The 72,089-nt window shown below is 37.7% G+C and overlaps 4 protein-coding genes and 2 pseudogenes across 4 annotated transcripts; 4 read left to right on the top strand and 2 right to left on the bottom strand.

Moving 5' to 3' along the window:
• The first annotated feature begins 15,028 nt into the window (after positions 1-15,028).
• LOC113351095 (ABC transporter E family member 2-like) lies at positions 15,029-16,943 on the top strand. The gene is made up of 5 exons (XM_026595155.1): positions 15,029-15,091; positions 15,818-15,967; positions 16,063-16,152; positions 16,276-16,580; positions 16,664-16,943. The coding sequence occupies exons 1-5, from the start codon at positions 15,029-15,031 to the stop codon at positions 16,941-16,943; spliced, it is 888 nt and encodes a 295-aa protein (XP_026450940.1).
• Positions 16,944-16,971: 28 nt separating this feature from the next.
• On the top strand, positions 16,972-19,062 carry LOC113353329 (annotated as a pseudogene).
• A 1,378-nt stretch (positions 19,063-20,440) lies between these two features.
• LOC113351094 (GDSL esterase/lipase At4g16230-like) lies at positions 20,441-21,910 on the top strand. Its single transcript, XM_026595154.1, has 5 exons — positions 20,441-20,693; positions 20,782-20,912; positions 20,991-21,227; positions 21,317-21,572; positions 21,684-21,910. Exons 1-5 carry the CDS (start codon positions 20,441-20,443, stop codon positions 21,908-21,910), a joined length of 1,104 nt encoding a protein of 367 aa, XP_026450939.1.
• A 24,804-nt stretch (positions 21,911-46,714) lies between these two features.
• LOC113351093 (BAHD acyltransferase DCR-like) lies at positions 46,715-47,353 on the bottom strand. The gene has a single exon (XM_026595153.1). It carries the CDS (start codon positions 47,351-47,353, stop codon positions 46,715-46,717), a length of 639 nt encoding a protein of 212 aa, XP_026450938.1.
• A 135-nt stretch (positions 47,354-47,488) lies between these two features.
• On the bottom strand, positions 47,489-48,157 carry LOC113351092 (protein ENHANCED PSEUDOMONAS SUSCEPTIBILTY 1-like). Its single transcript, XM_026595152.1, has one exon. It carries the CDS (start codon positions 48,155-48,157, stop codon positions 47,489-47,491), a length of 669 nt encoding a protein of 222 aa, XP_026450937.1.
• Positions 48,158-50,466: 2,309 nt separating this feature from the next.
• LOC113351091 lies at positions 50,467-52,662 on the top strand (annotated as a pseudogene).
• The last annotated feature ends 19,427 nt before the right edge of the window (positions 52,663-72,089 follow it).

Genomic DNA, 72,089 nt, shown 5'->3' with positions numbered 1-72,089 from the left:
GCAAGCGTGGAATGCAGGACCCGTGGGAACTATCGTGTAATCTTCTGACAAGAAGCATGCGCTTGGATCAAAAAGATCTATTCATGCCGTTAAGTAAAAAAAAAATGGTTATTGTTCTGTGTAGTCAACTGCTGGTTCCCTTATATTTGCCAGTTTGTTGATCTAGATTTAAGTTATTGACCACTGGTTCCCTTGTATATGCCAGTTGTGTTGATATTAGTCAGACCGGTATCTCAGTCCATTAGGATAGGTTCATTCTGGCAGTGGCCTTCATACAGATATGTGAAACATCGATCGTTTGGTTAACATCAAAACCATCTACATTTTTCTATTTCCATCTCCTTTTTCTATCAGTTTGACTCCGAATATGATGTCCATAGTGCAACTATCTGAGCAGAGCTCTGTCACTTTATATGAATTTTAGTATGCTTGAGTGTAAGCTCGTGTACAACAATTGGAATTTCGCATCAGGGTACTTCCTCCTGTAGTCAGTGATTGTAAGCCAACCAAGGAGATTCTTTAGTGCCTTCCAAGGTTCGTTGTAGATAGCTAGGGTCTGGAGTAAAGGTTTTGTGGATACACCTCTGGTAAACCCTCCTGAGACAACACTCCGCCACTAGGGCCACCTAGTGGTTTAACGGCTTGCTGCACGTGCTAAGTGTAGTCATTTTACTTTCTAGATTAGATTTGCTCTAGGACTAGCAAATAATAAGTTTGGGGGTATTTGATAGACACATTTTTGTGTCTAATTTGTCCTCAATGTCCGTATTGTTTGAACTCTATTTTTGTACTAATATTGTGTTTTTATGTATTTTTAGGAAATAAACATTTTTGGAAAATTAGGCTCGAAAAGTTGATTTTGGCACCCCCAGAGGACATGTGTTATTCAGACTCTCGCTTTTGGATAAGGGGTAACCTAATTACTAAGGGGAACCCCCAGGTCACCCCCAAGGCAGCTACTATTCGCACCCCAGTTCTGGTTAGGGGGAGGATTCAAAAACCAAAAATTGGCGGGAAAAATTGTTCTTGAACTGTCGTGACTAGGGTTGAGGATTTGAAGGTGTTCCAGTAAGATTCAATGTCCCAAATTAAATGGGTTTGTTCCTAGGGCCTAGATAGAGCTGGTATGGGTGTTGGATTCGGTCAAAATTGGCTAGATAACCGGTGAGAATCAAATCAGGGAAGATATTCTGAAATAGGAAAAATATTCTATTCTTGGAATTCTTGGATGGAAGAGACGTGCATGGGTTGATGCTATTGGCTGGAAACAATCCCTACAGCTCAAGGATGACGCGTGAGAAGAGATAAAACAAGGAACAATCCGTAACAAATCATAGAATTAAAGAAAAAATATTTCGGAATATTTTCTTTAATGGCCGGATATTCTTGGAATTATTACGAGGATTTGAGTGACCTGTTGTGTATAAATAGGTCCCTAATGTCGAGAAGGAGGGGCTAGCAAGTTCAGAGAGAATTGGGAGAGGTTTAGAGCACTACAGAGCAAGAAAATTGAAGTTGCAGAGATTCTGGTTCTGCTGCTGATGCTGCTCGAGGAGGAAGAAGAAGAGGAAGAACAGACTACCGAAGGCAGTCGTTTACCAACAAAGACAACGACTGTCGTTCGTGGGTCATAGTTTTTCAACGACAACAACACTTTATCTCTATCGTTGATTCTGGACGCCTTCTGTGGGTCGCAAAATCCTGTTTTATATCATTTTCTTGTCTTTCTCTTCATTGTAAAACACTTTTGAGCATCAATGAAATATTTTGAGAGGTTTTCCAACATGATGAGCGGCTAAAATACCTGGTGACTGAGGCGATGGAGGAGCTATTTATTCATATTTGATTGGTAAATTCTTTCTATAATTTCTTAATTATTTATTTTATTTAATTCACTTGGATCAATAAAAAAAAGAGATAAAAATGGTTTTCCTAATTAGTTGTGAATCAGTTTGATCTTTTATGCTTAGAATTAATTCTTTGATAAATCATGCCTAAGGATTACAATTTAATATTTGGACACCTTTTAGATTAATAAGTGATTTAATGGAAAAAGAGCTAGATAATAATTATGAAATATTTTTGTAACCAATCAACTTGAAGTAATAGTGAATCCGGAGCCTTAGTCCATTTTAAAACTTGACATCACTCTTTGAAAAATTAATTTGCTTTTTTTTTATTAAATCTAAAAATTATTTCCTTCATAAATCTGAAACGAATCTTTTTACCACTATCACTACAACGAACATTTGAAAATACATCAAATTCCCTTTCGAAGGATTAGAAGTTGGTCTAGAAACAATCTAAGTGGATCCATCATGCTTTTTGTTTGCTAGAAATCTTTAGTTTTGCTTTGGTGGAGTCATCCTTGTTTGTGTTTGCATAGAACTTCCTTTCCTTTTAGGATTTCTTTCTTTTTCTTTTGTTTTTCTTGTGTAGGCCCAAGGTTATTAAAGAGCGGGCTTGGAAAAGAAACACTCTAGGTCGTTTGATTAGTGATAGACCTAGTAGTTCTTCTTGTGAAGGCGAGGAGCTCGAAGACTCTTCTTTTGAGAGCCCTGTTTTTGGAAACTTCAGTTTTGAGAATCTTTCTCTTAGTGAGGAAAATACCCATAGTACTTCAGCTGTACCAGCGATGGCAACTTTGAAAGATTACATGTTCCCAACTAGGTCCACCCGAGCTTCGTGCATTAAATTGCCAGCCACTACGGCTAATTTCGATATAAAACCTAGTATTCTTCAGATGATCCCTAAATTCTTAGGGAAAGATGATGAGAACCGTTATTTTCATAGTACTTTGAGGAAATTTGTGGGTCAACTAGAATAAAAGACCTTATTGATGAAGTCTTGAAACTTAAGATGTTTCCCTTTTCATTGAGAGATAAAGCCAAGACCTGGCTGAACAACCTACCATCTGAATCCATTGAAACATGGCAGGAACTTATTGCTGCTTTCTATATGAAATTCTACGCTAAGCATAAAACTGCGTCTGTTAGGCAGAAAATTAGTGTTAGTGTGCAACAAGAGGGAGAGTCTCTTTATAGGTTCTTAGAGAGATTCAATGATCTACTATCCCAATGTCCTCACCATGGATTTGATAAGATGAAACTCGTAGAGATTATTTATGATGGTTTAGACTATTCAACCAAAGCCATGGTTGAGTCTATGTGCGCTGGTGAGTTCACTAGTAAAAGTGCTGATGATGCTTTCACCTTCTTAGGAGTTGTCGCTGAAAAATTCCAACAGTGGGAGTCTTGTGTTGAACCCCCCAAAAGACTCTTGGTCAATAGAAGTAGCACCAATGTGGTAGATACAAGCTTCGGGTCAGATGCTAAGTTTGCTGCTTTGTCTAGAAGGTTAGAATCTTTGGAATTGAATCATCCTAAACATAGGCCTCTTGTTGAACCTGATGATAGTTTTAGAGCCTCTCAAGTGTCTAGTTGTGCTCGTTTTGGGAAAGTCAGGTTAGTGAAGAGCAAGCCCATGCTGTCTATAACAATCCTAGGTTTGAGAACCGACAAAATTTTGACCCATACTCAGAGACTTAAACCCTGGTTGGAGAAACCATCCTAATTTTTCTTGGTCTAAGGGTCAGAATCAAGGACAGTCTAGTAATTCTCAGCCTCCCCCAGGTTTTGGTTATGTTAAGAACTCTTCAGGTCAACCCCAGTTTCAGAATGAGAAAAATATCTCCACCTTAGAATAAACCCTTACTATGTTAGCAAAGAACCACGATATGTTATCAAATAACCACTGTGGTTTTCAAGAAGAAACCAGGCAGAATTTTAAGAATAATTCTCAGTCTCTTGCTAACTTAGAACTTCAAGTCGGCCAAATAGCTAAGTTTCTTAGTGAAAGAGAAGATGGAAGATTCCCTAGTCAAACTGATCCTAACCCTAAAGGAGAGAAATCGTACAATCATGTGAATTCTATAACAACCCTTAGGAGTGGAAAGAAAGTTGACAATAAGGTTGCCATGCCTGATAGTGAACATGCTGTAATTCACCCTTTTGAGACAGAAAATGAGGAGATGATAGAGTCTCCAAGGAGAACAATGAGGGTCATGCTGAGCCCGGCTTTGTTCCCAGATCCCCGTTCCCCCAGCTGCTAGTTCCAACTAAGAGGGAGTCCAACTTTAATGATACATTGGAGGTTTTTAAGCAGGTTAATATCAACCTCCCCTTGTTAGATGCGATTAAGCAGATTCCTTCTTATGCCAAGTTTCTTAAGGATATGTGTACGCGAAAGTGAAAACTTAGTGTCCAAAAGAAAACCTTCCTAGCTAGTCATGTGAGTTCTATTATTCAGAATACCACTACTCCTAAGTATAAAGACCCGGGGTCCCCTACTATTTCTTGCACAATAGGTAAATACCGTGTCGAGAAAGCTTTGCTTGACTTATGAGCCAGTGTGAACTTACTGCCATACCATGTGTACCTTAAGCTAGGACTTGGTGAGATGAAACCTACCCAGATGACACTTCAGTTAGCTGATAGGTCCGTTAAAATTCCTCGTGGTGTGATCGAGGACGTTCTTATTGAGGTCGACAAGTTTATTTATCCAGTGGATTTTGTTATCCTAGATACCCAACCTGTCCCTGAACTAGAGAACCAAATACCAATGATTTTAGGTTGCCCGTTTTTAGCTACATCCAATGCGATCATTAATTGTCGAAATGGTATTATGAATTTGTCTTTTGGTAATATGACTATTGAGCTGACCATTTTTAATATTAGTAAGCTACCCTCTGAACTAGATGATTCAAGCATAGAAGAGGTGAACATGATAGGAACATTAGTCGAGGAGTCATTACCAAACACTTTGTTAAAAGATCCATTAGAGAAATTCCTAGCCCACTTTGGGATTGATTTTGATGATGAAAATGTGATTAATGGGGTAAATGCTTTTTTAGATTCAACCTCTTTGATAGACACTAGTAATGGCTGGAAACCTAGGTTCGAACCTCTACCCGTTTCTAAGTCTACCCAAGTTCCTTAGAAAAGCCTCATAAGTTGGACCTTAAACCATTACCAGATTCCCTGAAGTATGTGTTTTTAGGCCCATATGAAACTTTACCTGTGATTATACCATCTGACTTGGATAGTGATCAGGAAAGTAGTCTAGTGACCGTCCTTCAAAATAACAAGGAAGCTTTAGGGTTGACCATAACAGACATTAAGGGTACCAGTCCTACTGATTGTATGCATCATATCTATTTAGTGAGTGACACCAAACCTTCTAGGGAGATGCAACGTCGACTGAACCCTAATATGAAAGAAGTAGTTCGAACCGAGGTTCTTAAGCTGTTAGATACAAGCATTATCTACCCCATTTCAGACAGTAAGTGGGTCAGCCCCGTTCAGGTTGTTCCCAAGAAGTCCGTTATTACTATAGTCCAGAATGATAACAATGAGTTAATCCCAACCCGGGTGACCACGGGTTGGCGTGTCTGAATTGACTATAGGAAATTGAACAAGGTCACTAGGAAGGACCACTTTCCCTTTCCCTTCATCGACCAAATCCTAGAGAGATTAGCTGGACGTAGCTATTATTGCTTTTTAGATGGATACTGCGGTTATAATCAGGTTGTTATTGCCCCAAAAGACCAAGAGAAAACCACTTTTACCTGTCCCTTTGGTACCTTTGCGTATAGACGCATGCCTTTCGGGCTATGTAATTCCCCTGCGAACTTTCAGCGTTGTATGTTGAGCATATTTTCTGACATGGTAGAACGGTTCTTAGAGGTCTTTATGGATGATTTTTCAGTGTTTGGTTCGTCTTTCGATGAGTGCTTGCATCATTTGTCATTAGTTTTGACTAGGTGTAAGGAAAACAATTTAGTGCTTAGTTGGGAGAAATGTCATTTCATGGTTCGTTCAGGAATTTTTCTAGGGCATATCGTATCTTCGAAGGGTATAGAGGTACATAGAGCCAAAGTTGACCTAATTAAAACTTTACAGGTCCAAAAAACCGTAAGATATATTAGGTCATTCTTAGGGCATGCAGGTTTTTATCGTCGATTCATTAAAGATTTTAGCTTGATTTCCAAACCTCTTTGAAATTTTCTTGCAAAAGACGTTAAGTTTGTCTTTGATGATGCTTGTTTAGAGGATTTTTAGAAGCTTAAGACTTTACTCGCTACCGCCCCCATAGTCCAGGCACCCAACTGGAACCTACCCTTTGAGATCATGTGTGATGCTTCAGATTATGCTATTGGTGTTGTGTTAGGTAAGCGAGAAAATAAGTTACTTCATGTGATTTACTATGCTAGCAAAAGTCTGAATGATGCCCAGTTGAATTATACCACTACGGAGAAGGAACTATTAGCTATTGTGTTTGCCTTAGACAAGTTTAGATCCTACCTCTTAGGTTCTAAGGTCATAATGTTCACTGATCATGCTGCTTTGAAGTATCTTCTTTCCAAGAAGGATACTAAACCTAGATTGATTAGATGGATCCTATTGTTGCAGGAATTTTCCTTAGACATTAGAGATAAAAAAAGGTGCAGAAAATGTAGTAGCAGACCACTTGTCTAGGCTTGTTGTGGATACCCTTAATGATTCTCCTCCTGTTAGGGATAGTTTTCCTGATGAACAACTGTTCTTTGTTACCCAAGCACCTTGGTATGCGAATATAGTGAATTATATTGTTACTGGTCGAATGCCCCAATATTGGGGTAAACAAGATCGTTCTAGGTTTTTAACCGAGGTGAAGCACTTCTTTTGAGATGATCCTTATTTGTTTAAGTATTGTCCAGACCAGATTATTAGGAGATGTATACCTGAGAGTGACCAGTCCAGTATTATTTTCTTTTGTCATGATCATGCTTGTGGGGGTCACTTTAGTGCTAAGAAGACTGCTATTAAGATATGGCAGTGTGGATTCTATTGGACTTCGTTGTTTAAAGACTCCCATAGTCATTGTGTTACTTGTGAGCGTTGCCAGAAATTAAGAAGCATTTACCGTAGGAACATGATGCCCTTGGACCCTATTTTAGTTGTTGAGGTCTTTGATGTGTGGGGTATTGACTTTATGGGTCCGTTTCCTAATTCTTTTGGTAACTTATACATCCTTGTCGCTCTAGACTATGTCTCTAACTGGATTGAGGCGATTGCGTGTAAGACTAATGACCATAGGGTTGTGATTGAGTTCTTGAAAAATAATATACTTACACGTTTTGGTACACGGCGAGCTATAATTAGTGATGGAGGGTCGCACTTTTGTAATGGACCTTTTAGGCTTTTGATGAAGAAATATGGTATTACACATAAGATATCTACCCCATATCATCCACAGAATAGTGGTCAGGTAGAGGTTTCCAATAGGGAGATAAAGCGTATATTAGAGAAAACAGTTAATCCTAATCGGAAAGACTGGTCGTCTAGGCTTACTGATGCCTTATGGGCTTACCGTACTGCGTTTAAGACCCCCATTGGAATGTCGCCTTATCGGCTTGTGTATGGAAAGGCATTTCATTTACCTGTTGAGTTAGAACATAGAGCTTATTGAGTTGTTAAGCAGCTAAATTTTTCACTTGACAAGGCAGGAGCCCATAGGAAACTCCAGCTCATTGAGTTGGAAGAGATTCGTATAGATGCTTACGATAGTGCGAAGGAGTATAAGAACAAAATGAAACTTGTGCATGATAAGAATATTTTAAGAAAGTCATTTTCTCCAGGTCAAAAAGTTCTTCTGTATGATACCCGCTTGCATCTTTTCCCTGGGAAGTTACGTTCTCGATGGACGGGTCCTTTTATTGTTCGCACTGTCTTTCCTCATAGAGCTGTTGAGATCGAGACACCAGATGGTAGTATTTCTTCGAAGGTTAACGGTCATAGATTGAAACCCTTTTTAGAGCCATTTCCTACAGGTGATGTTGAGGAGGTCCCTCTGGAGGACCCTGTTTACCCTTGATTGACCATCGAGGCGATTGTATGTTGTATATTAGTTTTTTATTTCTCTCTTCACCCAGGTACTATCTTTCCGACTTCTCTCTTTACCGATTCCTCATGTTACTTTGCCTTTTGGTATTGCTCTTTCATTAGAAACATTGAGGACAATGTTAGATTTAAGTTTGGGGGTGGGGAAGGAACTTTTTGTTAGCTTTTAGTTTCAATAAATAAACTCCAGAGCCTAGAAATTTATGCTTATTAAAGTTGGCACTAACCAATCTAAGTGGATGGGAACATCTTGGTTGTAGGAGTTGAGGAACCAATCTGATTAGATGGAAACATCTAAAGAGTCTATTCATAAAAGCACAGAGGTCAGGTGTTAGAATTAAATAAAAAAAAACATGGTAGTTTCGCCATAACTCGTTGAATCCTAATCCCTTCTGTTTTTATTTCTTAAGTGATTTGGTGGGTCACACGACTCAAGTTGTTACCATTGCTAGGTTAAATAGGGTGATTTTGAGATACCAAAAAAAAGAAGAAGTTTGAGACCAGACCATCCAAAATAAATTCAATAAAGTCGACCACTGGTGCCCTTGTATATGCCAGTTGTGTTGACCTAGAGTTAGGTTTATCGACCACTAGTCCCCTTGTATATGCCAGTTGTGTTGATATTAGTCAGACCGGTATCTCAGTCCATTAGGATAGGCTCATCTTGGCATAGGCCTTCAGACAGATATGTGAAACACCGTTCACTTTTACCATCTATTTTCTCTTTATCCATCTTCTTAATCTTTACATATGATTGGTTGACTCCGGTTATGATGTCTAGAAACTATCTGAGTAGAGCTTTTTCACTTATATATGAATTTTAGTATGCTGATTGCAAACTCGTGTACAAAAATTGGAATTTCGCATCAGGGTACTTCCTCCTATAGTCAATGATTGTATGCCAATCAAGGAGATTCTTTAGTGCCTTCCAAGGTTCAGCGTAGATAGATAGGGTCTGGAGTAAAGGTTTTGTGGGTACACCTCTGGTAAACCCTACGGAGACAACACTCCGCCGCTAGGGCCACCTAGCGGTTTAACGGCTTGCTGCACGTGCTAAGTGTAGACATTTTATATTAGATTTTCTCGAGGACTAGCAAATAATAAGTTTGGGGGTATTTGATAGACACATTTTGTTTCTGAATTGTCCTCCGTGTCTCTATTGCTAGTGCTTAATTTTGTACTTATTATGGTGTTTTTATGTTTGTGTAGGTGTTTTTGGAGAAATACACTTGTGTGGAAAAAGTTGCTCAAAAAGTGCTATTTGGACCCCCGGAGGACACATGTTATTCGGACTCTCAGTTTTGGACAAGGGGCACCTAACTGATAAGGGGAACCCCAGGGAACCAGATGCTAATCGCACCCCATTACTGGTTAAGGGGGCTCCATCTTTTTCCTTGATTTGAAAAGAAAAAATTTGCGGGAAATTTGGTTTCAACGGTAAAGGATTTATTATCTTTAAGATAAGAATATCTTCTTGCGTTACAAACATGAAGTTTTGAAGAAAAAGGAAGTTATCTTGTATTAAACAAGAAAGATATCCTTAGAAGATTTTATCTTGTATTTTATTCTGTGAATTAAAGAAGATATGGGTTTAGTAAAGAAATATATAGAATAAAGAGAAGGAAAAATTTTGAAGATATTTTTAATTAAAAAGAAGAAGATTTTGGAGTTATGGAAGAATATATTTGAGTGATGTGTATTTGTGTGTATAAATAGAGAGCACATTTGGGGAGAGATAAGAAAATCAGTGTTTTATCATTGTTTCTCTTATTTCATCTTTGTAAACACCCTTTGAGCAATAAAAATGAATCTTGAGCGTGTTTCCAAGATGACGAGCTAATTCTCGCGCAACCAAGACAATGGATGAAGCTATCTATGCACGAATGATTGGTAACAATTTTATTTTCTCTAATTTATAATAATTTATAATTCATTCATCACCGCTTTTGCGGAGTTCTAAATGTTCACATAATTTTCTTAATTACTTGTGATTCAATTTGATAGATTACACTTTGTTTAATTGATTGATAGTCTATTCTTAGGGAATACAATTAATATTTGGGAATATGTTTGATGTGTGAATTAAGAAATAAAGGACTTAAAAGATAGTTAGAGTTTTGAAACATATTTGGTATCGTTCATTCATGTGTAATAGTGGAATCTAGTGTCTTGGTTACTTTTAATATCTTGAAATCAATTTTGCAATAAGTTTTCTATTTTTAAGTTTTATAAGTCTAAAATCTTTTGCTTTCACAAGTCTCAACGAACTTATTACTACAACATCATTGAAAATATCATTAACCTCACATTAGGAGGCATAAGAATTCACGAAGTAAAAAAGTTTCAAAGAAAACTTAAAACCTTCGCCTAGGAAGGCTGGGAATCCACGACATGCACTCTAGTTCGCATGAAAGTGCAAGAGGCAAGTCCTAACGCATGTCGTGAACAACTCTTAGAAAACCGAGCTAGAGGCAATAATAAGACCTATCCGCTGACGGTCCCTATTATGATGTCCTTCGGTAAGGGGTGCATAAATATGACCGAGGCGCCGACGTATTCGGTTGAGATGCGGGTGCCCGGAACGTCTGGAGTGTTTCGGCCATGACTGTATGGCAAGTCTTGGCTACGATACACTCGATCCCAAAGAAACCCCACCTAGGGTGTGACTTCATAACCACAAGCCATATCAGCGAAGGGGATAAGAGGTCACGAAAACAACTGAATGTTGTAATAACCATATGGGAGGAGACCAACATGCATGTTAGGGTTAACCTCCTTGAAGAGGAAATCAGGGGGAACATAAAGGGATGACACCCTCCAGATTAGGGAGATGTGTGACCAATAAAGACGGAAATATCATTAGGCTTTTATTCATGGGAATAACTAGGCTCGTCATATTGTCGCGAATAATAACAAAAAATGTGATAATACAACGTTGTGGGGTTGTTACTCGCAAGAGTAATGAGTGTCTGAAACCTCGCCGAAATAAGACCCTTTATGACAGGGTGAGGTGCAATAAGACCTTAACTAGGAGGCGCAATAAGACCTCGTGATAATTAGAAATAAACCAAGACAGCAAAGCCAAGCGCAAATCGGGAAGAAAGATGATGAGTAATAAAGACAAAGCCATCGCAAAGCAAATATTGAATCTTTATGAAACAAGAGGCATGATCTACTATACCCGTTCTGATCGGCTAATCCTCAATAAGAAAAAGAGGAAAGTATATACTTTTATATTTGTGTTCTTATGAGAATTATCCTCGCAAAACTCGACGCTTCTCAAGTGTGAGGAAGGGTCGGAACTAACACCAGTACTAGTCCAAAGTAACGCAAAAGGAAAAGATGAATCGAACCTGGAAAAGGGATTTAACCGAAGCAACTCAAATCATGAACCGTACGAAAAGAACAAGCGACATTAGGGGATATTTCAAATCTCTGAGTAAGTTAATACCATTGCACCAATATGAGGTAGTACCATACATCGGAAACGCACAAAGAACAAGAGACAAGTATATACTTTAAATTCTGTTATTCTTTTGTACGCTCCTATGAAATGCAAGCATATACTAGGTGTAAACCATTAGGAGATATAATCGATGAAAGTGTGTTACACAAAAATAAAAATATTCTTCCCCCAAGCTTGGGAGCCCAGATAAGTAAGGATATGTCTAAAATATCAGTAGATAGAATTAAAACATTAAAAACGAAAGAAGAAGAAGGTTGCTATTGAAGAGGAAGGCCTTCAGTGACTATAATCTCTGGGATTTCACCGCCAGTCTCGCAGGTTCCAGCATTAACACCTGCGTGGGATCCCGAGGGCTGTTTGGAGGAATCTATAGAAGCGAAGGCATCCCTAGGCGCCTTTTTTTCAACCTTCTCGTCCTCTTACTTCTTCTCCTTATCTTCCTCGATGAACCTATCTTCGCCGCCGACATTATCTTTGTGAGGAACAGTTCCATTGCCGGGGTGCTGCTCATCATCGTAAAATACTTCGAGAGGAAAATCGGGACGAGGAATACCCTGCTCGTCGCAGTAATTGCTGAACAAAGAAACCAGATACCTCCGGGTATTCTTGTGAGACATCTTCGCCACCTTATCAGAATCCTCCATCATCACGTCGATATCCGCATTCAGATCTTGGACCTCAGTTTGGAGACGAGAAATCTCATTGCGATATTCTTCCTTTTCACGAGAAAGATGAAGGATTTGATTCTTGTGGCGTTCTTCAACCTCTGCAAAAATAAAATACGTATAAAAAACCTGAAAATTGATATGGCCAAAGTTACTTGCAGCACCTAAAACTACCTTCCGCCTGTGAAATAGTAGCGTTCAAAGTCTCTTGAACGTGAGTGTACAGATGATCTAATATGGAACTTCTAGATTAGATTCTTTGAGATGAACACACAACTCATGGTACATGTTATCCCATCCTTCTCCGTGACCAGATTCTGAAGTATCCTTGTTAGGCTGAATGACGAGGGTAGCTTTGTTCTTGCAAAGAGAAGTGGATTTGACTTGAGGAGAAGACTTGGTGGATTCAGGGCAAGAGGGACCCTCCAGTTGAGCATGAAGAAACTCCATCTTTTCTTCAGATAATCCACCTTTTCATTCGAACATAAGACCTCACTGCGGGACTTGCGAAGATCCGCGATGGCTTGGTTCTTCGTTTTGACTACACGATCCTTATCCTCCCCTAGCTTCTAAATGGTGGATATTGATGAAGAATGAAGATTCGTCGAAGTGGTGAGGGAGTTGTTGAGCTTCTGAAATTCTGACCTGAAGCGCTCGTTCTCGTCATGAAGATGCTGATTCAGTTCCTCGTTGCGAGAGCAATCAGCGGATAAACGATCCAGTTGCGAAAACAAGGTCCCAAATTTCTCATTTAAGACCTCGTTCTCGGTCATGTAGCAATCGTTTTGGGAAGAGAGGTTCAAGTTCTCAGCATGAGTATCTTCAAGCAAGGCAGACACTTCGGAGGCATCCATTTGGTATCTCATGCTCCGAGCTTGACGAAATATGAAACAAGAAAATAACGGATGCAAAGGCAAACTAAAAGACAAGTTTACAAGGGGAAGAGGTCACTTTGGTACTTCTCTACTTTCTTCTCTTGCTTGGCTGAATACTGCTTTACTTCGTTGAGTTCCTTCATCAAGGCTTCAATCCGAGTGTTGTCCTTCTTCATCTTCTCGCTAATAAGACGAGTCTCAATTATGCTGGGAAGAAGTATAGAAAATCGCCTGTTTCATTAAGGCCGAGTGTTGTTGGAGAGTCAAGTCCATAGAAGCCTTCAACAACACATACGAATATTGAGAAAGGAAGTCATCAGAGCTGAAGAGCGACATGGAACCATGGAAATGGACCTCGTAGCAGAGTCCTCGCCAGCCTTGCGGTAAATTTCCTGAGGGAACTTCATATCTGGCTCATAGATAGGGTTGGACAGCACGGATGAAGCACTCTGCGTCTCCGCTTTGCTAGTGGTTGGAGCCTCAGGAAGTTTCTTAGGATGCACGACTGGAGGAGGAGGAATGAAAGGATCAACATCTTTGGGAGGAATTGTTGATTGAGAAGGGGAAGACTGATGCTTAGGAGGAGCTGGACGGTACGGAGAGACAATGGTTCCCTTAATAGCGGTCAAGCTAGCCAAGTCCAAGATCCTATGTTGCCTTTTGGGTTCACCTGGAGGAGGAACTCGGGAGGTACCAGTCTGCGAACAAAAGAATTAATATAAGTAGGAACAACGAGGCACAAGTTGCGAAATAATACCACAAGCGAGGAAAGTAACCTGATTGGGAAGAGGAGGAGACACGAGATGCTCACGCCTCTTTCGCCAGCGACTTGACTCAGAGACCGGTTGTTTAACTTGAGTAGCATCCTGATAGGAATAAAGGAGTTATAACCCGAGCTCATAAAGGAAAGAAAATAACAAGCAAGAGAAGCTGATACCTGCTCCAGGGAAGAGGATGTGGAAACTGCGGCTTTCTCCTTAATAAGACCAGCACGGGGCATCTCATACTAACAAAGGAGAGAGGAGAAATGAGAACGAATTAAAATTTAAGATACTCAAAGGTCAAAGAGATAAACAAACACCTCGTTAGGAATGGACCATTGACGCTTCCAAGGCTTGCATCCAGCGAGATAACAGTGCTTGGAAAGAGGACCCTCGCGAGGAATCCACTTTTCGTCAACACCCCAGATGCAGGGACCTCCTACCACCAGAGGAAACATTGTCCAGTCTTTGTCAGAAGTGAGGCGAAGCTGGCCATCTCGCCCAGGATCAAGAGGATCCACGTCAAGGATCAAGGCTTTCAAGGGAGCGACGAGAGGCTTCCGAATGAGCTCGATACCCCATTCTTGGTACTTCTTCGAGCAAGTAAACTGAGCCGAATAGTTGGCAGCGAAGGAGTCCACATTGAAATCGAGAGGATCGTACTCTGCCACAGCCGATGGAACTTGCGAAGAACTGTTCTCAGAGCGAAGCTTAAACTCGTTCGAAATACGAATAGCATCACCAGAAAGTTGGAAAACCCCACATTGGAGCCTGTTAAGGATCTCGAGAAAGACGGGGTTAGAAGGGTCGTCAAGCGGAAAAGACAGTTCGGCTCTCAATTAACCGACGATTATTATCATCTTGTCCGACGACCAAGCGTCGAATTGAATCCATCTGAGATTTAACTCCATGTTTGGTGCTGCAACCGTTGGAGGGACTGTCGAAGGATCAACAACAGGATTCAGAGATAATCCTAGCTTTTGAAAATCAGCTTGAAACTCCTCGAGAGTTTTAAGAGGGGTAGGTGTTGGGACACCCTTGGAGGCCATGAGGAAAATCTGGAGGATTGAAGAGGAAGAATAGTAGCAGCAGAAGAAGCAGTAGCAGGGATGAAGATGGTTCGAGTGTGATGCAAGAAAAGAAGAGAAACATAAAGAACCAAATACTAGGATGAATCAAAGTATTTATGTATTTATAGCGGGGAAAAGATGACCGGTAGAAGCAAGTTGACGGCACGTTCGAGAAATTCCAACTGGTAGTGGCCGGTTACCAGGAGAACGTGGCCACGTGAAAACCAAGGACGTGACGAACGTGGACGACAATGGGATTTAGCGGTTCTTATTCCGTTCTTGCGTTACTCGAACAGAATAAGAAAAGGCAAAATGTGGGTACACAAAACCAGTTCTCTACGTGGCTACACCAGAAGACACGAAGTGAGATCGAAGAATCCAACCAAAAGATACTATAACATTTCCCCAAGAAATCCGGCCAGTGGCTTGTCAAATCAAGGTCGAAATCACCTTTTCACAAACCAGATACACGAAGTAAGGATCTATATACGAAGTGTTAAACGAAATAAAACCTAAACAAAGGAACGGATGGAGTGTCCAACAAGATATGGGTCGCGAGATCAAAACGGACGAAGTATGATTACTTAGCTGGGAAGTTAACTTGTGAAGGTGATGAATTGTGGAACAAGAAAATAGACAGCTGTCCCGACAACCCGCTAGAGGTGTCAGCGAAAGGAAAAGGAAACTTTACCGAAAATGGAATGGGCGAAGCAAAATGAGTTGTATCCCATTAAGGACAATTGGCCTATAAACAGGAACCTTTGGGCATAAGAAGAGGGGAAGAATCTCAAGAGAAAAGATTAGTCTTGTGTAGGAGTGTGAGATTAGGATTTCTGAGATCCTCATACTTGTATTGTGAACCTGCGGTGATAGATTAATAAAGAAACTTTTATTTTCAATCTTGGAGATGTCTTAGATCTTGGTTTTACTTACTATTTGGGTGTACTGCTGTATTTCCAATAGTTACAATCTGATTGGCGTGGTCCCGTATATAAATGTGGAATAATGAATGTTCGTTACTTATGTTTCTTTAGTAATAGATAGATAGTTGGCTGAATAAATTTGATTACAGGTTACCAGTTCCAAGGCCTGGACAAGTCCTTGGTTTAGTGGGAACAAATGGAATTGGAAAGTCTACTGCGCTTAAAGTGTTGAGTGGGAAATTGATGCCTAATTTGGGTAAATTTGATGTAAGTACAATAGGAATTTTCAGAAAATATCATTCTTATCACATTATGATACATGAAACTAATGGATAGTTGCTGTTGATTTTATTCCCTTGTAGAACCCACCTGGCTGGCCGGACATATTGGCATACTTCAGAGGAAGTGAGCTTCAGAACTACTTCACTCGCATGCTTAACGAAAAGTTACAGGTAATTCAGTCTAGGGATGATTTGATACCTATGACACAATAGAAGAGCAATAACTACTTGATTGTGCCTTTATAATTTTTTCTGCCGAATTTCCGTCTTACTGCTACTTATTCCTTTCAATAGGCAAAATGCAAGCGCCAATATTTGGATGACATCCCAAAAATGATTAAAGGGAATGTTGGGCAAGTTCTGGAGCAAAAAGATGAGAGAAATGTCAGAGAGGAACTCTGTCGCGATCTTGAGCTGAACCAGGTTACAGATCGGAATGTTGGTGATTTATCTGGTGGTGAGCTGCAGAGATTCTCTATCGCTGCGACTGCCATGCAGAGCGCAGATATATATATGTTTGACGAGCCATCCAGTTTTCTTGATGTGAAGCAGAGGCTTAAAGCTGCTCAAGTTATCCGAACGTTGCTCAGGCCAAACAGGTCTAGTCTCTTTCCTCTCTCATGATATTATGTTCATTCAGACATGAAGCAGAACTCTTATGATGTTATGTTTTCATCTTCAGCTATGTGATTGTTGTGGAGCATGACCTTAGTGTTTTGGACTACTTATCGGACTTCATTTGCTGCTTATATGGGAAACCTGGAGCTTATGGAGTTGTAACCCTTCCTTTTTCCGTCAGAGAGGGAATTAATATTTTCTTGGATGGCTTTGTCCCTACTGAGAATCTACGATTCCGTGATGAATCACTTACTTTTAAGGTAACATTTCTTTCTTCTGTTATATGGTTCTATGCTCTGAATATTCCATTATCATTTATCTACTGTTTCTTTTCAGGTTGCTGAGACTCCGGAGGAGAGTGCAGAAGAAATTCAGTCATATGCACAATACAAATACCCTACAATGAGTAAAACTCAAGGAAATTTTAAGCTTCAAATCATGGAGGGAGAATTCACTGATTCTCAAATTGTTGTTATGCTGGGTGAAAATGGGACAGGGAAAACAACATTTATCCGCATGCTGGTACACCTTCAAGATCCTTTATTCTATGAGTGCATGATTATCTTGATTGTGTAGAGATATATCTTTTGTGAATTCAAAATAAGATGTGGATTTCTTAATCACTGCTACAACTATATACAGGCTGGTTTATTGAAACCCGACGAGGTGGATGATTCAGATGTAGAAATACCTGAATTTAATGTCTTACAAACCCCAGGAGATCAGTCCTAAATCTCTATCTTCTGTTAGGGAGTTTCTGCATAAAAGAATCCGTGAGGCATGCATGCATCCTCAGTTTGTGTCAGATGTCATGAAACCACTCCAAATTGAGAAGTTAATGGATCAGCAAGTCAAGAATCTCTCAGGTGGAGAGCGCCAAAGAGTTGCATTATGTCTTTGCCTTGGAAAGGTCTGTGTTCTTACTTATTTTCTTAATTTGATCTTGATTTCCTGTTATAATGGCCTTCATGAATTTGTTAATGTATGATTCATTACAATTTTACAATTGCTGTTTATGGTTAATGCAGCCCGCGGATATATATCTGATAGACGAACCGAGTGCTTATCTTGATTCTGAGCAGCGTATCGTTGCCTCAAAAGTCATTAAGAGTTTTATCCTTCACGCAAAGAAGACTGCTTTTGTCGTTGAGCATGATTTCATAATGGCGACTTATCTTGCTGATAGAGTGATTGTTTTTGAGGGTAGACCATCTATTGAATCTACTGCCAATGCTCCTCAGTCTTTGTTGACAGGGATGAACCTTTTCCTATCTGTAAGTGGCATTTCTATCTTGTTATGTTGCTTTAGATAATTATATCTCAGGTTATATATACGGTTCTATTATCAACGGTTTGGGGTAACAGAACACTAGCAGGAAAATGAATTCACATGTTTTAGACTGAAAAAGAGACGAGACAAAATGTTAAGCAACCATATAAGGCATTATCTGCACAGTAATCTGCTGAAAGTGCTCAGTACTCTGTAGCCGTTCTTTTGATTCAACCTAGTTTTTCTTCTCCCCACTTCTTTGATCCAAGATTAATGCTGCTTACTAATTGCTAAATTTTGGTCTTATTGCTGTGCAGCAATTGGATATTACATTCAGACGCGACCCTACAAATTTCAGGCCGCGGATTAACAAGTTGGAATCCACGAAAGACAAGGAGCAAAAAGCTGCTGGGACCTTTTATTACCTCAACTAAGGCGCACCAGTGGTCAAGTTTCATGTAAGGTTAAACTGTCTGTAAAAGACTCACAGTTCACCTTGACGTCCAGTTTTGACTAATCTCTGCGTTTCTGGTCTTAATATTGTGGACGGGGTCCAATCAATATCAGACAGTGGATTAACAAGTTGGATTGCGCGGGAGACGGGGGCAAGCTGGAATCCACAAGAGACGGGGACAAGTTGCAATCCACGAGAGACGGGGAACAAAGAGCGGCAGGGCCCTATTGTTAGCTCGATGACTAAGCCTGCAATACCACCTAGGCCAAGTTCGTTTTTACCCCTTTGCTATTACTTTTCATTTTTGCATTTAGCTTCGTTGGCTTAATATTCTATGCTCTTTATTTTTGGTTGGCAAATATCTATTCACAGTTGGAACTGAACCCTTAATATCGCTTACCTTTGGCTTTCCCATAGGTGCTTTTATCGGTGGAATAACAATAAAAGAACGACAAAGCCTCAGAGTCGTTCCGCAGCTGCTGAGCACGAGGTTTTTGGCCTAGGTGCGCTGGCCAGTTGTTGGGGAGGTCATATCTGTTGGAAGCATAGCATACAATAGTTTGAAGAACCACATGTTTGGTTAGTTTTAGTTCTGCACCCCAGAGGTTGCTTTTTGTTTGCTTTCTACTTGCTCCCTCTGAGGTTCAGGAATCAGTAGAGGAAATTTATTTATTGAGACGGTATTTGATGTTTTCTTAAGAATGAACATAATTTGATTATGTTGCTGGGACAAATTAAGTAAGGCCTTTATATTTTTTGCTTCTCTGGTGATGTTTTGTTTAAAGGTAATGAGACCTTATTTTCGGTAAATTTCTTAGTGGGTACAAAGATCAAGAGAAATTGTTCTCCAATTTCTTAGTGGTAAATTTCATTTCTAAGGAGTACTACAACCGGCACTTAAGACCTTCACACACTTGCAGATCAAGGAAGTTGGGGGCAGTTGCCCCTAGCTGGCTCATGAAGTTGTACCAACTTGCAACTTCCTAGATTTGGGCTTATTCATATTTGGCCCATGTTTTTTGAACCCAATTTTTCAAAGAAAACCATAAAATTTTCTGTGGAATCGTATTTTTCCTCCAAACGGTAAGTTCGTTTTTCCCCCTTTTCACCTCAAAATGATAAGTTCCGCCATTGGAAGTGCACACGAATATGGCTTTATTGCTGGCCTTGGCCATTTCCGATCAAAATTATCCTTGTTGTGTAATGCCATTAAGTCATCTCATCTACGCCATCACTAGATATTCAAATGTTGTTAAAAATCTACACAAAAATGGTCCTTTAATTTGTTTCATTGCCCATCAAATAAAGATGTTCTTGATGGCCACAGACACCTAAACATTGTCAACCACACCACTACACTCTATTTCCTCCTCTCCATTTTCTTAGAAATTAAGGCACCTTAAAATATGCTAAAGTTTATCTGTTTGTATGGGTGCATACACATAAATGAGGTAAGAGTTTGTTAACAGAAAAATCTTACTAAAACATATCTTACATATAACCCATAAAGTGACGCCACATACAAGGAAATACCGTTATTCAAGATCTCACTGACTAGGTTTGAGTTCGTTAAGAATTTAATGCTCTCATCGATCCTTTTTTTTTTGTCATGGAATGCATTAAAATCCCAAGCCCCATTACTCGGTTTGAGTTCGTTAAGAATTCATTTTTTATCAATGCAGAAAATCCCCCAACTCGAATGGAGGTGGGATTTGAAAACCAGATTTGTTGTTGCAACTGTTGGACATTTGCATTACTTATTTTGTTTTGATACATAGACACTTGCATTTCACTGATTTCAGCTACTGCTTAGTGTTAAAGTTAGTTTTCAGGCGCATTTCTCTCTGGTATAATGATAAAGTCCTAAAACGTTGATAACACTTTAATTTAAAACTCACCGGCATGGTACGATTAACTGAAAAAAAAACACATCACCAACTTGTTCCCAAAAATGTGGTCCATTATTGTCCAATCTCATTGACTTTGTATACTGTAAATGTTATCTTCAAAGTTCAACCCTCTTTAATTAATCCAATACTCTAACAAAAATTGAATCCTCATATTCTATTAATACCAGCGTTCTTCAGATCATTCATTGGACCCAAATTGCTTGAGTTATGGGTGTATACACAAATTGCCATGTTCTTCTTGAACTTTTATTTTTTGCCGCATCGTTACTCAGATCTTGTTCAGCTCTGGAAAGATTTTCTTCTAACTACGTTTTTGGAGATTCTTTGGTTGATGTTGGTAACAATAACTACATTGCAACTGTTGCCAAGGCAAATTACTTACCAAATGGACTTGATTTTCCTCCCAGGCTTAATCCTACCGGACGGTTTTGTAATGGAAGAATGGTCGTCGACATTATAGGTAACTACAACTAAGTAAATTAGCTGTTCGTTTTTTCGAAGTACTATATTTTTTCTTATTTTCTCTGTTTTGGGTATACTTTGATTAGGTCAAGAATTGGGCTGGAGAACTTTCACTCCGGCATACTTGGCACCAACTACAGTTGGAGATGTTGTTCTTGATGGAGTTAATTACGCGTCGGCAGCTAGTGGAATTCTTAATGGAACGGGCAGGAATTACGTAAGCTTGATTCGTTTTCTATACAAGAATTTGTTCGAAAATGGTTTATTGATTTCATTGATTATATTCTGAATTCAGGGTGGACGTATCAACATGGATTGCCAGATTGATAACTTCGCGAAAACAAGACAATCCATAATCTCAAAAATGGGTTCTTCTGCGGCTTCAGAACATCTAGGAAACGCTCTATTCTCTGTCACAACTGGTTCTAATGACTTCATTAATAACTACTTGTTAAGTCCTACAACTGCAGTCTTCGTTACCCCTGAAACATTTGTTAATCAAATGATTGCAAGATTCAATATTCAACTCAGAGTAAGAATTGATACATTCTTCTTCAAACCGGATTTGTTTTTAGATTGTAAATCAAATTTTCTCATTGATGCATGTTTTTATAATTGTAGAGACTATATGACATGGGTGCTAGGACGATTGTTGTTGTAAATGTAGGACCAATTGGTTGCATTCCAGATCAGCGGGATAAGAACCCATTGGCCAGAGATTCATGTGTCGGTTTGCCGAATCAATTAGCAGTATTATTTAACAAAAAATTGAAGGCTCTTATAATGGATTTGAACTCCAATCTTGCGCAATCCAAGTTTTTGTATGCAGATGTTTACAGCATTGTTTCTGACATCATTCAAAATTATCAATCTTACGGTAAGCAGAGGAATTTTCTACCATACAACTTATTTAAGAAATTGTCTACAAATTTTTTCCCTCTCTTTAAAACACTTTTTTTTTTCTTTTTTTTTTTTTATGTGAATGCAGGTTTTGAGAATTTTGATAGTGCATGTTGTAGACTTGCGGGTAACTATGGTGGTTTGGCTCCATGTATTCTACTTTCCACTGTTTGTCCGAACCGATCTAAGTATGTATTTTGGGATCCATTCCATCCAACTGATGCTACTAATTTCATTATCGCCAAGAGATTACTCGACGGAGGTTCTAACGATATTTACCCGACAAATATTCGGCAACTAATGCAGGCTAATTAGATATTATGTGACCTCATTATGTAAAACATTTAAACGTTTAATAAACTGCATGGACATTCTGCATTTTCCAGAAACCATTTGTACCCAGTGAAGGAATCGACGTTCAATTGTATCTAAGAAATTGAAATTTAACAAAGAAAATTCCACTACATAAATGGGAGTTAAAAACATAAGCTTAGGGACTATGTCCATAGATGTGCGGCCCAATTAGGTAGTTAAGGTTTTTCATGGTTGTATATAAAGCATACTCTGCCATGTAATATGGCTATTGTCTATCAATACAATTCCTCTTGTCGTTTCTCATATTCTTGGTCTTCTCTCTCCCTCAAAGATGTTATCAGTACGAAGTTGTACCGCAGAGTTATATGGGATCGATTGATTTTCTTTTTTATGTTTTTGATTTTGGCATATCCAAGCTATATCTATGAAAATCACATAATCAGTGGAGTTATTAGTCAATTGAGTGGTTGTTTGTATTGGGATTACATTTTCTAATATATGCTTATGTTTGTTGGGATTGATAGTTTGGAATCAGTGTGTCGTTTGGAATGACCTGGTAAGGAGAAGATGGGAAAAGATGAAAACAAAAATCTTTTCGTGAAAACGAGAATCCATTCCGGATAAATTTTTGATGTGGGCGTTCTTTGATGGGGGCATGAGGGACAAATCAGGAGTTGACATGTGTTTTTCATATTAATTGATTCAACTAATTTTGCTTCCAAAAGTATCAAAGATAAAATATAAGCAATTAAGATAACCAATATTTTCTCAAAAAATAAACTTGTCTTGTTTTTTTGGAAACAAAATTTGTTGGAATCAATTAATATAAAAAACACATATCAACTCCTGATTTGTCCCTCATGCCCCCATCAAAGAACGCCCACATCAAAAATTTATCCATCCATTCCAGTGAAAATGTCCAATCCTTAGTTGTTGTGAGATCCCTTGATTCCAAAGAAAGAAAAAAAAATCCGTGGAGAAAAAACAAAACGAAACGCCTGCACCCACATTATCCGTGAAAAAGAAAAAAAAAACAAAAAGCAAAACGCACAATCACGATCCACTTTGTCCGCTTGCATCTTGAAGAAAGTCTCCAGTCCGCTCCAAACCGGTTCGACCAAACCGGACCCACACAACCCGGACCAGCCCAACCCTGACTGGGCAGACCTAACCCCTTTCTGTTCCAGCCTTGGTTCCGGTGCCCTGTTGCAGCTTGGTTTTAGGCTGTGCGCGAATAAATCGAGGGAACCAGAAATCGAGGTATATAACTACAATTATAATGTGGGTTTTTACGTTGAGTACTTGGTAGGCTTATTTATTTGTTTTTAGAACATGCCTAGTCTTGTTTATTTTTGTCTTAAGATATGTCCACATCAACGACCAATTTAAATTATGATTGTTGATCTCGATCATTAAGAATTTTGGTTTTTTTTTTCTTGAATATGATATTGGCTTAGAAGTACTTGAGCATTATTATTGGATATTTGATATTTTCTCCCAAATTTTGAGTGTTTCGTGGGATGTAATCCACTTGTTGGCATAGTAAAATATGTGCATAAGGACATGTATCATGAGACAAAAATGTACTTTAGTCTTCGGTAGTAATAACACCAACACACAAGTATCAACCGAACATGGGACCAGCTAAAATGTAATTCTAGCTCCCATCATAAATGAAAGAGTTGGAAATGCACTGGTCATGGGTGTTGCTATATACAACATAATGTGTGTATCATAGTAGTAACCAATTTCTAAAGGAGGTCATGTTTTAGACATCAACTTTAATGACAAGAAGAACTTTATTTGGCCAATTGACTATTTAATTGAACAAGATCAAATGTCTACACTTATGGAATGAAAATCAGATCATTCTCACGAGACATAGATTCTCTAAATCACTTGAGATATTTCTGGACGAAACGTTAAATATAGTCGCTCTAAAGTAATTAAGTTGATTCCGACTTTTGTTACGTAATAAGGTCACACCACTTATTAAAACTCTCAAGACCCAAATGTCTAGCTGATAGTTATTTTTCTTCCACTAATTTAAAGAATATACACTAGTTGTTCAACTAGTTCCTTATAATATGACTACGATGATTGGATCATCGAGCGAAGCACTGCTCAAATTTTGTTTCCAAGATGGAACAAAGATTAAAAGTCACGAAATCTCTATATGTATCGAGAGCTAATCACCTTGTTAAATTCCAAAGAAACCCATGCAAATGGATATCATGTGGAACCTCACAATGATGAGAATGTAATTGATTGCATCTTTATAGTCCCTAATATATTTGGAAGGAAATATATATGAGAGAAACTAATGAGTCAATTTAGTGAAATGTAAATCATTACAATATTAATTTGGATTATTGAATTCTTTTGACTACGACGATGAAATGTTGGAAATTGACTCATACATACCTTGACATAACCGTAAAGGCACTTTGGTTGTGAAATGATGTTTCGTTTTGAAAGGACTCATACGTACATCATTGTGTTTGAGTGGACGAGACAACGGGAAAAAGATTGATAGAATGCGAAGTAATGACATATCTCTCAATAAGTGTTTTCTAAAGTACCAGATGCACAACCCCCTCATCCCTCCCATTATGCTTTTAAGTAAGAGAGCATATCACTCATTTTACAAAGTCTTCAGTAAAATAAGATTGAGACCACCCTAAGGTGCAAATGGTAAACAATACATATTACAAAGATAACAAGGTGAAATTTTTTTAAAAAATAAAATATTCATGCAGAATGCGGACCATTAAAGTGACTTATGGATCTGGCGAATGTTTTGACATTTTGGATTAGCTATAGTTCCCAAGAAATTTGCGTTTAAAAACTCCTAGCACATATTACAAAATACAAAGTGCCAAGGCTCACCACCCTTATTAATGCTAGAGAATTTACACCAAAAGGACTTGATGAATATTGCATGTTTAATAGGATCAATATAGTAGGCTACCATCAAAGGTTACAGATGGTGCTTAAGGAATAGGTTATGTGTACCAACCTATCTTTTATTGCTTTGGAGATACGCAATATAACACGCATCTTACTTAATTAGTTTTTAGAGCCCAATATTAGTCAACCTTTTCTGCGTACCAGTTGGCAACTGGATTTAAGCCTGACATTCGTGTTCTTACGCATTTGTGGTTTCAATATATATGTGCCATTACGACTCCACATCGTACTATGATGGGTCTTCAAAACTATTAAGTAGTTATGTTGGAAATAAGTTCCCAACAATTATCCGCATTTTAAAACTTTTGGCAGGAGATCTCTTACCGCTAGATTTGCGGGTTATCACTTTAATGAGACAGTCTTCCCGTCGTTAGGGGGAGATAAGAAAAAGTATTTTCTAAGGGAACGATAGGAATTGTTGTGGTGTGTTCCCATTGTGTCTCATATTGATTCTTATACTACACAAATGTAAATGTGAAGTGATAAAGAATATTCGATTTTCAGAATGTACACTGATGTTGCTAAAGTGATGAGATCACACATATATACACCATAGACTAAGGTGTTGCAACTACATTCAATGGAAGTGTGGTTGAGGCCGTGGCTCCATAAAGTAAGTTAGAGAGACCACTTGGTTCGATCAATCCTCACCTAGAAAGGAAGTAGGTGAGGAAGACACAACTTATTTATATCATCAGAAATCATCTCGTAAGATTGTGTCTAAATATGTCCATGAATCAAACTGGAGGACGCTCCGAAGTCTTAAATGATTCTGGAGAACAATGAAATCCTGACGGATTATGAGAATGCATATGAGTCAATGGAAGGATTATGCATGCACAATGATGATATAATCCATAAATAGTTGCTCCAGAAGTATAGCACAATGAGATCGAACCATGCTTTATTTTGATTAATTTCAAATAAATAGCATATTTGGCCTACGCAATCCAGGTAGAACTTAGTTCTTTGACAAATATACGGGTATTTGGTATGGTAGTGCTAACCAACCTAGTGTAAAGCCTGTGGGACATATGTGGTTATTTTTCACAAAGTGTAGTGAGAAGAATGAGGTATTAAAGTAGAAAGAATCACCTTGTGGCGCGAGGTTTCTCACAAACCCCTGGATCGCTTACTCTTTTGAACATTATAAGGTTCAGTTAATTATCTTGCTTAGTAGTTTCAAAAGAACTTGAAACATAGTAGATGTGGTTATATCTCTGGAGATTTAGACTCAAAGATATTTGCCAAAGTGCATGATGGCCTTTTTCTTCCCAAGTCGAATGACTCTAAACCATGGAGTGTGTTTGCAGTTACACTGGAACACTCACTTATTGATTTAAACAATCAGACGGATGTGGTATACCCGTCTAAGTGACTATTTGATTGGGAAGGGATAAACAAGTAAGGTTTCGTGCCATGCGTATTAAATAAGTTTATGATTCAGAATTATAGTTATCTAAGTTGACGGTATGGACATGATAAGTACTCTTAATGGAATAAGAGATCTTACAAGCTATTTTAAAATCTGAATTTAAGATGAAAATACTGGGAAATATCGATCATATCTATGTTCTAAACAATAAGACCGAGCTTGTGGTATATTGTTCCACCAGATTGCATATGTCCATTGTCAGGCAATTTAACAAGGACGTGCATGCTGCTAGCACTCCCATGATTAGTCGAGTTTCAAATGTACATAAATGACCAATTCGTCTAAAGGAAGATGACGAAGTTGGGTCGGGAATAAACTTCCCTTATCTAAGTATAATAGACGCATTATTGTACTTAGCATAATGTAATCGACCAAATGTTACATCCTCAATGAACTTGTTAGCTAGATATAGCTCAACGCCAATGCAACGTCATTGGAATGGTATAGTGAATATAATCATATACTTAAAAGTAACCATTGACATAAAAAAAATTATCCATGAAAAGAAATAAAAAAGGAATGCTATTGAAAGTGAAATCCAAAGGTTGTTTATTATAAAGGAACAATAATCTCTTCTCCAACGAAAGTAATCAGGGGGAGATACAGTAGACTATTTTCTAGGTCATTACCGATATTCTGTTTCGAAAAGTACATGACTAAAGGAACAGTCTGGAACAACTCTGAAAGTAATCAGGGGGAGATGGCGAAATCATGGGGAGGATCCAAGGATATGGTGTCGACATAATTTACTTCGAAATTGAAGCTGTGTTGTACTCTTTTTCCCTTCGATCGAGAATAGTTTTTCCCAAAAGGTTTTGTTACTCGAAATTTTTTTTATCGAGACTATACTGAAAGCATCAAGTATGTTGAACGTTGAAAACATAAAGATTGCATTGATATTATTGAAAATATCTGAATCAAAAAATGAAACACGATAGTCCGTTGAGAAATGTAACTTCTAGAATCAACAACATGGTTCTATAAACATCCAAGTCACCAAAGTAAAGTGTGATAAACTCCTATTGACTGCATTAGACTAATGAAAATTGTCTGACATCAGTGGGAGCATCTAATGGTGTGTTGAACTCTTTTCCTTCACTGATGTTACTTTTTCCCACAGGGAATTCTTGCTCGGCAAGGTTTTTAATGAGACAACAACAAACACCGGGAAGTAATTTCCCAACTAAGGTTATTTCCTTTCCCACAAGGAATTTCTGCCTTAGGAGTTGTGAAGCAACTAAATAACTTCAACGGAACAAAGTGATCATCTGCAACAAATCACCTTTAGTTGCATCTGTCACGTTGTACTTTTTTCCCTTCGTTAAGGTGTTATCCTACTTTTCCTTGTCAAGGTTTTAATGTCACTTTTATGAGACCAAAAGTCAAAATATCCCTTTGAAAAATTAAGGTGTGGTTTGATTGTGCATCTTGAAAGACAACTAACTAATCCCGGTTTTTCACTCAAGTTCATTGTGATCTTTGTTGTTAAAATGTACAGATGGCGAAGTTAATGTATTAACCAGAAGCCAGAGGGTTATATAGTAAATTTTTTGAAAGTCACGAGTTCATTTATTTTTTTTAGTAAACATACGTTAAAATATTTGGTTCTTTTTTGTTCGTCACTCCCCCCAAATTTAGCATAGATCAGGGTTTCCTTTAGCATGGTATACGCTATACATTAAAGATTTCTGCAATGATATTGATTATCGATTATTAAACTAATAGTATAAGACTCCCATCACAACTGTGGAGATAGACATTGTGTTCATTTATATTTATGGTTAAATAATAGGTATATATATTTATGAAGATAAACATACAGGTTCGATAAACCAAAAAGTGAAAAAAATATCCAAAGTGAAGACTTATCATGAACAAAGATATATAACATCTTAAAAAATATGAATTGATCACATAACAACGTCATACATGCAAAAAAATTATCTATTGCAAGTGGACATGTGTAATATTACCATTGGTTATGTATTTTGTTGAACCACTATAAATCTCGTGTTATTTATTAGTTTCATCTTTGATCTTTCTTAATTTGCATTGATATATTTCTATATGGCCTGTGTATGTTTGCGACCGATTGATCATCTAGTAAATTTGTCGGCCCGTTACCCGAACCAAATCCTAACAAAAGATATTATCAAATATGGGTGTTACCATTTGCAATATGTTGGGCCCTCTGGCTATTTTGCGGTGAAAACTATTGTTACGGTTGGGGATCCAATACGGGTTTGCTTAGAGGTGTTTAATTTGATGATACGACAAATAATCGGAGAGTTCTGAAAATTAGATTGTTTAATGTCATGGTGGGAGTAACTTTCAAAATTAAAATTGATGGAGAGAAGTGTAAGACGAAGAAAATACCACTATAATCATGGGACTCCCAAATGGCGTTACAACTGATATACTTATGTTCAATACTACTAATTCATTGATTCCGGCGACATATATTACTATCAGTGAGTAGTAAATACTTATATAGTAGAACCTCTATATTATAATATTGTGAGGACTACAAAAAAATATTCTTATATAGAGGTTATTCTTATATGGAGGTCTACCTTGGAAAGATCAAAACAAAATTGTTATACATAGACCTACGAAAAATACATGCATAAGCATATGAAGCAACAAAAAGTAGTACAAATATTGTATAGTTTACAAATAAGGATATATGAAGTTTAGTATGCACTACAAATCACAAAACTCAACCAGGACATGGAAAACATGCAAAACAAAGCATCAAACTCACTTAGAAGTAAAAGAATCTTGCAAAACGGTTAGAAAAATCTCTTCATCTTAAACTGTGATGTATGACAAGACCTATAATATTATTTATATTTTAATGCCAATTATTCTTATATGGAGGTAAGTTTCTTAAGACCGGACCGGAAACAAATATGAGTTATTCTAATATGGAATTTATTCTTAAATACAACTAACCCAAGTTAGGACCATAAATTTTTATTCTTATACGGAGGTTATTCCTATATGGAGTATTCTTATATGGAGGTTCTATTGTATCCAATAATACCCAACCGGCCCATCTTTTCGATGTCTTTGATTGTTTTTCCAGTACTCAATGCAATGTTGACAAGATATTAATGGAAGGATGAACACTACCCCGATAAATAACCATAAGAAAACGCTGCTAGAAGTGCAGATAATGTGCAATAAGTTATCGGATGGAGTATTCTCTTGGCTGCAGATGGGAACCTAAAAATATCCATCACCAATCAGCATTCTTTGATTACAATAAAAGACATGCATGCACCATGTAATATATACTCCTTATGCTTTTGGAAAAGAGATACTTTCACTTTTTCCTAAAAATAGGCCAAATTGAAAAAGTGAAAGTAACCCTTTTCCAAAAACAGAGGGAGTATGTTATTAACATGATTAAGAAAAAGGTTGTTAGATCACTGCTCGGTCGAACTCGTATGCGTTGCTATCTCAAGCATGTTTGTCAATGTTAGTGATAAAAACTATATGTCTTGATTTCTAATCTACTATAACTAAGTCTCGGACTAGGATAGAAAGTGTAGTTGAGCTCAAGAACTCCATGGCGATCATCATACAAGACAAAAAACTACTTAAGGAACTGGTGGAACTTCATCGACTAAAAGGTATGTGGATACTTGAACTTATCTATCACTCAAAAATCTATCTACTCTATCTCCTATCTTGAGACAAAAGTCGTTTTCCTATATAGACTTTGATTATACACATTCGCTATTTCGATTAGAGTTTAAATCGCTTATATATTTCTCGAAATATGTGTTGGTAAGCTTTCGCTTTGGCCAAGTTCATTTTTACCTAGTGACGAAAGTCATTTTACGTTTCAATCACTTTGAAAATGGCTTTGACGAAAAATGGTTTGTGAATAACAACTATATAATGTTCTATAAGAATGTTTCAATGATTGAAATGAGAGTTTAGATTATATAACCATTTTTGGATATAAGCATTGTGTGGAAACACATATATGTATAAGTCCTTATTCCTTGAACCAAAGTATGCGTACTTTGTTGATCAAGAAAACCAGAACAAGAGAAGTGAGCTCAGTCCGCGAACCCAGTCCGCGAACTGGCGGTGGTTCTCTTCCCGAGAATATCTGCTGGAGTTTGTGAACTCCTTCCGGGAACTTAAGTCTGCGAACTTGATTTGGTTATATCTAAAGACGATTATTTGTGAACTTTTATTTATATTAACTAAGGAATACAAATTGCAAACCGTGGCTATAAAGTTCATGAATCGATTCGAGTGAATCAAATCCTTTTTGCTTCGATTGTGTCTTGTATAGTTATATAATATTTATACAATTGAAAAACTCTCTAACTAGTTAATTTGAGTCATTTGAACTAGTTATGGTGAAGAAGAATATGGTTGATATGAAAGTGCTTATATGGCTAACCATTTGGTTAACTACTGTTGAACCAACAAATGTACATGTTTGGGTACGGTTACACAAACCTCAAATCGTGCATTTAATTTGTGTGCAACAAGCTAAGTTTTCGATCAAACGGTTGAAAGATATTAGCTTGAATCTAATCAGGTTTTCATCTAACAGTGAATATTAAATGCTTTGTTACTAAGCTAACATTGATTGCAAACCCTGATTTGAAAGACTATATAAGGGAGAACTCTAGCAACTGGGAAACCTAATCCCCACACCTCCTGTGTGATACTAGTTGTATAAGCTAGAGTCGATTCTCCTTTAACCTTAGGTTTCTTCTTGTAAACCAGGATAATGAATTGAAGACTTCATTGGGATTGTGAAGCCAGACTGATACTACTTTCTCGTAGTTTAGTGATATGATCTTGCTAATTGTATCGTGTTGAGTACAATCGTAACGATTGTCTTGAGATTAATATCTCCGATAGGCAAGATATAAAAGTATTCACAAACATCTTCATCTCATCGTTTGTGATTCCACAATATCTTCTTTCGCCGCGTCGATTAAGATTATTTTAAGGTGATTGATAATACTAGGTTGTTCTTCGGGAATATATGTCTGTGTTATCAATTGGTTCCTGTTCACCTTGATTTGTCAAAATACGGAACAAAAACTTGTAGGTATTTTTGTGGGATACAGATTTATCTATTATCGTAGATTTTTCTGTGTGATACAGATTTGTTTATTAAAGTCTTCGACTTTGGGTCGTAGCAACTCTTAATTGTGGGTGAGATCAGCTAAGGGAATCAAGTGCGTAGTATCCTGCTGGGATCAGAGACGTAAGGAGTGCAACTATACCCTGGGTCAGTATGAGATTGATTGGGGTTCAACTGCAGTCCAGACCGAAGTTAGTTTGTAGTAGGCTAGTGTCTGTAGCGGCTTAATAGAGTATGTGTTCAACCTGGACTAGGTCCCGGGGTTTTTCTGCATTTGCGGTTTCCTCGTTAACAAAATTTGGGTGTCCGTATTATTCCTTTTCCGTATTATATTTTGTTATATAATGGAAATATCACAGGTTGTGCGTTTGAATCGATCAATTGGAAATTCGACATTTGTTTCTTGATTGAAATTGATTGATACTTCAACATTGGTCTTTGGTACCGCTGATTTGCTTGAGTAAAGAATTGAATCAAGAAAGAGAGGTATAACTCTTTGATACTTTATTAAGATTGAGTCTAGTTGATTCTCTTGAAAGTATATTGGAGTTAGTCCATACAGATTGCTAATCGAAATATTGGGTGTGCTTGTTGTACCCCCTCTTTTTCAATAGGTATCAGAGCAGGAAAAAACGCTTAAAGACATTACAAGTTTGTGTTTGTAGCGATCTGAATCTACGGACAAGAGTACTATCTCTGATAAACGCGTCACCAGAAATAAAAGTTATGTCTCGTCTAATTCTATTAAAGAGAAAGGTTTTTCAATCTCGAATATAGATGAACCTTGTGTTCTGACGAGACAGACAAACACTGACATGTGTGATCCCGATTACCCTTCAAAAGAGACCATCTCTATTAATGAACGGGAAATAGATGAAGAGAGTGAATTGATTCTAAATCTTGTTAGAATACAAGATGATAGATTTAGTTGGTTGAAACATTACGTCAATGTTCTTCTTGGTGTAGTAAGAGACTGCAAATTCAAAAAAAAATGTTGAAGATCATTCTTCACGTATGTCTCTTGAGTCTAGCCTCAAAAATGATGCTTTGGAAATTGAACATCGCTTGAGTAAACTTTCTGTTCAAGGATGCTGTAAGAAGTCTAATATACAAAGTACTTATGCTACGACTAAAAATGTTTCAGGTTCAGAAGTAAAATCGAAATCCCTTCCTATTAAAAAGGATGTGCCTGGAATCTCCATTAATCAAGGATGTTGCACATCAAATGGAAGTAAGAAATCTTCAAACGACAATGTTAAGACGAAATATTTTAATCATCCTCTTGATCAGAAAGTATGTCTCTTTTGTGATTCAGACCTGTTAAGCTAAAGAGAAACTCTGGGTTGAATAACGATTCCATTGCTCAACTTTAATACACCTTAGACTTAATTCTCAAAGGTGTAACTGATATTCGTATGTCTAAGCCAACTGGTTTTAGTACTTACCATGTGTATGCTACCAGGAGAATCAGTTCAATGAGTTCCTTGAAAGATCGAAAGTAGAACAAATGTCTTAACAAAAATCGTCTAAGGAAAGATCAAGTCGTTTCCTCTGAAGATAACTTTACTCTTGATGTGAACGAAATCCCAGGAGAAAGGAGAAAAATTGATGATATGAGAAATAACCAGAAGGAGGTGATCAAAGGTTATAAAGAAATTGTCAACAAACTATCTACCTCCTCAAGACAAAATTCTTTTGGTAAGAACTCATACTATGTGTCACATTTTGATGATGGTAAATTCTATAATAATTTTTCACATCATAAAAGGCCTCTTCCAAAGTACAGAAGAAAAAGGTCTAATCAAAAACAATATTCATTTGATGAGCTAAAGGCTCATACTTCTTCCAATTGATCACAAGGTTGAAATCTCTCACACAAAATCATGGTTGAGAGATATGCTCAGGTATACTTGTATCAATAGTATTCTCGGATCGTCAAGCTATTTTCTTATTTTCTTTAGCATGAGTATCGTTGCAAAATACTTGCACAAGTATTTGTGCTTTATGTGGTAATTTTTCTTTTTGATTGTTTGGTTAAACAAGGTGCCACTCACGCACTCTAAATTTGCTTCTCTTTTGAAATTTTTGGAGTCAGTATGATTTATTCACATTATCATGAGTTTTTCTGCAAAGTCGTGCGCATACGACTCTTGTTCTTTTTTTGGGTCGAGATTGATATCGTACAGGTTACCCTTGTGACTGGCGCGAATCAATTAAGGAAACCCTAGAATTCCTTCCCTAAGAAATCCTTTAATTATCGTACCTATTGAGTTACGTAAGTCACGTACGCATACTCTAGGTTGTTTTCTAGGTTATCAAGAATGTCTTCTTCTTCATCTCGCTATGGTGATTTTGCAAGGGTATTTCTTGAGAAAGGTTTTGGTTTTGAGTCCAAGGGAAGGAAGAAAAGAACCCTTGTAGATGAAGATCATCCTAATGACTCATGTTACTATGCTTATACTAATAAGGATGTTGAGAAGGAAGATATGATCTCTGCTGAAGTGGTTCATGATTTTCTTAATGTTATAACCTTGGTCTCATAAAATCTCACATCAATGATCTTCTCAAAGAGAATCTCTTCTCTGAAGATGCAATGGATGCTGTCAATCATAAGCTCAAAGACCCCAAGATTCGTGAGGTTCCTGAACCGTATAATTGAATTTAGTTCGAGTACGGGCATAGCACTGGAGTCTGCTTTTTGTTTCTTAGATTGTGGTTTTTAGTTTGCCTAGTAAATCTTCTTTTATTGTTTTGTTTAGAAGAATAACTAGAGTTTGGAATAGCCAATATTGTGATTACACATAGCTATGTCCAACGTTTTCATCTTCATGTTTTTAAGTTTATTTGTTTAAATTCTAAAATTGTTTGGAAGATGATTTTTGCAGTATTAATCTTTATGGTTTCATATATTGCAATGTGTTACGGGATATGTGTGTTTGCGTCCGTGAACTGTGTTTGCGTCCGTGAACTGTGATTGTCCCATACCTTGTCAAAAGTTAATTCTTTCATATGTCAATATGCATGTATTCATAAAAGAATGAATGCACTTTTGACAAATACAAAAGTTAAGCCCATTATGTCAGTTATTGATGGAATATAGGTTAAAATCTTTTGTTGACAAGGATTATGTCATTGTGCGAATAGTGATGGAAAATAAAATGAATCCTTGTATATTCCGCGGTATTGATCTTCCCTGATCCATAATTTTATGTATATACTGTGAGGCTCCGTAAGTTCTCTTATGTCGGGCATGATCAATTAAATTTATCACTTTTTGTGGTTAATTTGGTTGTATATTTCCGATTAGATTAATTATGGGCTTTCTTGTGATTAATCTAAATGAGTACTTTTGGATTCAAATTCATATTCTTATGTGATTTTTTATGTCCAAAGAAATCATTCTTTTCTTTTGAAATTAAGGTCGCTCTTGTTATTCTTTCGGGAATGACATTTTATGGGGAGAGTTCTTAATTGAACTTGTGCTTAATTGCCAAATCTTTGTGGGAAGTGCGGTTGTGGAATATTATAGGGGTTATATTGTATCTTTATAAACTCCTTGATGAAAGCATTTAGCCTCTGCTTTATGATTGCATCTAAACAAGTTGATATATGCTTTCTTTTGGTCATGAAATGTCTCTTTTGGAAATTTCATTAGGATCCCGTTTTCGTACCTTTGCCAATTTTATTGACAAAAAAAGGGAGAATTTATATGTAGTTCACACTTGAAATACTTATGGATTTCGGATCATTATGTAAGGGGGAGTGGTTTCCATGTGAGATGGAGTATTGACTAAGGGGGAGTGATAAATATCACCATAGTATTGTTTCGAAGTTGTGATACAATTGAACTTTGATGCTGCATAATGATACAATATTTGTTTTCTCATTGTTATAGCTACGGATTTTCAACAACGATGATGATGAACTAACAACCTTTGGGATCATTGGAGTACTTGGAAGTGACGAAGATTTCGAGTAATGTTGAAGATTAGGCATGTGGAATAGGAGCTACAAAAGTTCATTCATTTATTTTTGTATTCCATATGTATTGATAGTTTTTCACTAAAATTGACAAAGGGGGAGATTTTTAGAGCACTGCTCGGTCGAACTCGCATGTGCTGATATCTCAAGCATGTTTGTCAATGTTAGTGATCAAAAATATAAGTCTTGATTTCTAGTCTACTATATCTAAGTCTCGGACTATGATAGAAAGTGTAGTTGAGATCAAGAACTCCATGGCGATCATCATACAAGACGAAGAACTACTCAAGGAACTGGTGGAACTTTATCGACTAAAAGGTATGTGGAGACTTGAACTTATCTATCACTCAAAAGTCTATCTACTCTATCTCATATCTTGATAAAAAAGTCGTTTTGCTATATATTCTTTGATTATACACATTTTCTATTTCAAGCCGAGTTTATCTCGCCTATCTATTTCTCTAAATATGTGTTGGTAAGCTTTCTCTTTGTCCAAGTTCATCTTTACCTAGTGACGAAAGTCATGTTACGTTTCAATCACTTTGAAAATGTCTTTGACGAATAATGGTTTGTGAATAACAGCTATATAACGTCCTCTAAGAATATTTCCATGATTGAAATGAGAGTTTAGATTATATAACCATTGTTGGATATAAGCATTGTGTGGAAACACATATATGAATAAGTCCTTATTCCTTGAACAAAAGTATGCGTACTTTGTTGATCAGGAAAACCGGAACAAGAGTTGTGAGCTCAGTCCGCGAACTCAGTCCGAGAACTGGTGGAGGCTCTCATCCTGAGAATATCTGCTAAAGTTTGTGAACTCCTTCCGGGAACTTAAGTCCGCGATATTAGTTGGTTACACCTAAAGACGATTATTTTTGAACTTATATTTATATTAACTAAGGAATGCAAATTTCAAACCATGGCTATAAAGTTCATGAATCGATTCGAGTGAATCAAATAGTTTTTGCTTCGATTGTTTCTTGTATAGTTATATAAGATTTATACAATTGAACAACTCTCTAACTAGTTCATTTGAGTCATTTGAACTAGTTATGGTGAAAAAGAATATGGTTGATATGAAAGTGCTTATATGGCTAACAATTTGGTTAACTACTGTTGAACCAACAAATGCACATGTTTGGGTACGGTTACACAAACCTAAAATCGTGCATTTCATTTGTGTGTAACAAGCTAAGTTTTCGATCCAACGGTTGAAAGATGTTAGCTTGAATATAATCAGGTTTTCATCTAACAGTGAATTTTGAATACTTTGTTACTAAGCTAACATTGATTGCAAACCCTGATTTGAAAGACTATATAAGGGAGAACTCTAGCAATGGGAAACCTAATCCCCACACCTCCTGTGTGATACTAGTTGTATAAGCTAGAGTCGATTATACTTTAACCTGAGGTTTCTTCTTGTAAACCAGGTTAACGGCTTGAAGACTTGTTTTGGATTGTTGAGCCAGATCGATACTACTTTCACGTAGTTCTGTGATCTGATCTTGCCGATTCTATCGCGGTGAGTACAATCGTAACGATTGGCTTGATATTAATATCTCCGATAGGAACGATATAAAATAGTCACAAACATCTTCGCCTCATCGTTTTTGATTCCACGATATCTTCTTTCGTCGCGTCGATTAAGATTATTGTGAGGTGATTGATAATACTAGAATGAGGTTAATGAGTTTGCCTTGGTGAATAAAGAAGAAGGATTGTTCATGCATCAACTTAGAGCAATAAGCATGCAGGGAAGACATGGATGAGCATTGGATCAAGGCAGAATTCGGTAAAGAACAACAGTTATGCAATACGAATCAAGTGACGGTTAGGAGTTGGTTACGGTCTTCACAAGCATTCCAATGACGTGAGACAAATTAGAACGGTTATAAAGGGAGTTTATAAGCGTGGGAGAAGGTTCCTAACTTCTAGAGAACAGGTGTAGGACGATGGTTCCAGTTTAGAGAGAAACTATCAAGTTAGCGTAGTTGGTGACGGTTATGGAACTGCTCTGGAGGAAAGATGGTTGTCCCATGCGTGTGCAACGGTTATGCACGGTTTTGGCCAAGTAAAGATGATTTATAAACTGTCCTAAGGAATATAAAATTTGGTAGGCTTACGTAGGAGAGTGTGAGACTTAAAATAGGAGACTTTTTGTAAGACGTCTAAGGCTTGGTTCAAGGCGAACAAGTCTGTGTAAGTCCCTGAGTGGGAAAGTTTTGTATTTCTTCTTTTTGATTCAATAAAAGAAGTTGATTGTGTCATGTTCTAAGTATTCTTGGTTGACTGATTGTTGTTTGCAATGTTTGAATGCATTATGGGGTGCATTTGAGAAGTTAAGTGAAGAGAAAGAAGGCTAAAGACTTCCACTGAAGAACTGTTGATCGGCTGGTTGCATTGGTGAAACCTGATAAGGATGAAGTGCAGGTGGGTGAAGCTTGATTCACAGAACCACTGTGTTGCCGGGTTACACTTTCGCAGAAATTTGTCTAGGGAATTTGAAGGCGTGATAGTACGGGTATCAGACCTGTGTTTGGTACACAGTTCAAGTGTATTTGTTGGATAATACACTGGTATTTCTTTCTCTCTTAAGATAATTTGCTGTGAGCAAGTAAGTGGTGCATTCTATTCAGAAAGTTTGCATTAGAAATGGGTTCTAATGGCATGATGATCGACGAAGAACTACCGGGTACATTTGATCAAACAGAGGAGTATGGTGATCTTGGAAGTATGACCATTGACATGGGTACTGATGGCCTAGACATTCCTCTTGTTTCTGAAGAAAATGGCATGCTAGATTTACTTGAAGAAAGAACATCAGATTGGTTTAAAGAATTTGACAAAGGAAAGGTGCAGTCAAGGAAAAGGTGTATAATGCAACCTTGTTGAATTTCGAAATCAATATTGAAGTAACTGAATTGAAGGGGAAATTCAGTTACATGAAGACCATACTAACAATCCATGCGAAGAAATGTCAGATGTGATGACAAGACTTCGCAAGTTAATCATTGATGGCATGTTTATAAGGGAAAAGATGATTGGAGAAAGATCTAATCGAGTCTCCGAGCCAAGAGTTTACGTGGGTTCCATAAATTCTAGAGAAATTGAGAATTTCTTGTATGACGCTGAAGTATACTTTGTGGAAAATGGAACTGGGGAATGACAAAAGGTAAATCTCGCATGAAATTAACTTGGTGGTAATGCAAAGGTTTGGTGGAGAACTATGCTGGAAGAATATGAAGTTGCTGGTTCTGCCAATCCTATGTCATGGAATGACATGAAAGATGGCTGAGATGTCAGTTCTGGCTGAGCAATGGTGCTTGGTACGCAAGATAGATTTTGCGTAGGCTAGAAATGACGGGTAAACCACATGCCTATGCTGAAAACTCCCTTGCATTGGTGCAAGAAGTACGTGGCATAAGTGAAGAAGATCAGATGTTCCAATTTCTGAGTGGCGCGAGTCCGTTGGTCATTGCCGAAACCAAGAGGCATAAAATCCAGAGTATCTAGATGACTATTCAGGTGGTAAGAGAGCTTACTAGTTTCAAAACAACTGAAGATGTGCAAACCTGTGAAGGTAAGGCCAAAGGAAAGGAAAAATCTGTAGGCAGTAAGCGTTAAAATGAGCCAAAGGAATATAAATTATTCCCTTCAGCGCGGAAGTATAGGAGATGTTTCATTTGCAAAGGTTTACACTTCGCTAGAAGCTGTCCAATCAAGGCAAAACTCAATGCATCAGTTGGGGATGACTATGGGAGTCATTCCAGCAAGACTCGTGAAGGCCTAAGTGAAGGTTAAAGGAAGAGACCACGCAGCGAAGTTGTTTCTCACTTCGACAAAGGCAGAACCTAAGATAGAACAAGAAAGAGTGTTGTTGTCTCCATTGGAAACACTTGGTACCAGAAAGCATGGTATTTTCTGAGCTTGTTTTATGTAGCTTTAGTTGTTGGTTGTTTCAAACTCTGCGTGTAGAGTTTCGTTGTACAAACTTTTATTTGAATCTTCAAGTTTGCGTACACTTTTCTTTGGTGTAATTAAGTTGTTTTGTTAATGAAGTTTTAGCTTTCCAAAATGATCGGTGGATCAATCATGTAATGGTACGTTATCTTGTTATGTAAGATCAGTAATGAATGAAAGTGTTTTCATTTATAAAGTCTTTCCTCTTTATTTACGATGTAAAAATAGTTCATTGGGAGATGTTGTAGTAGCATAGTTAGACTAACTTATGCAGTAGCAAGACAAGTCGAATGCTAATAAGCAAAGCATAGGACAGAAGTCCTAGTTGATGTAAATGTGATATTGTTGTTTGGGGATTGAAATATGGCACGACGTGGATGGGAAGCGACAGTGCAAGCAATACACCAACATAGAAATCACATAATCAACATGCATGAGTTGGGTAGAACTCATGGCCAAGAGAAAGACAAACACTTTCCAGGAAAAACAACAATGAAGTTCAAAGAAATAGTTGGAGACATATTGAATTTGAAGGCATTGTATATGGACAGCTAATAGGTTAGCTATGTTATGTCCAAAGGATATTTAGTCACAGTTGCGGAGATGGAGTGTGCAACTCAATAGTTTTGCTTTAGCGAGTTAGGAAAAGAAGACTTGCAATTCCAGTTCGAGTATTGATAGACGCATTTATGTGTCTATTTTCATCTCTTTTGTGTATTTTGTTAGTACCCATTTTTGCTTATTGTGGTGTTTTTATGTTTGTTTAGGTGTTTTTGGAGAAATACCCCTTGTGTAGAAAGAGTTGCTCAATAAGTAATGTTTTACACCCCGGAGAAATGCACTGAAAGGCACCCCAGAAATGCACCGGAAACGTCCCAGAAATGTACCGGAGGATCCCAGAAAAATTATCATTTCCACCCCAAAAATTACTATTTCCACCCAAATTACTATTCGCACCCCAGCACTCTGGATAAGGGGCACCTTCTTCTCAAATTCAAATAAACTTTTTGGCGGGAAAATTGGTTCATCAACTGGCAGAATTTCAATCGACAAAATGAAGGTGTTGTGGTGCGATTCAATGGCTCAAACTTGGTAGGAAGATGTGATATAGGTTAAGGAACACGTTTTGGGCTTTTGGTTCGATCAAATTTGGCCATAATTAGCTGGACAATTCACGGAAGCAAAACAGGGAAACACGGGTTGGACACGGGATTGGAGAAGATTTGAGCGTGTTCTTCTCATGCATGAGGGCTCTATAAACGTTTTGGGTCGTGTTTAAGCACTTCTAGAGTGACCAGGATGGAAATCTATGCGTACCAGAGCAAGAATGGAAAGAAAATATTCCCAAGAATATTTTTCTTTACTGCCGAGTTAAAGAGAATTATATGGAGTAATTGAGGGAGATTCAACGAGCTATAGGTGTATAAATATGTTCCCTGGGAGTACTAGAGAGGCTGTCGAGAGTTGGGAGGAGAGAAGGAACGCTGCAGATCGAGAACCATGATTTCTCTCTGCTGCTGCTGCTGCCATTGATGAAGATGAAGAACACGAAGAACGGACTCGCAGAAGCAGTCGTTTATCAACAGTGTCTAAGACGCACACTCGTGGGTCGTAGTTCTTCGTAGAACAGCAGTTACCATTTATCGTTCTTTTTGTAACAGCTGAACAGCGCCTTTGCAACAGTTATTTCTGTTGCGATTTTTCTGTTCAATTGTTTTACTCATTTTTATCATTTGTAAACAACTTTTTGAGCAATAAATAATTATTTTGAGAGCATTTTTACTATGATGAGCTAAAACCCAACACTGGGACGACGGAGGAGGCCAAACTTCATACTTGGGGTAATTTCATTTAATTCTTTTTTATGACTTTTGCATTAATTTAAAATTGAAATATGATTTGAATTAATTGGTTGTTATTTAATTTGATGATGTATGCTTGGCTTAAGTGTTTTGATACATCATGCTTAGGACTTACAATCAATGTTTTGAGAATCAATCTTGGCAATAAATTAGAGTCGATATATTTAATATATTTTTTGAGCTATTATTGATAAAAGAATTATTATTTGAACCTTAAGAAATGAAATTGGCGGAATCCTAGTCCCAGTACCTCTCGACCATTGTGACAAATATTGTGTATATATTTTCATTTTTAAATCTTTACAAGTCCGAGCAACGAAATTTTACTTACCTCTTGAAAAGTATTACAACAAGTATGCAACAAGGCCTATGTATAGAGAGTTTAAACTTAGTGGCCACATTCAGAGAAATGAGTTCTTGAATGGTGTTTGCAAGAATGGAATTTAGCGAGGCATGAAGTGCAACTTCGGGTGTTTTATGCAAAAGAACCGCTAGGCACTTTGTGACATGCTTAATGGAGGGCATGAAGGACAACATTCCAAGGAAGGTGCCAGCAAAATTGATTGAAAATGAAGCCAAGTTGTTTATAAGTCCTTGTCATGTTGAGTTAGATGCAAAAGGAAAAGTCCGGAGGCGAAAGGCTATGACAATCATAGTAGTGATCAGTTTAAGAAGAATAATTTTGTGCGTACACTTAGGCGTAAATGATTCAAGGTAAAATTCAGGCTTAAAGATAATTGGCTAAGAAGAATTTCAGGTTTTCATTTGGGTATTGATGCATGATTTGAGTAGCAGTTGAAGCGTAGTGCACGATGCCGAGAAGTGGCTCAAGTAGATGAGATCAATGGAAAAGCAGTAAATATAAGTGATGTTGATGCTATATGGCATGAAAGTTGGCATAGGGCATATTGTGAAAGCAAGCAATGGTTGCCGAATTTCAGAAAAGGTTCTGAAAATGCATGTGACGAGGATAAGACAAGTATAATGTTTATACTGGGTCGCGTTCAATGAGGGCGTTGAACGGATTAGCTGGGGGAGGTCTATGACGTGTCCGGAAAGTGGTGCACAATGATTTTGCGTTACAGAATTGCACGCCAAGTCAGTGCTAATCGATAACAACGCAATCCAAAGCAATAATGGCGCTATACTATATAGACCGTCAAGCACTAAGATTGTGGCACCCTGCAGGGTCAGTGAAGCGCAAAGGTAGCGTTACACTGTAAAGAAGCTTATTGGCCGACACAATGACGCTTCATTGAGGGATTGACAATACATGAGCAAAGTTGACAGATGCAACATGCGATGTTGGCACTGAGGCATATCCGTGGAATTGAGTTGGCCCAAACTCAAGGATGACGCAAGAAGGTAGAATATGCCAAGAGTTGGTCTATGAAATTAGTTCAAGGCTGGACAAAGCTTGGACAGTACAAACAAACGAGTAATGCAATAGTGGTATTGCTATTGTCAAGCAACTGGTTAAATGAAGCATATCACGCATGAATAACTAGAATGAGCTTAATCAATTGGTCTTGGTGATTAAAGCACAAGAATTTTCCGTGCATTAGCTTAGAGCAATAAGCATGCAGGGCCAAGATGGATGAGTATTGGATCCAGGAAGAATTCGGTAAAGCACAATAGTTGTGCGACGACTCAAGCACTAGTGGAAAATAGCCAAGATAGTCCAATAATGTCGTTTCAGAGGGTAAAAAGACACTATCAGAGTGCTGCTGAAAGTGTCGTAGATTCAATTTTTTTCTTCTGAAACAACACTTTCAAGATGCCCCTAAATAACGATGCTTTTAGAGTGCCGCTAAGCACGACATATGTATGACGTCGTAGATTTGATTTAATTTCATATTAAAAATATATGTCAGATCTTTCTAGATGACTTCTGGGCTAAAACAATTCTGATTCAGATTCAAATTACAGTAAACTCAAACTCAAATAGTAAACTGAAACTCAAATTACATTGAAATTCAAATTCAAATTAATATTAAAATACTAAATTTCAAATAACAATTGAATTCAAATTCAAATTCAAAAAATGCATTGAATTGTATTAATATATTAATATTAAAATACTAAAATGACAACTCTGTTACATTGAATTGTACTCATAAATTTAGTCCAAACTCACACAAAAAAAAAATGAAGGATTCAGCTGTAATTAACAAGTTCAAGCCTTCAAGGTTTCTTCAAGAAAAGTGATACAAGTCCTAAAAATTTTAACAATTTCAGTCATTATGACCTTGGCACCAGCTTGCTTGAGAACAGAACTGTAGAAACACAACCCTTTCCAACATTTCCTTATCCAGTAGCAACAGAGATCTTACCATCAACCATGACATCAGTGCACCTGCATCAGAAATAAAGTTTCAAACTTAACCAAAATGAACTTTAAACTGTATGATGACATTTGAATAATAGCACAACAACATAACTTCATGACAACCATCTCCTTATCTAATTCAACATCAACATCACAACAATTGAACCTAACTAGTAAAAAGATGGTTAAGCTACTAGGCAAAAGCACCCAACAGAGAATTAGATTAAGATTGTGGATGGGAGATAGCTTAGCTGCAGCAATCATGTGCTTAATAGCATCTTAAATCTTTTAACCCAGCAGCGGAAAATAGTTATTATGGTGAGAGGGAAACTTAGAGAAGTGGTATGTTACAACTAAAACCATGTTAATGATTCAAACTACAAGGGTCCATATACGGTATGACTAATATTAGGTGCAAGTTATACAAAGTTATAAGGGACAATTAGCAAACATCGAAACTTGATGAGCGATTAAGAAAGATTCACCTTCATTCATCTTCCACTTCTTTTTCTTCTGGAGGATCTGCTGACAATGGTGGTGAAAACGTTGTTTTCATTAAGCATGACTGGAAATATATCAGGTCTTCGTGCAGGTGGTCTTTTCCCACTCCTGCCATAAAAGAGCAATACAATTCAAATCAGTTTATGTCACCTCACGAAAATAACTCAACTCATATACAACTGACTGCAATGCTTCACGAAAAATGACAACACTCGGAAAATACAACTGCCCAAAAAAATATGGTTCTCGCTATATAGCTAAATTCCAGATAGGCACATCACATTAACACAATTAAATGACATCTAAATCAGTTTTGTAGCTAGCAGAGAAGGCTGTCAACACAGTTAGATTTTGACAACATGAAAAAAAAAATGAATTTCTCGCGAACTCCCACAGCCTAACCATGGTATGTATTTCTACACATCAAAATGCGACAAAATAAGAAAAGGGCACATGGGTACAACTGCTCATAAAAACTACCAGGTAGAACGGTTATAATGGGATAAAGTAGAACGGTTATAATGGGATTTTATAAGTGTGGGAGAAGGTTCCTAACTGCTAGAGAAAAGGTGTTGGACGATGGCGTCAGTTTAGAGAGAAACTGGCCAGTTATCACAGTTGATGGCGGTTATGCAACTGCTCTAGAGGACAGAGGGCTGTCCCATGCGTGTGCAACGGTTGTGCACAGTTTTTACCATGTAAAGATGCTGTATAAATAACCTTAAGGCATGGAAAATTCGGCAGGCTTACATAGGAGAGTGTGAGACTCAAAATATGAGACTTTTTGTAAGACTAAAGTTTGGTTCTAGGCGAACAAGTCTGTGTAATTTCCTGAGTGAGCAAGTTTTGTATTTCTTTCAGTAGATGAAATAAAAGAAGTTGATTGTGTCATGTTCCAAGTGTTCTCGGTTGACTGATTGTTGTTGGCAATGTATGGCAATGTTTGAATGCATTGTGTGGTGCATTTGAAAAGTTAAGTGAAGACAAAGAAGGCTAAATACGTCCGCTGAAGAACTGTTGAGTTGGTTGTTTGCATGGTGCAAACTTATAAAGCTGAAGTGCAGGTGGGTGAATCTTGATTCATAGAACCATTGTGATGCCGGGTTACACTATCGTAGAAATTTGTCCGGGGCATTTGAAGGTGTGACACCTAGCAGAGTAGCTGCAAGTAAAGAGGGAAGACATGTCATTGCACTTGTTCCATGAAAAGTTCACGTTGTTTTTGTGTTTTTTAATATCAGTTTAAACTTTTAAAATTTAAAGTTCCCATACAAACTGTTGTTTCAAGAACATCTTTTACCTTTGCCGATCGAACATACTAGCAGCTGAACATACTAGGCTCTAGCAGTCGCTTTTAATTTGAGAGATATTATGGCCCTTCTATTTTACAAAGAACTGAGCGTACCATTCGTTTTGTTTTGTGACAGCATGAGTGCAAATAGTTTGGCTTGCAATCTATTGTTTCATTTGCTTCTCTTCATCAGCTTGTTGATATGCTCACACAAAGTGTATCTCATGCGCTATTCTCAGCTGTGATTGTCAGACTGAAATAGTCTTATTAACAAATAAACTCTTCACGACACTCACCCAAAAAGATTTGTAACCTAATTAAGGCAGTTTTACTTCACCAGTGTCACCACCACCACCACCACGGCTATAACCACCAACACTATAAGTGTCACTTCCACCAAGTGAAGGTAAAAAAAGATCTAATGGAACGAAAATTTAGTATCTATTTTGACCAAGCGAAGTCATTTTCCTTGGGAAAAGTGGGTCGAATTAAGGCCAAATGATTTATCTACGAAAACAATTTGTTTCTTCCTTGTACCAAGAATTCAATTTCTTGAACCAAACATGCTGACGTACTAGATGAGATGACTTATTATTAAAAACCAAATATCAAAATAGCTAACAGTAGATAACGAAAATGCTCTTTATTCTGGATACAACTGATCGACACAAGTACATTTCAGAGCTTCACAGTAGAAAGAAACAGATGAATGCATCGAATCCATCCATCTAGTACTGTTGGATGATAATTATTACAAACCGAATATCAAATAGCTTGGCAGTAGTCATCTAGTGCAGTTTGATGAGAGTTCATTATTACAAAAACAAAATGTGATTTCAGCACTAGCAACAAAATTGTCAAACGGAAAAAAAAAAGAATAATTAGTACAGAGACAGAATGAATTATGGCGATGAGTTTTTATTTTTTTTTTCTTGATCGGTAAAAAATGAATAAACAGTACAGAGACCAAATGAATTATGGTGATGAGTTGTTGTTGCTAGCTACCACATAATTTAGTGTAAAGTTGTTGTTGCCTATTGTGTCAAAAGCATGCGTTAAGTCAGAAAACCAGCTTATACCCCCTTACGGTACGTTTTATTCTAAATATCACATAGAACCTTGGTATCAATGACGCGAATGCATGACACAGACACGAGATAAGGAGACGCAACAATTTTTGGAAAAGCTAGGACGTGGATACACTGATCAATCGTTAATATTTCACGAATGGAAATGCTTAATCATAACTAGTTGTTCACATATGGAAATTTATGAACTAAAAAAATGAAAGAAATTTTTTTTTTTGGTCGGTCGCTAAAAAGATGAAATTACCTTGTTGTGTCTTTAATTTGCTGCGGTAATCCAGATCATGATCTTCTCATGATGAGCGTCCATGAATTCTTCGTCGGATTCAAGTGCAGACATGGCTTCTGGTGAAAGACAAATCTCGAGATCCACACTCCCTCCGCCCACTTGACCTGGATTCATCCACACAGTCCCACTGAATTTAGAAGTCCATCCACTACGAACTGCCAAGGGCTTACCCCAACCAAAATCACACCCATAAGGGTTAAATTTCGGGGAACCTCCTATGATGAAACCGCAATCATCATAGTGTGATCCAAGTTGAAAAATCTTGGGTTCCTTTTTCCAATCATGTAGCCAACTCCGAATATTTTCATCCGTGTGATCAGCTATTACTTCATGCAGAATCAACGCGGCGGATCCAAGGTTTTGGCTAAGTAGATCGCATGTCTTGGTTTTACCTGTCACTATGTTGATGTAACAACCAAAATAATCGTCGGATAATGGAGGATTCAACCTCTTTCGATCATTGATGCATATCTCGCAGTTTGTTACTTGTTCTGCATGAAAACCTCGAGCTCCTGACAACGATCTCCAAACTAGGGAACTCAAAGCTTGGAAAGTGGATATTTTATTTGTTTGACACTCGTTGTTTGCTTGCTCTTTCAGTTGTGACATAGATTGGGCTGAGAAGTGAAAGATTTTCTCTACAAGAGGTGGCGGTGGACATCTACGGATAAACTGATCAGGATGAGAGAAAGGGAGGCGGATGATAGAATTAGTATCCTGATGTTCATCATTATCCACCTCCTTTTAGTGTTCCTTCAAAAACCAACGCTCAAGGATAGCAGGCTGTGATATTAACTCGTCAGAATTTTCTTTCGCTCTACAACTTTCCGCCCACGCATTAAAAAAATGCCAAAAAGACGTTCCATCTACAACAGCATGATTTACAGAACAGCCAATGAAATATCCATCTACAAGCTCTGTCACTTGTACAGAGAGCAGACGAATGCTGTGACCATCGTGGTTAACCATCAGCATGGTTCCATCATCGTATGATGCAAAAAAGGATCTAATGATTGGTGGTATATATCGTGGAGAAAGTATATCATATAAAGTAACAGGTGCAGCAGCATGTATGAAATCAACTCCTTGAGACGAGTCATTGTTGCATTCTATTGAAATAGAAGATGAAGGTGGGTCGTCGTGTTTATTTGTCACAAAGCGGCCTGAAAGAGGTAGGAAATGGGCAAGTGTCCTAGAAAGGGAGTGCTTCAGTTGATCAACAAAGGCCCCGGACGACAAGTGATTCTGATCTCCAACACTATCAAAGGATGATGATGACACTGAGAATGATGATGGGGGCTTAGCAAAGAGAAGACCAAATTGAACAGAATGTGCAGAGATTAAGGAAAGATCCCATGGAGTTAAGTGATATGATTGCTTTTTTTGTAGGTGCTGCGGTTTTTGTTGTTGCATTTCTTGCTGATGTGTTGGTTTTTTTTGTTTTGAAATATGAAGGTATGGTTTGATTGTGCATCTTGAAAGACAACGAACTAATCCTGGTTCTTTACGCGTATTCATTGTGATCTCTGTCGTTAAAATATGGAGATGGAGAAGTTAATCTATTAACCGGCAGGATATATATAAAAACCTCGCAAGTCATGAGTAAATTATTTATTCAGTAAAGCAGCCTAAATAGTTTAGTTCATTTTGTACGTCATTCCCCCAAGTTGGTTCAGATTGGGCTCTAGTGCGATAAGTGCACACTTAATTATCGAATAAGCATCTTAGGTGAAATTAATTAGAAAGAAATAATGGATAGGGAAAGATGGAAAGATGGACACATATATAGAAACCGAGAAAAATCAAATACAAGAAACCATGTGATCAGAGATATGTGCTCATAGGTTACTTCATAAACAAGTAGTTTACTTTAGCTGACAAACCATTGCAAAGTTTGGTACGTCACCCCCGACCCAAATTGGTATAGTTTCCTTGAGCGTGGTGTACGATAATAGCAATAGTAGATATAGGGTTTTTATGGAAGGAGTAACATACGAGGAACTGTTATGGTGGGAGAATCTTATGGAATGGACTAATTTAAGGCAAAATGATGGAGGGAAGTCTAAAACGTACTAACGCCTCTATAATAAAGGGGATTCCAACAAATACATACATTTTCTTTTTTTGATAGGCTAAAGCCGGACCAAGGCCCCTACCCAAATTCAGCCCGCTGGACTAGCCCCACTGCTAATCCTAACCTCGCCAAACCCCTCTATACAACTAATTAAATACAAACATCTACTACGGTAGAAATTGAACCCCTTATTTCCTCCTCGCTGGAGTTAATGGGATACCACTGAGCTATGCTCTTGAACCCCTGACTTCCTCCATAAGAAATAGATACATTAATTTACTATGAATAAGTATGATAAAAAAACAAAATAATATATGGATAAGTGTGTTACATAAAAAATTAGCAACTACATCTTTAACATTTTAAGAAAAGAAAAAATCAAACAGAAAGAACAAAGAGGGGGACAAGAACCAAAACCTCTTGAAAGATTAACTAAACATATAATAGGGAAGATCTGGACGATCATTTCCCATTCTAGTAGAAATAAAAACAGGTGGTACATCCCACCATGTGTGACCACCGAAATTTGCTCCATTGTTTGCTAAAAGATCCGCACCTTCATTTCCTTCCCTGAGGTTACTACATTCTTTGCTAAGAAATCCGCACATCCATTTGTTTCCCTGAAGTTGTGAGTGCAGCTCAACTGGATCATACGAGACTCGTCGTACCTAGGAATTGGATGCAATTATTCCATCGCACTCCCAAGTGCCAAGGCGCATGTCCTCTTGTTTCTTTTATTTTTTCATTTATTAATTAAAAAGAAATAAAGACAGTTCTATATTTCATTGTATCTGCAGCTTATGGTGTAATATATAAAAAGGAACCAAAACCTCTCTATTTGGGATGATATCGTCCTTATTCAGACGAAGGTTTATTAGTATACTTCACGCAGTTTAAGAAGTGGAGAGATATATGAAAAAAAAAATCCGTTTAGATGATAAAAAAAAACTTATAACTTTCAGACAACGTATAAAGATGTCGTTAGTGGTTCCGTGAAAAAATATGAAAACCTTCCAATGTTATGTGAATTGTAAAATATTCTAAACCTTCAAGCGGAGAAAGTATTCGGCTCTTAGTTTGACCTAGTCATTCGATGGGGCTTGACTTAACTTCACTGTGTATACAATAGCACCAAATCCACCTGGTTTGTTTTCAGGAAGTCACTTATGACTTGTCCTTGAAAGGAAATTACCCGTTAGTTTATTTCAGAATGCACGTTTATTGTTTACCATCGCATATTTAAACATTTAAATCGAAAGGCAGATAGATATACTTGGAACAATGTACGTTTTCTAAGTTGCACTTGAACCTTATCCTAATCAACTAAAAATATCGATGGGTGATTACAAGTTGCATTAGGTAGATTCAATTTGAAGTTGTTGTGCTATATATGTTTGTTACGATAACTACGGCTTAAGTGGATTTGCTATTTTCTAGTGGGGTAGTTCTTACATATCCGAAGTTTGTGATGTGCATAAGTGGGGTAGTTCTTACATATCCGAAGTTTGTTATGTGCATATAATCATCCACATGTATCATGTATGTAGTGCTAATAAAACAAGCATCACATTTTCTTACATGATATTCTTCTTGATCGAATCTTTTTTTTTCTTACATACAGTATACTCCATAAATTTGTTTAATAATCATGACTGGAAGTACTATTGGGGTTGGAACTGGAAAGATTGAATCTGTACCGGAAGGTTTCACTAAAGGTGGTAGGGAACCTGATAATAATGAAGTAATAAATACAGACAGAACAGGACAAATTGTTCTGGGAAGAAATTTTCACGATGCAACGTTTATTCATGCTATTACAGAGCCTGCTGATAATGAGAACACTGGAGAAAGAGAAGCGGCTATGGATACCATACTAGGTAACTATGAAACTTTTCTTCTTGATAGGAAAAAGCATCTTTTAGGTACAGAAGAAGAACTTATGCCCATCTTATTAAGATCTCCACACTTTAGGCCATGCATGCAGTTCATTTTATTTTCTTATTGCATTAAGAACACGGCCAAAGAAATGGTGTTACATTGCCTTGGCTAGAGGCTTAGGGGTCTCATAAAGTCTGCAAGAAATTACATACATGAACGTCAACCTTCATATATCTTCTAATTTAATCTTAAAATATACTCCAGCAAAAACTTGCCCTTATTCACTTTTTCAATTTTGCAATTTTGCTTGATCTGATGCTAATAAATTTATAAGGCATACAGGTTACCCTCTTAATCTGGACTTGGATCATGGCGCTGCACTTGCTTGGCTGCAACGTTTCCACCTCAACAATGCCGGTGATCCCTTTATTGAGAGCAATTGTGGCGTCCATTCCAGACAGTTTGAGGTGGCTGTGTTAGATTGGTTTGCTCAACTCTGGGAAATAGAAAAACATGAATACTGGGGTTACGTTACAAATGGTGGTACAGAATGCAATCTTCACGGTATCCTTGTGGGGTGGGTACTATTAACTCTAAATAGGGCTTCAAGGTGATTTTAGTGGAACTGTAGATACCCAAGTCTTATGTAGATTATAGCCGGCAATAATAATGAAAACAATGTGTTTGTAGGAGAGTCGTTTATCCAGATGGAGTTTTATATGCGTCACAAGATTCACATTATTCTGTCTTTAAAGCTGCACGAATGTACAGAATGGATTGTGTAAAAGTTGATACTCTTAACACTGGAGCAATCGATTGTGCCAATCTCAAAGCTAAACTACTCCTGAACAAGGACAAACCAGCTATCATTAACCTCAATATTGGTGTGCCTTTACTTCAATTCTTTATTATTTTATGCATGTGATGATCAAGAAGGTTCAATTCTGATGTCTACATCTTTGCAGGAACAACTGTTAAAGGAGCTATTTACGATCTGGACCTGGTTATAGAAACCCTTAAAGAAGCTGGTTTCTCAGAGGATAGATTTTACATTCACTGCGATGGGGCTCTATTTGGGCTCATGATGCCATATATCGAACATGTAAGTTCTCTCTCTCCCTCCCCCTATACGATTCTAACTTCTAAGTGAGTCAATTCTCGTCAAAAAGACATTTGCTAATTAAAACTTGTTCGAAGAGTCCGTACGTATAACATGTTCGGGTAGCTTTTAGAAACAAAATCTTTGGATGCAATTAACAAAATTAAAGGGGTAAAAAACAAAATAGATATTCTGTGGGTTGTGTTGATTTCCGCAGCTCTCTTCATTTCATTCTTTAATCTCAATTGCTTGCATAACTGAGTTGTTTGTCAAATTGGGCAGGCTCCAAAAATCTCATTTAAGAAGCCAATAGGGAGTGTTGGTGTTTCTGGCCACAAGTTTATTGGTTGTCCAACACCTTGCGGTGTTCAGATAACAAGGTTGGATCACATCAATGCCATGTCAAGGAATGTTGAGTACATTGCTTCAAGGGATGCCACCATCACGGGAAGTCGCACTGGTCATGCCCCAATCTTCCTGTGGTAAACTCTAAACAGTAAAGGTTATGGAGGGCTTCTAAAAGAAGTCCAAACATGCCTCAGGAACGCCCATTATCTGCAAAACCGTTTACGTTCTGAAGGGATAAGTGTGATGCTTAATGAGCTCAGTACTACTGTTGTATTTGAAAGGCCAAAAGATGAAGAGTTTGTTTGGCGTTGGCATCTTGCTTGTCAGGGAAACCTTTCACATGTTGTGGTTATGCCGAGTGTCACTATTAAGACATTGGATGAGTTTTTGAATGATCTGATCATGAAACGCTCGATTTGGCTCCAGGATGGAAAGGTTCAACCTAATTGTATCGCAGTAGATATTGGAAAGGAAAATTGTGCTTGTCCTCGGCATAAAGCAAGCTCTTCTAATACTTAAAGATGATAACTGTGCCATATATACACGTATGCGAACCTCCACATCTATCGTCTGCAACCTTGCCATGATGTGTTTATTAAATAATATGGATTATGGAAAATACCGATATCCTAGTTAAGTATGAATAATTGTATAATACTGCTATAAGTACCTACTAAAAGTTGTGCCTGTTGAAAAGCATAGTTTTTTTTTTTTTTTTTTGTTTTTGTAAGTTAATAATGCATTCAAAGACTAACGTGGGAGTTAGTAACCCTTACAACTTGGTCAGTAGAGCCAACAAATGTTTGATCGGAGTAATCGGCTTGAACATTTGATTTATCTACTTCTAAAGCTACTCTAATACATTCTGGAGGTTCCTTCCTCCAATTAAGGGGCAATAGAAGTTTTTGGCTTCTTTGGCCATTAAATCAGCTACATTGTTAGTTGTTCTTGGTACAAAATGAAAACCCAAAAAATTATTGCAAGACTTGAGTTCATTGATAGCATCATCTAATATGGTGATGTCTTGCCATTCTATAGAAGTTTCATTTTCATTCAGGTGATCAAAAAGGTTCTTGCAGTCTCCTTCTATTGAAAAGTTTGACAGACCAATTTATGCCGCCCATTTAGCTCCCTTCAACAATCCTAGGGATTACGCTTCTTCAGGGGTAGAGGCTGTAAATGCTCCTGCTCTTCCTTGTTCAAGAATTCCTGCATCATTTCTAAAAATTAAAGACAAACCTGCTGGAAAAACATCAGATATCCAAGCTGCATCAATATTTAGTTTCAGTTGAGATCGCATCGGTGGATTCCATTTAAGAGATTACTCTCTTATTAGTTTAACTTGATTTAGTAAGGGATGATCCTTGTGCCAGAATTCTAAGTGTCTTTGAATTTCAGCACCTAATTGAGCACTTGTATGTTGTTTGTTTTCAAAAACTAGATTGCATCTCTCCTTCCATATGAACCAGGCTTTTGTCAAAGCAAGTTCTACAGGTATAATAGTATTCTTTTTCCCTATCCAATCCTTACAAATGTCTAAGAAAGTTGTAGGACTATGAAATTGCAGTTTCACTGGGTAAGGTTCAGCTGTCCAAACCTCTTTGGCAAAGGGACAAAAAAATAATATATATTCTATAGATTCTACAACATCACAATTTAGAGGACAGTTGGGATGAATATCTTCCATGAATTTTGCTAACTTAAGATTTGTTGATAGAGCATTCTGTAAGCATTTCCAATCAAAGATTTTAATTCTTTGACATATATCTAAGTTCCATAAAGAGTTCCAAAAGGAATCTAGCTGACCTAGATTATAATGACTTACAGTTTTTCAGTGAGCTTATTATACATTGACTTAACAGTAAAAACCCCTGGGTTTGTAAGTAACCATCTAAGTGCATCAGAGTTACCCCTAGCTACTCTGACATTGTTAATTTTGTTGGCTATGAACAAAGGAAACATTTCAATCAGTAAAGAATAATTCCACTTCTTAGTGAGGGGATCAAACAGATCCTTCACAAGTGTTAAGTGAGAGTTAGTAGTTGTTTTAAAGCTGCTAAGGTTGTTTTCTAGGTTTGGGATCCAGTTATCATCCCAAATGTTTGTGTTATTGCCATCCCCTGTTTTCCAAATGTTATTTTGTTCAACCAAGAGAATGCCTTTACTAATGCATTTCCAAATCCAGGAGCTAGAAGTTGGTGTTTTAGCTTTAAAAACAGAAGAATTTCTAAAATATCTAGGTTTTAATTGTGATACCCATAGTGCATTAGGTTCAGTTAAGAGTCTCCAGGCCAGCTTAGCTATCATGGCTAAGTTGAATTTTTGTGCATTTCTAAAGCCTAATCCTCCTTTACTTCTAGGTTTGAAAATACAAGAGTAGGATATTGGATAATATCCTTTAGAATTTGTTTTTTTACCCCACCAAAAGTCTCTTTGGAGTGCATCAATATTTTTAATGATTTTCCTAGGTAGAATAAAGCAGATCATTTGATAGCTAGCCATACTGGCTAGAGTTTCTTTATTGAAAACCATTTTACTGGCTTGTGCCAGAGTTTTGACAATCCATCTTTGAATTTTTTGCTCCATTTTTTTCACTATTGAGTCGAATAGTTGAATTTCGGCTCTGCTTATAAACAGAGGAGTTCCTAGGTAAGTAACTTTTGGATCTATTTTCTTTATCTTAATTAATTTGCAGATCATCCTTTGATGTTTAGTTTGCACTTTCCTACTAAACAAAACTCCAGATTTTTCAAAGTTTATCAATTGTCCCGAAGCTTTACTAAACGATTCTTTAAGTCTAAGGATATTATGACTTTCTTTAAGGTCATCCCTAATGAACAGAAGGAAATCATCTGCAAAAAACAGATGAGAAATATGATTATTATTTGGGGTAATTTTCACTCCATGGATTATTTTCTCTTCTTCACCAGTTAGAAGGAGTCTAGAGAAAATTTCCATACAAATGATAAATAGATAAGGAGAAAGAGGATCTCCTTGTCTAAGACCCCTAGTGGGTTTGAAAACAATAACCAGGGCAACCATTTATCAAAACTTTTATATATAGAAGAGGTTGAAATGCATTGATGGATCAAATTGCTAAAATTAGAGTCAAAACCAAAGGCTTTCATTTCTTTGATTAGGAATTCCCAATCAACTCGATCTTAATTCTCATTCCTGCATGCTTTACTTTCTTCATTTTGAAGGAGTGAATGATCTCTTGGGCCATGATTATATTATCAGAAATTTGCCTTTGAAAGGGGGAGATGAAGGAATTAAGAAGGGGTTTAATTCTATTGGCCAAAATTTTAGTTATAATTTATAAATGGTGTTACATAGTCCTATAGGTCTGAATCCACCAGGATCTTTAGGATGTCTACTCTTAGGGATAAGAAAGAGAAAAGTTTGGTTGAAATCTAGATGTAAGCATCTAGTTGAAAAGAAGTGTTAAACAGAAGCTATTACTTGTTCTCCGAAAGTTTCCCAATTAAGTTTAAAGAAACTAGGTGGGAATCCATCTGGACCTGGTGATTTATTTGGTTTGAGTTTTTTGACAACAGACCAAATTTCATCACCTGAAAATAAAGAGTTAAGAATAGCATTGTCACCAGAATATATGCAAGGGGAGATATTGGGAAATAGATCAGAAGAAGAAATAGCATATGGATCATGGGAAGTAAAAAGCTTAGAGAAATATTCTAACAAGGTAACTTGAATTTCAGGTCTTTTGAAGGTAATTTCATTGGTGCTTTTTCTAAGGAATTCTATATTATTCCATTATCTTCTTTTCATAGTTTTGGATAGAAAGTAATTGGTGTTTTTCTCTCCTAATTGTACCATATTATCCCTAGATTGTTGTTTGTCTATTGCTTCTTGTTATCTTTTTCTCTCCTAACTGGTTTAATAAAATGAACGAGTAAAGACCAAACTGAATTTCCATAAAAGAGAAAGATCTCTACAACATCTAAACGTCCTAACAAATTGTTAGTCATTTGTTTTTAGGAATGGATCATAGTACACGACACTCAAGTGTGTCTCCTTGCAAAAGCTCCCGACTCATTGATTACTTTAGTAGTCATGATCCACCCTCTTTTTTATTTAGTATGAATGAGTGTTGTGTTTGTAATTGTCAATATAACCATTTTTACAGTTGGGGTTTGTTGCAGAGTGGCGAGTCTCTACAAATGAAAATTAAGTGTGAAAAACTAATGCTGACGTGCAACGCACGTGCTTTCTACTTGTAGAAAGTAAAGAATCGATCCCTGTAAGGGTTGCAACACTAAGTTCCTCGAATCTGCTATTGTTGGTGATAACTCATAAAAATCCCTAAGTTTTATTTCTACAAAAGAACAAATTGATCAAAATTAAAACAAAATATACTCATGAGAATCATTAAAACTAACACCAATGGAGTTGAACCTTCTTGGGGATGTTGCATGCTGGAGATGTTATCCTCAACCTAAACGACCAAATTAAAAAACAAAAAAGATGAAATATCTGTTAGGGCTAAAGATTCTATCGGAAATGTAAAGTTATTGATAAGAATTATATTCTGATTTAGGGATATTGTTTGTTACATCCAGAGAAGAGATACTCCGCCAACTTGAGAAGACGAAGAGAATTACATCGTTGATAATACTGAAAAATATGGGGGAAGGATAGTAAAAAGAATAAGAGATGTGAGAAAGAGATGGAAGGAGATACCAATGAGGTGTTCATATTAGATATTTCTAGGGTTACGACATCTAGTAGCTGAAAATTGATCATCTCCCACCAAAATCCAACGGTGAGAAAAGAAGGGAAAATTAATGAGCACGACACCGTATGTAGCTCCATTTTTGGGCAGGCAGACTCGTGGGGGTGTAGAAAAACTTAAAATGTTTCACGAATTTAATCTGTGATTTATAGGTTCATTAGTAAATCACGCACCTGATAATTTATCAGGTTTCATAATGACGGTTTGTTTGCGTTAAATGGTGGGCCTAATTTATATGACGAAATTTGTTTGTAATACTTTACTCACGTGATTGATATGTCGTTTAAAAACATGATTAATAGCCTTTTCTGGACTAGTGAGGTCTATGCTGCAGAATAGCACAATTGTTTATCTTGTGACCAAAACGTGCACAATGGTTGCAAAACTTAGAAGGGAGATTATGATAAGTAAACACTAGTTCTCTAACAGGATGACGATCAACCTTGACTAGTAATTTTAGGACTAAAGGTTTCTCAATATTAACCCATACTAGGAATCTTGACTCACAATCAAATTGTCCAGTTCCTTTACAGGACTGACTAACTTCCCCTACTTTGCTTGCTATCAAGCCTAACCTTTCACCGATTCTGTGTTCCCTTCCACAGTTAGATATACTAGCCCATAAAGGGATCTATTTTACCACATCTGTGGAGATTTGCATGCCCTGAGTAGTAGAAGTAGCTGATAGAACATTGTCATACGGGAATCATGGACCATTCAAAGCAATCCATTTTTGATCATCAGCTGAACGAAAAGTAATTATAAACAAATTTGGGTAAGTTTATCTGATTTGAAAGCAGATATTATTACCCCAAAAATGACGCAATACACTCATAATGTCTTCTACCGCATAGAACTCGGCAGAAAAGATTCTAGCTAGAATGTTGTTTTCTTTAATGCCATAATCTCTTATTAAAGTTGGGGTTAGAGGAAGTATACCTACATTGGTGTAGCTGACATAACGCTGAGCTACAGATAATCCGATGAGATGCTTATATAATTTATAACTACTCATACTGAACTAGAGAAGGAAAGCAGGTGAGAAAAGAAGCCAGAATTATTGAAGGAATGAAAGGGGGGGAAGAGTAGAGATGCCCTGATAGAAATTAAGAAGAAGAGGTAAGAGAACGTATAAATTTATGAGAAGATAAAATAGGAGCAAATACTAAAGAGAGGGTTTCTATTTTATGCATATTTCTACACCAATTCTCGGAATACTAACCTTACAAAAATCAAAAAGTGCTTCTTAAATTCAATCCACAGCCAATAGCAGCCCGACAACCAAATTTGGGTTACAGAGAAAAGTAATGTTTAAACGCAATAAATTTCAAAGCTGGGGGACATGAAAGGCCTCACCTCAATGGCAGAAGCAAAAATATTAGAGACTAACAATTTCAGAGAAGTAAATGCGTTCAGTCGGCTAAGTGGGTGATTCATGACTAAACGTCTAACAGACTATGAGCCTACAAGCCTATGTTTGAGATAATAAAAGCACGCAAAGAAAATAAGCGACAGGACTAGGAAGATATCTAACTAGGTTTGAGATACTACTAATGAGAAAATCTTTAAATGGATATGCATGAATCAACAGAATACATGGAAATTACTGGGAATGAATAATCAACTCAAACGATCTGCACTAGAAGATAAGGCGTCTGAACTTCGACAAATCTCAAACGTAAGGGAAAAGATAAAGGTTTTAATGCTCCAAGGCCATTAATGGTTAAGTGGGTATAAATAGTCGTACGAAGGAACTTTCACACACAGAGAAAGAAGGAGAGAAATATAATAGAATTCAGAAGATCCAGGAAGAGGAAGTATGGCTTGTAACCATTTTAGAATTCCCAAAAAGCAAAGGGTTCTTTTCCGAGTATTAGTCCATCAAAATACTAATTTAGAAAGCAAGGATTATATATATCCCTCTGTTTGAGAGTGAAAACGGTTTCTGCTGATTTCGGTAATTTTGCATGAGTGGGTGAGAAACGAGTCTAAACCCTAAACAATATACTGCAAAGGAGTACTTTAGATTCGAGAGATCAATCTGTACAAATCCGTCCTAAACCAAGAAATGGCCGTTATAGACTTGCTTTGATCACAAAGAGGAGGAGAAGGGTTTGTTTTGGGGAGAGAAGCGAAGAAAGTGTTGAGACCAGAATAGTTGGTTCTGGAAGAGCAGTTGTTTGACTTGTATCAGAAAGCGTAAGCTAACATATGGGAAAGCTAACAAATGTTTTCTGAGTGTTGTACGTGTGGCGCCCCAAATCCTAAACCTGCTTAGCTATAGGATAATAACCTAATTGAAGCATCAATTACATATTATCAATCTTAAGAACCATCTTCACATACAGTGCTAACAAACAACCCAAATCTCTCCGATACAGTATGTTTGAAAGTCTCTCATGTTATATAAATATATAAATGTGTTGTTTTACAGAATAAAGAAAGAATACATATAATACCGATACACGACAACACTATATTCGGTAGAGCACTAATTTACAAAAACGGACATCATCGCACGCTTCATTCCTTCTGGTTACTAAAACTGAAGTGGGAACAAGTGAACACATCGTCCCAACACTAGTAGAAAAGTGACATTTAGTAACAGTTCAAACTTTTATAAAGTAACAGTTCGTAAAATGCCTGTTACTAAATGTTAGATAGTTAAATAACAGTAACACTTTTCGCAAGAACTGTTACATAATGTCATGCAGGTTGTATACTGTAACTGTTATTATAGTAAGTGTTACTATATACCCATGTTACTGTAACATATTTCGTATGTCGACATTACCATTACAGTTCTTTAAACCAACTGTTACTATACCTATGTTACCGTAACATATTTAATATGTCACTGTAGTTGGCATTATCGTAACGTTTTTTAAACTAAATGTTACTATATATCTATGTTACTGCAACATGTTTAATATGTTACCATAGTTGACATTATCGTGACATTTCTGTAAATTATTTATTTGTATAACTAGTTTTGGGTATCCGGTTCAAAAAAATAACTAGTTATGGACTGACATTAATTTAACATATTTTGATTTGTTCTAAGCACGAGAGCTAGCCATGGCTCGTACTGATGGTTACCTAAGGTTTGAGAAAAAAAATCGAATATAATACAAAATAATAACACAAGTTGTAAAAATATGTAGGAATATTAAAAATATAAATTGTGTTGTAGTTGCGCGGTGTGACGACGAAGTTGGTGGAGGTATAGTTTACTGTCTAATGAGAGTAAATATTTTATTTGGATAACATTAAACAAAAGGAAAACATGGAAGAGTGGTTCAAGAGTTATAATTAATGCAATAGGTCTCAAGGTCGAATCTTGTGAAGTGTACTTTTATAGAATTTATATTTCATGTCCAAGAAGACCAACTCATGGTAGTGGACGCGGCGGACATGGTGGTGACGGTTGTGGAGATGCTAGTGTTGATGGTTGTGGCAGTGATGGTGGTGGAGGTAGTGGTGGCGCTAGTGGTGGAGGTGATGGTAATCAGTAAAAACTGTCAGTTTTTATGACAGTTTCAATAAAAACTGTTACGGTTACTCAAACAATAGCAACAGTTTGTTCCCAAACATGTTACAATAAACTGCTAACGGTAACAGTTTTATGTAAAATAGTTACAGTAAATTATTCAGTAACATATACTTTATAAAGTGTTACCGAAAACTACCAACAGTAATACTTTTAGAATTTATGAGTAATTTTTCAATAGCCTTTCCGTAACAGGTTTTATAAACTTTCCTTAACATGGGCTTTAGTAACACCGCAGAAAAAACTAAAACGGTTACGGAAATAAAACAGTAACGGTTTTTAACTGTTACGGATCATCATTTTTCTACTAGTGCAAATGGTGCCCAAAGAAACATATAACTTCCAAGTAATCAATAACATGATTCACAGTTCTAAGAACATAAATTGAAAAGAAGAGTAATGAATCTAAGCATTCAGCAATTCATGCCACAAGAAGCAAGTGTTATCCTAACCTCGCCAAACTCATTGGAGAAGACGACGCGAGAACAACCCTAACCAATAATAATAACATCATCCACACAGAGTGCCCATACAGACCATGATTCAGAATATTACCATCAAGATCAGAAAGTTAGACAAACAAGTATAATATGCACACGAGTGATTTCCCTCGAATAAAATAGTATATATAATATCATAACGGATGAATTACCGCCCTACTAAGATACTATTCAAACGGATGAGTTACCGCCCTACTATATTAAGAAGCAGTAATATTATAACGGATGAATTACCGCCCTACTAATGAAATAGTTATAATAATATTTAAACGGATGAATTACCTCCCTACTAAATGATATTGTCGACGGATGAATGACCTCCTTACTTAACTTAGCTAAGAGCCGTGGGATACACATACACTCCTCGCAGGGAAATCTCACAATGCATGTCAAACACAAACACATGGTAGCAACATCGTATATTCGGAAACAACATATAAGTCATACTCAAATATACAGGAACTAGAACATCACATTATACGCTTTCATGTACTCGAATAGTAAAGCCTCATTATGCTCGCAGAAAAAAGAAAGCTTAATGATTACAAGAAGGTTACAGGGTTCCCACCTGATTTGATGACAAGCCATGCCTACCTCGAGATCTACGATCCACTGGTTCATCCGTTGAATCGATCGTTGTTAATAAAGAGTAATTGCTAATCACACAAGCACTCTAAGAAATTAGCTAAAAGGCTCATACAAGGTTCATAACAAGTCTATATAATGGTTGTGAACTTATTTATAGTTGTACTCCTTTTCATTTTCTACCTTTAGCACATCTAAGGTTTATTAATCCAATTAGGTTAATCCTTTTCATTTTCTACCTTTAGCACATCTAAGATTTATTAATCCAATTAGGTTGATTCTATAGTCCATTAGATATGCCTTATAATCATCTATGACTTTGTAAAAAGAACCAAAGGCTAGTTCGGACCATATAGGGTCCAAGGTATCAAACTAGGAACATGGCACTAAGCCCAAGTCTACTAACCCGACCCATTAATCTAAGGTCCAGTCCATCTAAGTCAGCTAACAATCACTAACGGACAAACTGACGGTCACTAAGACCATAGGTCAATTGACGGTCAACGTCAGTCAAAGGTCAAATCCAAAGCCAAAGGATCTGGTCAATGGTCAAAATCTGGTCAACACCATTGGCACATGTGGCATCGTCGGCATGCTTTGGCGCGGCTAAAGGTTACCATGCGTTGGTTGGTGACCTTGGACGGCTAAGTTCTGCATCTCAGATGGAAGGGTGGCCGTTGATTGTTGCAACCCTTCGTTTTGGCAGCCAGTGGCATGTTGCGGGGCCGACATGGATTTGGCATGGGAACGTGGCTGGCATGGTTTTCCATTGGAACGGTATCGCGGCTGGCATAATTGGAATGCATTGGCACGTAGATGCGGCTGGAACAACATGCCATTGGCGCATGTGGTGCAGAGATGCGGCTGGCACGGCATGCCATTGACGCCTGTGGTGCGGCTGGCATGGTTGGCATGCCTTGGCGCGGAGACGTGGCTGGCATGGTTTTCCATTGGCACGGTGGTGCGGTTGGTATGGTTGGCATGCCTTGGCGCGGAGACGTGGCTGGCATTGTTTTCCATTGGCTCGGTGGTGCGGCTGGCATGGTTGGCATGGCTTGGCACGGAGACGTGGCTGGCATGGTTTTCCATTGGCACGGTGGTGCGGCTGGCATGAGTGGCATGCCTTGGCGCGGATACGTGGCTGGCATGGTTTTCCATTGGCACGATAGCATGAGAATTAGGGTTTCGCATAGATGATGTCGGTCAATATTAAGGGTTCTGCCGTGGAACATGACACATGTATATATATAAAAAAAAGGTAACCTGGTAATTCTTACGTAGGCATGCTGATTGGTCCAATAAATGCGCTAATGGTCATAGTGATGTCATGTCATATGTGCGGTTTTACGATTTTAACCCTAAGATAAAAACCACCATCAACATTAAGTCCCTTCTTAGCTCGGAACAGGAGCATTGTTGCGAGATAAGCATAGGATGATGACAGGTGGGGACAAAAATCAAAATGACAATGAGTGGGAAGATGGTCAAGATGACCCGGCTAACCTTTTTTGAGAGGTAAGGATAATTTGTGATTCTTTTGTTTGGCGGCCTTGCATAGATTCTACTTGTGGTGTAGATCGTGAAGTGGTGAGATGTAAACCGTCGGCTTGGTCTGGTCACGCGTCATCTTGGCTGGGCTAGGGAACACTGAGGTGCTGCTGGCTTGGCGATTTGTTGGAATGGGCTTGGGCGGCGGCTCGATGTGGCAAGGCATGGTGCGGCACGGTGGGGAAAGGCATGGCGCGGTTTGGCTAGGGCAAGGAATGACACGGCACGGTGGGGCAAGGCATGCCTCGGTTTTGGCGAGGCAAGGCATGGAGCGGACGGCTTGACACGGTGGGGCGAGGAATGGCGCGGTTTTGGCAAGGCAACGCATGGTGGCTTGTCTTTGCATGCCCGATTGCCTCTTTTCCTTACTTGACTCAAATAGGAAGTCTTTTCCGTATTCAAACTCCAAAGTGTCACGTGATAGACACATTTATGTGTCTAATATGTCTCAATTGTATGTATTGTTAGTGCTCGATTTTGTATTTATTGTGTTATTTTATGTCTTTGTAGGAAATTTTAGAGAAATAAGCCCTTGCGGCGAAATGAGCTTAAAAAGTGGTGTTTTACACCCCAGGATAAAGTGTTAAAGGCACCCCAAAAATATGCTAAAAACACCCGGAGGAGTTGATAAAAACACCCAGAAAAATTATTATTTCCGCCCCAATTGCTAAAGGTACCCCAGGAATGTATAAAGGGGAGGTCCCTTTCTTCCAAAATTTGAAATCAGAAAAAGGCGGGAAAAATGATGCATGCAACTGGCAGAAGTTTGATCGGACATTTGGACGTGATTTTGTGTGATTCAATCGCTGAAACTTTGTGGAAAGATGTGATATATCATAATAAAAATGGTATGGGCTTTTGGTTCGATCAAATTTGGCCAGAATTAGCTGGATAATTCACGGAATGCAAAACATGGAAACACGGGTTGGACACGGGATTTGAGAACATTTGAGCATGTTCTGCTCATGCATGAGGGCTCTAGCAACATTGTGGGTCGTGTGTAAACATTTCTAGAGTGACCAGGATGGAAATCTACGCGTGAGAAGCTAAATCAGGGAAGAAAATATTCCCAGAATATTTTTTCATCAAACCGAGTTAAGAGAGAATTATCTCGAGTTATAGCGAGACTTCTTGATCCTGTGGAGTATATATAGAGTGCTTGGGACTCATAGAAGAGGTGTCGAGAGTTTAGGGTCGATTGGGAGACCACAGGGAGGTTGCAGAGACGAAGAGAAGAACTGCAGGAAAGTTTCCTGCTGCTGTTGAAGAAGAAGGAGAAGACGAAGAACAGACGTCCCAGGACCATCGTTCTTCAACAGTGTCAACAGCAGCAGCTAAGTATCGTTGTTTTACAGCAGTACACTTCTATCGCTGATTTCTGGACGCCTTTTGTGGGTCGTAGATTCACTATTTTATACTTTTTCACTCTTTTAATCAAATTTTGAGCATCAATTATGTATTTTGAGAACATGATTAATATGACGAGTTAAACCCCAAGCACTGGGACGACGGAGGAGGCCGTATTTCATCCATGTGGTAATTTAAATTAATTCTTTATTTACTTTTTGCACCAATTTTAATTGAATTAAGATTTTAATTAATTATTTGTGATTTTATTTGATGGAGCATGCTTAGTCTTAGGGATTCTTGATGCGCCATGCTCATAAAATACAAATAATATTTTATAGAATCTACTTTGGCAAAGAATAGAGTTAATATTTGTTTTTTTTTGAACTATAATCGCCTAGAATTAAATTCTGAACCACTTGAAAATGAAAAATGGCCGAATCTTTAGTCCCAGTTTCTCGCACCAGTGTTAATATTTTTATTGTATATATTTATATTTTTTATTAAGTTTAAAAAATTATCCTTCACAAGTCCGAGAGTTTGAACCTCATTACTACAATCCACGAAAAATCTCTAACCATTTTGGCGCCGCCGACGCGGATTTTGCTTAGGTAGAATTTTTAGGTTTTTATTATTTTTTATTATTACATTTGTTCTTTTTACGTCTCTTTGGTTGTGTCTTTGTATTACAGGTTTGAAGTTGGATACTAAAGACCTTGGAATCAAAGCTTAAAGCTAAAAGAGAAGAAAAAAAGACAAAGCAAAAAAATAAAGAAAAAAAAAGAGAAAAAAAAAGAGAGAAAATTATTTTATTTTTTATTTTTTAAGAGACTTTCCATTTATTATTATTTTTTTGTAATTATTATTATTATTTTTTGTATTTCCTTTCATTGGACTGGACTTTGGACAATTTATTTTGATTTTAAACCCTACGGAAGGGTTATATATAAAAAAAAAAAATTAAATATAAACTGTTTGCAGGGAAGGACGACGATTACAATATCGTCTCGGCCCCTCGGGTTCGTACATGACATAGGAGTCGTGGCCCGAGTCGACTTCAACGGTTCATCCCCCGTCTGGTACGGGAGGTAAGTCCATCGAAACACTCGCGAATCTCCTGTAAGCGAGTTACTGTATTCCTTAAGGTGATTCATTGATTGAGGACAAATTTGGACTGTTTTTAAATTCCTAGTAAAGGGCAAGGCCTGGCCAATACAAGATAAGGGTTCGGATTTCATCACCGCTCCCTTCTTGCCCGCCTTAGGAAAACGAAACCTAACGCGAACCCAAGATTAAAATTTGATTAGAACGAGACCGATAGGGTAACGATCTTGGTAGGAAAATCTTTCGAAAAATATTGGTTACTCTTTTTAGCATATTTCGAAGTTCACGATGGTTTCTGTGAGTTGAATGCGTGACTGCGCCGCCCTGTGATAGCGGTGAGGCCTTGGGTATCAAAGCTCCACTGAGCTTCCCTCGCCTCAATTCAACTTACTTTGACTCGGATTGCTTCCAGAGGGGTTTGATTAAATTGTAACGAATTCCCTTTCGAAGGATTAGAAGCTGGTCTAGAAACAATCTAAGTGGAGCCATCATGCTTGTTGTTTGCTAGATTTTATAGGTTTGATTTGGTCGAGTCAGCCTTGTTTGTGATTGTGTAGAATTTCCTTGCAATTAAGAATGTCGAACTGGTATGATAGAAGCCAATACAATGATTATCGACCTGAATTTGAATATGGACATCATCCTTTCTATGACCATGTTGGGAATAGTGGTTGGGAACGCCATCATTTGGAAGGATATGGGTCATACCCTGGTGAGCTCAATTACTATCCACACATGCATCAGTCTTACGAGCAAGAAGATTATAATACTAGTTCTTTGTCTCTAGAGGATACAATCAAACTATTGAAAAGTAGTCCTTTTTATGATCCCTCTGTTCCTATTCCTCCTTTAGAAGAGTCCCTCAGGGAGTTAGCTGAGTAGACGCGTAAGTTAGCTGAGATGAATAGTGTAATTCTAGACGAAAGAACTACAATAATGAGTGAACTTTCTATAGAGGAATCCCTCAAGCTGATGGCTGGGACGAACGAAAGACTTGCTCAAAATAACCTTACTTTCCAATATAGTGTTTCCAATAATACCCTTAAAAATGAGGATAGTTATTTTCATAATCAAGATGACAAGGTTAGAATTGGTAGCACTACTTGTTTTGATGAGGTTCGATCTTTTTCATGTTATTATGATAAGGATAGTGTTGATGGAGAATCATACTTATGTAGGAATAGTGATCAGGAAATGGTTACTCCAATTGAGCTTTACAATGATAATATTATTTCTAGTTCAAATCCAAATAATTTTAATAATTATTCACCTATTCAAAAGGACGAGGATTTGACTAGAGATACCCTCGTTTTATACGATGTAGTATTTCCTGTTTACAAAGCCGATAATGATTTAGAGGAACGAGTTTATTCTGAGAATAATGTTTTAGAGTCTAGCGATTTAGAAACAATAGTCTTAGACGAAGAAGATGAACTCGTAGAGATGAGTGAAGATGAACCTGACTTAGAAGAATCAATTGACCATTTCCAGGAATTTGATGACCTAGAAATTAGGGAAATTATAGCTAGTCTATCTAGAGATACTCAAAACTCTAAGTTTGGGGGTGATTATCACCTTCCTAGTGCCTTACCTTTAACTCTCAGAAAGTCCCTTCACTTAGGACTTGATATCTCTGCCTCGACAATTTTACAAGATTACCTTCATACTCGTTTTCCGAACCTAATGATGTCCAGGAAGAAGTTCAATCGTTAGAAACCCATCCTCTGGTTGATGTGGTTTGCCCAGGCTATGATCCCCAGATTGACTTTGTTTTCCCACCAAATAGTTTTCTTCCAACTGTGGGAACGTTTATATTCCAAATGTGTCGAATATTAAGTTGTGAGACTAAACCTAAATGCTTTAGGAAATTAGAATCGACACATTTGCTTAAGAGTGACCACTACTCTCATTGTGGTCAATTTTGTAAGTAAAATCTTATTGACTTAGAGGATCCTCAGTTATTTAGGTTATTATTGTGCGCTTCTAAGATCACATTTGAGTTTTTTCAGACTCTAGGACCTAATGATTCGGATCCCACCTATGAAGAAACGCAGCCAATGAAAATTTTCTATTTAGACCCTTTCATAGAACCTGAACCTGAACCACAATTAGATATAAATTTCTTAATCAGGAAACTAAGTAAGGGAATGCTAGTCTTGTTCACTTTCTTGGTTCATTGCAGTTTCCTTTGGTCAGCTCTATTTAGTTTTGAAGAACCACAATTATTTCGACTGTTACTTTATGGTTCGAGTTGACTAATCCTTTCCTAAGTCTGGCTGAAGACTTTAAACTTAGCACTTCTTGGGAGGTATCACATGCTCATGCAACACGGTAATATCTTTCCTTAACTCTTTCACTTCAAATGGTAACAGTTTCTCCTTGTTCATGCTTTTAGTTTCATCTTTAGAACATTGAGGACAATGTTAGATTTAAGTTTGGGTGTATGGAAGAAACTTTTTAGTTGCAATAAATAAACTCCAGAGCCTAGAAATTTATGCGTTTTCAGGATGGCACTAACTAATCTAAGTGGATGGAAGCATCTTGGTTGTAGGAGTTGAGGAACCAATCTGATTAGATGGAAACATCTATAGAGTCTATTCATAAAAGCACAGAGCTCAGGTGTTAGAAATAACATGATAGTTGCACCATATCTCGTTGAGTCCTTTTCATTTCTTTTTTTCATTTTATTTTTTCATTTTAAACTATGTTTCTCTAAGTGATTATGTGGGGCACACGATTCAAGTTGTTACCACTGCTAGGGTGAATTAGAGTGGCTGAGTTACAAAAAAAAAAAAAAAGACCGGACCAGTTAGACCAATCGGAATAAGTATTAACACTTGGATAGCAATATGCGTGTGTTCTCCCTGTTTCCGTCGCCTAAGCAAGCGTGGAATGCAGGACCCGTGGGAACTATCGTGTAATCTGCTGACAAGAAGCATGCGCTTGGATCAAAAAGATCTATTCATGCCGTTAAGTTAAAAAAAAAAAAAAGGTTATTGTTCTGTGTAGTCAACTGCTGGTTCCCTTGTATTTGCCAGTTTGTTGATCTAGATTTAAGTTATTGACCACTGGTTCCCTTGTATATGCCAGTTGTGTTGATATTAGTCAGACCGGTATCTCAGTCCATTAGGATAGGTTCATTCTGGCAGTGGCCTTCAGACAGATATGTGAAACATCGATCATTTGGTTAACATCAAAACCATCTACATTTTTCTATTTCCATCTCTTTTTTCTATCCATATGATTAGTTTGACTCCGAATATGATGTCCATAGTGCAACTATCTGAGTAGAGCTCTGTCACTTTATATGAATTTTAGTATGCTTGAGTGCAAACTCGTGTACAACAATTGGAATTTCGCATCAGGGTACTTCCTCCTATAGTCAATAAGTATGCCAACCAAGAAGATTTTATAGTGCCTTCCAAGGTTTTGCGTAGATAACTAGGGTCTGGAGTATTGGTTTTGTGGGTACACCTCTGGTAAAACCTCTCGAGATTAACTTGGTCACTAGGGACACCTAGTGAGTTAGGATTTTATTTTCCATATTAGTTTTGCTCGAGGACTAGAAAATAATAAGTTTGGGGGTGTTGATAGACACATTTATGTGTCTAATATGTCTCAATTGTATGTATTGTTAGTGCTCGATTTTGTAGTTATTGTGTTATTTCATGTCTTTGTAGCAAATTTTAGAGAAATAAGCCCTTGCGGCGAAATGGGCTTAAAAAGTGGTGTTTTACACCCCAGGATAAAGTGTTAAAGGCACCCCAGAAATATGCTAAAAGCACCGGAGGAGTTGTTATAAACACCTAGAAAAATTATTATTTCCGCCCCAATTGCTAAAGGGACCCCAGGAATGGACAAAGGGGAGGTCCCTTTCTTCCAAAATTTGAAATCAGAAAAAGGCGGGAAAAATGATGCATGCAACTGGCAGAAGTTTGATCGGACATTTGGACGTGATTTTGTGCGATTCAATCGCTGAAACTTTGTGGAAAGATGTGATATATCATAATAAAGATGGTATGGGCTTTTGGTTTGATCAAATTTGTCCAGAATTAGCTGGATAATTCACGGAATGCAAAACAGGGAAACACGGGTTGGACACGGGATTGGAGAAGATTTGAGCGTGTTCTGCTCATGCATGAGGGCTCTAGCAACATTTTGGGTCGTGTGTAAACATTTCTAGAGTGACCAGGATGGAAATCTACGTGTGAGAAGCTAAATCAGGGAAGAAAATATTCCCAGAATATTTTTTCATCAAACCGAGTTAAGAGAGAATTATCTCGAGTTATAGCGAGACTTCTTGATCCTGTGGAGTATATATAGAGTGCTTGGGACTCATAGAAGAGGTGTCGAGAGTTTAGGGTCGATTGGGAGACCACAGGGATGTTGCAGAGGCGAAGAGAAGAACTGCAGGAAAGTTTCCTGCTGCTGTTGAAGAAGAAGGAGAAGACGAAGAACAGACGTCCCAGGACCGTCGTTCTTCAACAGTGTCAACATCAGCAGCTAAGTATCGTTGTTTTACAGCAGTACACTTCCATCGTTGATTTCTGGACGCCTTTTGTGGGTCGTAGATTCACTGTTTTATACTTTTTCACTCTATTAATCAAATTTTGAGCATCAATTATGTATTTTGAGAACATGATTAATATGACGAGTTAAACCCCACGCACTGGGACGACGGAGGAGGTCGTGTTTCATCCATGTGGTAATTTAAATTAATTCTTTATTTACTTTTTGCACCAATTTTAATTGAATTAAGATTTTAATTAATTATTTCTGATTTTACTTGATGGAGCATGCTTAGTCTTAGAGATTCTTGATGCACCATGCTCATAAAATACAAGTAATATTTTATAGAATCTACTTTGGCAAAGAATAAAGTTAATATTTGTTTTGTTTTGAAATATAATCGCCTAGAATTAAATTCTGAACCACTTGAAAATGAAAATGGCCGAATCTTTAGTCCCAGTTTCTCGCACCAGTGTTAATATTTTTATTGTATATATTTATATTTTTTATTAAGTTTAAAAAATTATCCTTCACAAGTCCGAGAGTTTGAACCTCATTACTACAACCCACGAAAAATCTCTAATCATCACGCCTATAAAAGGGGCCGGCCTCTCCCTATATTTCACACCTTTGTTCTTTCGTTTTGTCCGCGTGGTAGTAATAAAGTGAGCAAGCGTATCCCAGGTATGTCTTCCATCATTTCCTCTTTAACTTTTTTTTCTTGTTTTCTTGTGTTGATGCAAACCCTAGCCGTAGGCGTACCTTTTTATGAACTTGTATAAATATTGGTCTACTGTGTTGGTATGAATCCTAGTCGTAGATATACTTTCCATGAATTTGTAGTAACATTTCGGGGTGAATACCGTAGTAATGTTGGCCGCCTCAATTATTACGCAAAGTAGGCATGCATGGGCAGGTAACTGTCGCCCATTCCTTCCCCATGATAATCTAGCTTCTAGGTTCCTCCATTTCCTTATTGTGGCCGTGTATACGGTTTCCGTGGTGTTGTGCGCCTTCTCGGCCGGGCACGAACTTCCCGTTGCAGGGTACGGCCTTGGAATGAGGTGGTGACGCAGAGTCCGTCAGTCCCCACTTCTTTGCCTTGCGTGTTATGACTTTGCAGCAAATTTGCTTGTGTCCAGAATGGATCCTCCGCGGTTGATAAAATAGCTTCCATGTACTTTCGTAGTAACTTCTCTTCGTTTTTTTTTCAGTGTAGTCCATTCGATAGCAAAAGCGGCGTAAGAAAATTTTGTTAGGATGTCACTTGAGGGAAGCATTGTCGTACCAAAGGATGTTAGAAACTCTAAGCCAAACGTGGCTGATAAATTCGTCATGATATTTTCTGCCAGGAGAAATCATCCTAAGCATGTGTTGATTCTTATGACCGGTCGGTCGGTTCCGCCAGGGAACGTAATGCGGTTTTGTCTTCAGATGAAAGACTATTCCGCCTCTCCTGTTGACTTCAATATCTCCGTGAGTCCATTGAGTTCCTTTGATAAATGCATGCAATTCATGATAAGTCAAGATTGCGCAAGAGCTAGCTTGACCAAGGCGCAAATCATTGATGATGTCGCGGCTTCTGCATCACTTCAAATTAGGAAATATATCCCTGGTTTTGTTGCTTTCATCTCCATATGGTGTCCAGATACTCACACGGCCATATGCAGGTGGGGTGAAATGACTATATCCTTAGAAAGTGCGGTCGTTCTGCTGAGTCTTCCCATAACAGGAAACCTCAACATCAAGTTTTCAGATGATGAAAAAGAAATGTGTGCCGCCCTGTTTGCGAAGTCCAAAGGGTTCGTTCGAAAAGAAAACGAGACAAGGTGTTTCTGTAGCTGGTGGGTGTTTCAATGGTTTCCTGATGAGGTGGCACCGGATCAAAAGAATAGTACGCTTCAAGTCGCGACATTCTTGGCTCTGGTAAGAAGGCGATAAGGCCATAACTTATCAAATTTGCTATAAGATTAGCGAAAGGAGTCGTTCTCCCCATTGGCGGCTTGTTTCTCGGTTCTCTGTACACACACTTGGATCATCTGGTTGCGGA

This window comes from Papaver somniferum, chromosome 2, assembly GCF_003573695.1.
Source record: "Papaver somniferum cultivar HN1 chromosome 2, ASM357369v1, whole genome shotgun sequence".
Taxonomy (NCBI): Eukaryota; Viridiplantae; Streptophyta; class Magnoliopsida; order Ranunculales; family Papaveraceae; genus Papaver; species Papaver somniferum.
The sequence above is the reverse complement of the archived record's forward strand: the minus strand, read 5'-3'. Positions and strand labels throughout refer to the sequence as shown.

What these genes read in the sequence shown, in the direction of transcription:
- LOC113351095 (XM_026595155.1), top strand. Translation starts at nt 15,029, where the DNA reads ATGGGATTTAGCGGTTCTTATTCCGTTCTTGCGTTACTCGAACAGAAT. An exon ending in CTAATTTGGGTAAATTTGAT is followed by an intron (nt 15,968 to 16,062) that starts GTAAGTACAATA and finishes ATTCCCTTGTAG; the next exon opens with AACCCACCTGGCTGGCCGGA. An exon ending in ACGTTGCTCAGGCCAAACAG is followed by an intron (nt 16,581 to 16,663) that starts GTCTAGTCTCTT and finishes TTTCATCTTCAG; the next exon opens with CTATGTGATTGTTGTGGAGC.
- LOC113351094 (XM_026595154.1), top strand. Translation starts at nt 20,441, where the DNA reads ATGGGTGTATACACAAATTGCCATGTTCTTCTTGAACTTTTATTTTTT. An exon ending in AATGGTCGTCGACATTATAG is followed by an intron (nt 20,694 to 20,781) that starts GTAACTACAACT and finishes TACTTTGATTAG; the next exon opens with GTCAAGAATTGGGCTGGAGA. An exon ending in TCAAAATTATCAATCTTACG is followed by an intron (nt 21,573 to 21,683) that starts GTAAGCAGAGGA and finishes ATGTGAATGCAG; the next exon opens with GTTTTGAGAATTTTGATAGT.
- LOC113351093 (XM_026595153.1), bottom strand. Translation starts at nt 47,353, where the DNA reads ATGTCACAACTGAAAGAGCAAGCAAACAACGAGTGTCAAACAAATAAA.
- LOC113351092 (XM_026595152.1), bottom strand. Translation starts at nt 48,157, where the DNA reads ATGCAACAACAAAAACCGCAGCACCTACAAAAAAAGCAATCATATCAC.